Source organism: Taurulus bubalis (assembly GCF_910589615.1).
Source record: "Taurulus bubalis genome assembly, chromosome: 3".
In the NCBI taxonomy this organism is placed as follows: Eukaryota; Metazoa; Chordata; class Actinopteri; order Perciformes; family Cottidae; genus Taurulus; species Taurulus bubalis.
The window spans coordinates 14932933-14996975 of NC_136591.1; the positions used below are offsets into that span (position 1 = coordinate 14932933).

At 42.5% G+C, this 64043-nt stretch overlaps 4 protein-coding genes across 5 annotated transcripts; all 4 read right to left on the reverse strand.

Moving 5' to 3' along the window:
• Positions 1 to 226: 226 nt before the first annotated feature.
• Positions 227 to 37854, reverse strand: ehbp1l1a (EH domain binding protein 1-like 1a). The gene is made up of 26 exons (XM_079215659.1): positions 37703 to 37854; positions 28558 to 28615; positions 28089 to 28184; positions 27949 to 28002; positions 27650 to 27828; positions 27390 to 27529; positions 26815 to 26883; positions 26231 to 26458; positions 24137 to 24319; positions 23475 to 23609; positions 23254 to 23364; positions 21742 to 21818; positions 21612 to 21660; positions 21381 to 21440; positions 21188 to 21293; positions 5209 to 5302; positions 4893 to 5059; positions 4737 to 4785; positions 4143 to 4646; positions 3993 to 4044; positions 3787 to 3830; positions 3574 to 3685; positions 3185 to 3284; positions 2349 to 2422; positions 1910 to 2024; positions 227 to 1744 (listed from the first exon to the last, which is right to left on the reverse strand). Exons 1-26 carry the CDS (start codon positions 37804 to 37806, stop codon positions 1651 to 1653), a joined length of 3054 nt encoding a protein of 1017 aa, XP_079071785.1. The 5' UTR covers positions 37807 to 37854; the 3' UTR covers positions 227 to 1650.
• An 8459-nt stretch (positions 37855 to 46313) lies between these two features.
• Positions 46314 to 48498, reverse strand: kcnk7 (potassium channel, subfamily K, member 7; the record flags this gene model as incomplete). Its single annotated transcript, XM_079215660.1, has 3 exons — positions 46314 to 46585; positions 47607 to 48002; positions 48162 to 48498. 3 exons carry the CDS (start codon positions 48496 to 48498, stop codon positions 46314 to 46316), a joined length of 1005 nt encoding a protein of 334 aa, XP_079071786.1.
• Positions 48499 to 50352: 1854 nt separating this feature from the next.
• taf6l (TAF6-like RNA polymerase II, p300/CBP-associated factor (PCAF)-associated factor) lies at positions 50353 to 55127 on the reverse strand (the record flags this gene model as incomplete). 2 transcript variants are annotated; one of them, XM_079215571.1, is made up of 12 exons in its annotated part: positions 50353 to 50507; positions 50988 to 51370; positions 51454 to 51932; positions 52506 to 52634; positions 52767 to 52899; positions 53313 to 53533; positions 53695 to 53769; positions 53858 to 53952; positions 54314 to 54364; positions 54480 to 54630; positions 54730 to 54816; positions 54981 to 55127. In XM_079215571.1, 11 exons carry the CDS (start codon positions 55125 to 55127, stop codon positions 51022 to 51024), a joined length of 1917 nt encoding a protein of 638 aa, XP_079071697.1. In that variant the 3' UTR covers positions 50353 to 50507; positions 50988 to 51021. The 2 variants fall into 2 exon arrangements, with proteins under 2 accessions (XP_079071697.1, XP_079071696.1); XM_079215570.1 differs by lacking the exon at positions 50353 to 50507 and having other exon boundaries at positions 50817 to 51370.
• A 2122-nt stretch (positions 55128 to 57249) lies between these two features.
• Positions 57250 to 58902, reverse strand: cth1 (cysteine three histidine 1; the record flags this gene model as incomplete). The annotated part of the gene is made up of 2 exons (XM_079215661.1): positions 57250 to 58230; positions 58894 to 58902. The coding sequence occupies 2 exons, from the start codon at positions 58900 to 58902 to the stop codon at positions 57250 to 57252; spliced, it is 990 nt and encodes a 329-aa protein (XP_079071787.1).
• Between the last annotated feature and the right edge of the window lie 5141 nt (positions 58903 to 64043).

A 64043-nucleotide genomic window follows, 5' to 3' on the forward strand; every position in this document is an offset into this window, starting at 1 on the left:
TTCTGTCGACGATACTTTGAGACAAAGTGAGCGACTCGCTGGTGAGAAAAAAGAAACATTTAGCAGCTCAGGAGACTTTCCTCAACGGTTCATAGAGCTCAGAGGACGGTCAATGACTCCAAATACATGCTGATGTTGCTCCGTGTCTGCTGGGTGATAAACAAATATTGTAGGAAAACATGTAATCCATAGTACAATATGAAATAAAACTGCATGAGAAATTAAAGGCGGTCAAATCTTTTGTATTTTCCAAACTTTCCAAATAGTGCAAATGTAACATGAAAACCTGAAAGTAAAAACAGCAATACTTCTGACAGGAAAAGTTTCAGCATAAAATAAACAGCGCTTTTACAGAACGTTTGCACTGAAGAGAAATCACTTCAGTGCAAAAACGTGGAGGAAGTTTCCCTTAATAATGTTAATATCGCGCTGACAAAGATTTGGCTTTGAGAATGAAGAAATGTTCACATCTTCACCTTTCATTTCAGGATCAAACCATCTGTGTAATGAAACAGTATTTTCAAAATAAAAGACAGGAGTCACTTAATGTATTTAGACACCTTGAGCCTCATCAGAACATTTTCTCAATACAAAATCCTGTATGTATACATATTCCTATGTCACTGTCATCAGTTTACAGAGAGGATCAATGCTACTGAGCTGCACAGACGGTAGACCAATGCTATGATAACGAGTGCTCTTAACTTTGGATCACATATCTGCTCGGCTGCTTCTCCAGTTGACGACTTGAATAAATAGTAAAACTTAAAATCTACCCAATAAGTTATTTAAAATTGACTGCTCTCCTCGTCCTGTATCTCATCAAACCGTATAATGTAAATATTTCAACATCTCAAACACCAAACTCCAGCTGCTTCTCGTCTCCAAACAGCTTCTGTAACAGCAAACGTATGTCTGGATCGTCTAGGTCTGAGTTCTGGCGTCGAAGCTAGGCCGAGGAGGAGAGAAGGAGTCTTTCCTTAACCCTAACCCAAGTCTGTTTTAAACTTAAACTGAGACTCCTTCCCCTGTAACTATGAATGAACTGCCACTGGACCGTGGTTATCGGCAGGTCCAATCCCAACATGGTTGGAACTACTTCCCCTGTTTTTGGCAGCTCATATCTGTACCAAACATCTCCAGGTCTAACATTTTTAATCAATTCCGTCTGTAACAACAGTCATAAAAAAAAACACACACACACAGAAACTGCAAAGCAAACAGTCAAACAGTCCAAACGTGCAAGAAGCTCTCTCTCTCTCTCTCTCTCTCTCTCTCAGGCCCTGCTGCCTCTTCTGCTCAGTGGGTGCTGAACCTCCTGTAGGGTTTAGTTTATGAACAACGCGTTGATTTGTGGAAAATTACACTTACAGCCCACTTTGATCTCCGGTCATAAAATGGAGCCAAAACACCCAAAAACGCGACATTGAAAAGGGGAAAGCGAACCAAAAAGAAAAAGTTGATTTTTCAGAGCCTTGTTCTGTTTGTGGCCCACCTCCATTGGAAATACATCCGCCTCATATTGGTTCAGAAGGACCGCTACGTCTGAGTGTCCCCTTCAGTCTGGCTTCAGGTGAAAAGAGGAACAAAGTCGTCTTCCCACCCACTTCCTGTCAGATAGGTGAGCCGGTGTTTTTGTGATTCACAGAATCACTGCATCACGCACTTCTCCTTCTGCTGCTTGGCGTACTTCCTCCTCCGCTGCTCTAGGCCTCGCTCCAGACGCTCGTCCTCCTCCAGAGCTCTGAGGACAAGGGAGACGAGGAGAGTCACGGGAGCTGCTGCATTAACATGTAAGTGTGTGCATATGTGCCCATGTAGACCACCAGGATCATGTAGACCCACCCACAGCTGTGGAGCCAATCAAAGACTTAATTCACCCTAAAACAGCAGAGGAAGTGGACCTCACCCTCTCTCTTTGGCGTCCATGTTGTGGACCAGTTCGTCCCTCTGGTTGACCAGTGAAACCAGCTCCTGAAGCAGCAGATGCTCTCTGCGTTTATGGGCCTGAGTCTTCTGCCCCTCTGCACCACAAAGACAAGAGAGGGAACAGGTAAAATGGCTGAGTCTTGTAGCTTTGAAGAGAGCATGGATGACGGCTTCAGCTCCCCGTCAGAGAGGCAGTCTGACAGCAACGTAAAGGGGGAAATATTCTAAATATAGTGTACACTAAAACACATCCACAGCAGTGTATTACTCTGGTACTCCTGTCTGTTTCTCTAAACTCCATCTACTGTAGTAGCACACTGACGGTACACTATGGAGAAGTACTACAGGCTACAATCTGAGCATTTGCCCTCAGTGTTTGGTGATGTTGAAGGTAGAGTGTGTTGATGGTAAAGTCGTACCTTCGATTGCCATCATGTCCCTCAGCTCTTTGTTTAACAGCTCGAATTTTCTTTCCAAGTCTTGTTCCTCCAGCCTGTTAATCACAAGAGATGCATAACAACATGTCCGACATCTGTGCTCACCTCAAGGTCTACTGAGTAGCTTTTATCCAGAGCTAAACCAGCTGATGAGGTTTTTTCAGTTGTCGTGGAGATTGTGCTGAGGCATCACCGCGACAACTGAGCAAACTCCATCTGCCAATGAAGATGAAATGTAGAAGCGAACGTTGAGCTCATTTCTTTTGTCAAACTATTGTATCAGAGGTCAAGAGTGAGCCGGTACCTACAATTTCTCATTTTGCTTGCTTGCTTAATATTCAGAAATCCTGCACAGTGACAACCGCAAACCTTTTCTCACATCGAGATCTTTCATTGGCTCCCTTGAGTGGACCGGACTTCAAGCGAGAGACATTGAGCACAAGAAGCAACAGCGGAACTTCATTCATTATTTCGGCAGCTATACGTTTAGTTCTCTTTCTTCTGTCAAAGTCTTTTAACTACAGTTGCTGCTTAAATGTCCCACGATATTTGATGCAGCGACGTGACCTGTATGGAAACCTTTAATCTTTCTTATTGTTAAAGAAAACCCTAATACAATACTTTATTAAAAAGCAACATAGCCTACACGCCCTGGTGAAAGATCTAAGAAAATAATGACTTTATGTTGGTGGCGGATGGAGGATTTATGCGTACATGTGGATTCAGCTGACGTCAGGATGAACGTGTGCTAAAGATGGAAATGAACAGTTTCTACTGTGTTCTAATGTTTCCAGCAGCGTCAGTCGTGGATGTCTTACAGTAGCTGCAGATGGTCCTGCCTCCTGATTAAAGCATTCTTCTTGTTGACCAGCGTGAACCATTCCTGAATCAACCGCTCCTCCTCCACCTTGTCACTGCCTGCAGGAGAGAATCCCGTTACTATAACCCCTGTTAGTCATAGTCCTTCTCTTTCTTTCCTACAATGGAATAATGCAGTTTCACAGTGAATACTGAATAATATCTATATCACAGCTAAATAGCAGCTTCAAATTTCAAATCATTCCTTGAAATGACAGATGTTCTTCCCTCAGGTTAATAATTTGTACAAATTCTACCCTTGTTTTCTCTAAATATTACCCAGAATGTCACCCAGAATTTAATGTGCTTTTCCTTTATTGTGCGCCCATTTGTACTAAGATGATCTTACCTGTTTCCAGTAGTTGTCTGAGTTTCCTCTCCACCACACCTGCTCTGTTATCAATATGACTTTGTTCCGCTTCCAGGGCTTCTATCTGACTCAGCACATACTGGTTGGGGTCCTAGATGTATTCATACACGCACAAACAAACACAATTACCCAACAGACAGTTATGGTCAGCTGTCGAGATTTAACCCTGCAATGAAACAAAAGGTGACTGACTTGGCCTTCTGGTCTTCCCTCCTCGACTTCAGCGTCTGTTCTTTCTGTAGACAAACACAAATACCACTTTAGTTTTTTAACAGTGAAAAAACATTCCAAATCACCATGTTCAAACAAAGGCATCAAAAAAAGGTGTTTAACAGTTGTTGTTTTTTAATAAGGGGATATGTTCAAATGTATGTTAATAAAGATATATGAAATCTAACCCGTGTCTGACTTCCTCCGAGTAATCACACTGTCTTCTTGGCCTGCAACAACCTGCAGACAAAAAAAGTTCCTCATACATCACAGATAAGAGAAAAATGCAATGATGAGAATAACAAGGGGATACATGAATAAGCAATTAGGAATCATACCACCGATATGTCTCCTTCTTCTAGTGACCCACTCCTTCGCTGTGACCTACGCTTCTTGACCAGATCTGCGTCTTTGACATGAGAGAAACCAGTTTTGGACAGGAAGTGAGTCCTTGGCGGTGCCACTGGTAGCTGAGCCCCAGCAGCCTGCATCCGTTTGGTTCTGGGAGGTGGTACGACGTCCCTGGTTTTACTGTCCGCTGACTCTGAGGTGCCTGCTGCCCCGTTGGTGTCTAGACTTATGCCCTCCTCCTGCAGCCTCTGAGCACAGTAGCGAACAGTCGCCTCGGGGTCCTCTTGGCTCTCCCGGTCCCCTGCTACTGCATAGCTAGACTCACTGCTATTCCTCGCTATGTGGAGCACACTGAGCTCCTGGCCCGTGAAATGGGTGCGGATCTGGTTGAGGTAGGTCATGACAATGAGGCGGTCAGGCACTGCTAGCATGACCATGTCTGAAGGCTCCATCAGCCTGGAAATGCCAAGTTCGGCAAAGCCGTCAAAGGCCTGTAGAAAAATTAATCGGATTAGGAATCATCAACCAACACATGAAATATTATTCAATGTTGGTCTTTTATTCAACTGATAGCCAATCACCTTCTTGTTGTTGTGCTTGATGTCATACGGGTCCAGCATTTCATAATTACTATACAAAAAAAGAGAAGACAAAATAAACTCATAAAACTGTCTGCATAAAGAAAAGTACGATACTCTTTCTATCCAGAGACCAACTATTGTCAACAGGTTTCTCACATCTTTTCTGGTTGGAAGTGATGTAAAATAGCACAAAAGGCAAGGCCGTTCCTCCAGGAGGTGCTGAAGTTGGTGATCTTCACTCCCTTGTGATCCTGCGTGGCTTCCTGACACCAGTCCAGTAGAGACTGACTAGATGTCACTAAACTGGGATTGGGCGAAAAGACCTAGAACACACGCAATAACAATATTGAGGTAGGATTGTGAAAAAATAAGTCAATGCAGAGTCAATGATAATTCTTCACTCTGAGCACATTATTCTCAATTTTGATCAATTGTTAAGATATAAATATTGACAGGTGCAGCTTTAACATACTTCTGGAGAGACCGCCCCATCTGCAGGTCTTTTCTGAGGTGTTGTTGGGTCATTGGCTTTGTGGAGGCCAGCAACTTGTGACTTCTCCTTTTGCCTGGAGAAACACACAAAAACAAAGCAAAGTGAGAAATAACTTCCACAATGTCTTTGATAACAAGTTGGTCTGGTTATTGATGATTTTTTAAACCATGTTGGTAATGATACCACACCATGTTAGATGATTAGGAAATACAAGGACATGATCATTTATATTGTGTAGAGCTAGTTAATTATAAGTACACCCCCACACCTTCAAGTTTACTGACTAATCTTACCTTCTTAACTTATCTTCTTCTAAACAACCAGTATCTACATCTACAGCTACAAAGCCAAAGTCCAACTCTTCATCCCTCATTTCCTTCCTTGAGTTTATTTCCATTGGTTCACTGTCTTCATCATCCTGTACATGTAGCCAGTCATCCTGAGAAGATGCAACAGTGGAAGCAAGGGACCTATCAATCTCTTCTCCCAGGACTTTTTCAATGTCAGTTTGCTCAGACACACACTCTGCAGCCTTCTCTAAATCCTCTGTTACAACAGGGTTTTCTGTGAAGGTCCAGCCATCAATGATTTCATCCAGTCCCTTCTCAGTATCTTCTACAGCGTCTTCCTGAGGAAATCCTTCTTCTCCCATTGCTTCTAGCACTTCACGTTCCAACTCTGATTCACCATTATCTTCTCCTTGGATTGTGACGAAACCTTCAGAGATCACACTTGAATCCAGCGATGTTGAGCCTTCCTTAGTTTCCTTGCCAGTAGCAGATGTATCCTCTGGGGTTCTCTGAGATAATTCCATTTCGAGAGGGAATAAATTGTCTGCAAGTGAAGTGCTGTCTGAATAAGTGGCACTGAGACGTTTCTTGGCCCGTGGCAATGGAACTGGCCAGCTTGACTGCTCATTCTGTTGGACTGATTCATCACCAGTGGTGTCAGTTACTGTGTCTGCCAGGTGGAGAGCTGGTGAGTCAGAAATTGTCGTGCCATCTGGGAATGAACCACTGAGACGTTTCTTTACCCTTGGCTTTGGTACAGGTAAGCTTGAAGCGCCTGGTGTCTTCTCTGAAATATGACCATGCTCTACTTGAACCTTGGCCTCAATGGTCAATCTACTTCTCCTCAACTTTACGGGAGTCACTAATTCTGTCAATGAAGAAGGAGGATCACCCAAAGGAAGAGGGGAAAATCTTTTGCTGTGTTGCACTTTTGATAATTCTTTATCTTGATCATCTTGCTTTGCTGCCTGTGCCTCTTCTCTATTGGAAGGCTTAGATGTGCTCGCCATGGCTGTAACGTCATCTGGGAAGGAGCCACTTAGACGTTTCCTCACACGCGGCACTGGCATACAAAGAGTTGTTTGTTTGTCTTTCTCTGCTACTACTATCTCTGATGAATCTTTGGTTTTCTGGGAAGACGTGATGTCAATTGTACCAACAGATGTGTCACCAGCAGCATTTGACTGCTTTATTTCATCCATAACAGTGTTTGCTATCTGGAATGGTTTTACAAACTCTTTGTTATCGTCGATTTTGCCGGATTTGCTTGAGGGCAATTTCTTGCCACGTTGTGGAAGACGTATCTTCTTGATGATTGAGAGAGAAGCAGTTTGCTCAACATGAAACATCTCTGGTTCAGGGTTTGGGGTTAGGCTCCCGATTCCCTTCGTTTCTGAGGGAGGAAATACGTGAGAAGAAGCCTGGACATATGTATTAATGTCTTTCTTAAACCATTCCGAAGTACGAGAGGTTTGCTCTGTGTGCTTTGAGCAGACCAGTTCTGTCTTTGCCTGTAGAGCAGCACTCCCGACAAAATCTGTTTCTTGAGAGTGTTGTTCGATTGTTTGATCTTTTCTCCCTACTGGTTGTGAAGGGATCATTTCAGTGGCTGTTTGACCGGGTTTATCAATGCTCTGTAAAGGTTCAAGAGCACCTGAGACAACAGAGCTTCTCTTACATGGTTGAGGAGGAACAGGGTTCATAGTTTTCAAAGCAGAGCTGACTTGGGCTTTCATATCCTGTTGGTCATTAGTTTTTGGAACAAATTTCTCTCTCGTCACACTGTCTTTTCTCCTCAGAGGCTTGCAAGGGGTAGTTTTCTGTGAAGTTTCAGGTGGCAAACTACCATCTCTTCTTTTCACACGAGGAGGCGCAACAACATCCATGGATATTTGCACAGATTCAACTTCTCGTTTCTGTCTATAGTCACTTGGGAATGACGTTACTTGAGCACAAACACTTTCTTGGGCATGACCATTCTGAGGTACACAAGGAATACTACTGGCTCTTTTCTTTATCCGGCAAGATGGGGCAGAGGCAGGTTGTACCTCACCAGTAGGATATTTCCCTAAAGATTGGATTGGAACAACCTCAGGGAGTAGAGTGACCGATGCAACATCAGATTTTTTTTTGCGGTCTGGAGTTAAACTATCCTTCCTTCTGAGTGGCCGTGATGGAATAGTGTCTTCTTCCTGATCAAACGTTTTCTGTTCTGGAACTTTTCTCTTGGGCTTTCTGCCTCGGACAGCAATGCCAGCTTGTGGTCCAACTGGACTAATGACCTGAATACATGAGGGTTTGTCCATGGGTTTCTCTCTGTGAACATTGGAACATGTCAGTGACTCATTTGATGTAGGCTGCAGGGATGTGGCAGAAATTCCTTCCGTGTTTGTTTGTTGGGGGCTTAAGGAAGAGAAAGGACAAGCTTCAGAATTTTGCTGTTCTTCGTCATATAGGTGTACCATGCACCTTAACTCCAACCAATGAATATGCTCAACTGAATAAGACAAGTAAACAATAAGCAAATCGTATGACACATTGTAAAACAAAACTGACCGTCATTTTCAATATTTTGCTTGTGTACATGCACACTTGAAACAACACAGCAGCATATAAAGCACATACTGTAAAGACAAAGTTCCCTTAAGTGTACAAGACTTAAAACGCAACGAAAAAGGCAACATTACCATTCCATATCACAATGCCAATCTTAACTGCCATTACAGATAGTTGACCATCACAATTTCCTGAGTAGTAAGCGCTTATAAGCAGAACAAGAGACAATGTTATCACCAAAAACGCAGAACATATACACGATCACACCGTGCACCAAACACTTTACTGGGTCACTGTACCCAAGCACTCACCCTTTATCCAGCTGTGGTGAAGTTGACACGGTTCTAACCTCATCCTGTTCTGTCTCCGTCTGTTGCCTTGCTAACAAGCTTTCAATATACACTGTACAATATGAGTCCTGCCCTGTAAGTGATCTTTCGTTTGTATGCCATTGATCAAGAAAGGCCTCTTGTTGCTCTGCTTGTTCACTATCCTCCTCCTTCGATATTTCAGTGATATCTGCCTCTGTCAGCGGTGGCCATTTTTTAATGCTTGCACAAACCAAAAACCTGTCATCATTGTCGGTAGTTGGTAATGGAGATGCTGATCGATCACCTTCCAAGTCCAACATGTAAGGCTCAGCACTTGCTTGATATTCAATGTTATGTTTGGTGTAAATGTCTTCAAACTGTCCCTCTATCTTCTTTATGGAAGTAGTGTTGCCAGAGAAATGTGTTGAAAACTCATTTGAAGGGGTCAGTGTTTTGTCTTTCAGATCCATAGAAGAGACAGCCATGGGTTGGTGCTCCACTTCAGCTAAAGTAGAGCTAGACGGCCCCACAATGGATGCTACTGTTTCATAACTGTGAGACATGGATACTGGAGTGAGTGAGTGAAACCTGGAACCATGCAAAAACAATGGTTTCAATAAACATGTAACTAATTATAGAAACCAGTGAGTACTGGAGAAAGTAAAATAAATTCCCATGCAAATGCTATCCAGTTATTTTCTTTACCCCAAACTTTTAAATGTCAACATCTGAATAGAAAAATAGAATGAGCATATTGTGGTGGAATGTGGAATATCTCTATTTAGGGTTAGCAATAATTGATGCACACTATGACGCATGCTTCACACTATTAGTTTCAGGCCAGTCTTACACTTACCCTTTGTGGAAAACACCCACAATAGCCTTTACTAATCCTGACGCCTCTTCCTCTTTTGCTGACAAAGAGGACTTCGCTTGTTTTTCTGTAATTGTTTCCTCTGCCTCCAATACTTCCCAACCCAAAACTCCTGCTGGTTCTGATGTTTCCAATGGTTTCTTCACTTTTGTCTGGGCTACCTCTGCTACTGTCCTCTCTACTTGTGATTTGCTGAGGACCCAGAAACAACAGTTGCGTGATCCACAGAACTCGGGCGGCAACACACAATAAAATATAGCATTCACAGAGATACTGAAATTTACCATGCACTGTATTTTCAAGTTATAAAATCTACCGTCCATATGTCCAAACAGTCCATGTTAGGCAGGCACTAAACTGACCCCTTTCACAGCAAACAATGCAAGAGCACTGGGCTCTTCTACTTACCCCTTATCTACACAAAGGTCTATGTTTTGCTTCGCATCATCTTTGAATTTCTCCTCTGTCATAAAAGCAAACATAGTAAAATACACACAAAAAACAAGACATAGAAAGGTGAATCGTCACACTGTGAATGTCTCACCATATGCACGTGCTGTGCTGGAAAGGCTAAGAGATGTGGAGGGAACACCAGACATTCTTGGATCTTTGTGATATGACTGAGTTGACTGTGCGTGAGGCAATTGTTGTGGCGTATGCTTCCCAGTAGAACAATGGACTTGAATGATCATAGTTTCTTCCTCTTCTGAATTCAATTGTGAAATGCTGGGGAGCCCAGGAATTTGAGTTACATGTGGACATGATGGAGCCATTGCTACCATGTACTTCATTTCATCTTGGTCATGTTTGGCTGGGAATTTTGCGATGACACAAATCTTCTCATTCTGCAACTTCTCAAACAAGGACTCGCTGTGCGTTGTCCTAGTTTGTATATTTATACATTCAGAGCTAAGTGTCCTTGCTGATGGGAAACCTGGGATGCATGAAACACATGAAGCAGACGTATATAAGCTGACCATGTTTGGTGGTCTGTTTACAACTTGAGCAGAAGGAAAACCACGTACTCTGGCTTCTTTTGGGCAGGATGTCACTAATGTCACCATGCTTTTCGTGCTGTAGCAAGATAGCTGGTCATATTCAGTAAGTGGGAACATTATTTCAGCCCTTTTCTCCTGAGGCTTTAGCAAAATTGGGTTTGTTTCATTCAGCCACACTATGTTTGGGATTGTAGTCATGGAGGCAAATCCTTTGAGACTTGAAGCACTGGAACAGCAAGGTACAAAACGTATCATGTTGGGTTCAATCTTGGATTTCCTTCGAGGTGCCGAAGGGAACCCAGGGATTGTGGATGCTTCTGGACAAGATGGCACTAAGGCCAACATTGTCTTTATAGTTTCTTTGTCTTGATTTGAACTGTGCATTATGAATAATGACTCCTTTGATGGCTTATCACACAAAGTGGGTGGATCAAAAATCCATTTGAATTTTGAGGCCCCTTCAAAGGATGCAAATCCTGGGAGATTGGATTCTTTGGAGCAAACGGGTACAAGACTTAGCATATTGTATTTGGGAACAGATGGGAAGCCTGGAATCGTTGATGCTCTTGGGCAAGAAGGAACCAAAGCATGCATGTTGTTTGGTTTTTCTATGTTAATTGATGAGCTGTTTATCCTAACCGGAATGTTCTTCTGTGGTCTGTCCATCAATGAACCCAGTTCAGCACACCATCCTTCTTCCTTGTGCACTTCAACTGATGGAAATCCAGGTATGATAGAAACTAGGGGGCACATAGGAAGGAGGTTGACGACATTTAGGCCATAATACACAATTTTGGGATTTGGAATAGATGGGAAACCAGGGATTCTTGTCACTTTAGGACAGGATGGTACACAGGAAACCATAGTCTTCATTATCTTTTTGTTGTAATTTGATGTGTCAAATATGACCCTCTTCTTTGGTAGGCTCTTAAGCAATGACCCCTTTTCTGTTACCCATCCTAAACTTATATCCCCATCAACTGATGGGAATCCAGGAATTTGTGAAAATGTCAAGCACGATGATAAAAGGCTGATCATATTTGGTGCACTATAAGTGTTTTTGGCATTTGGATGAGAAGAAAATCCTGGCGTCCGTGCCTCTTTTGGACAGGATGGTACAAGAGAAACCATTGCTTTCATTGCTCTCTTATCTCCTTCACATCTGTCAATCAATGACACCAGCTTTTCTTTCAATCTTGGTTCAATTAGTGGTTTCCTGCTCACTGCCCATTCTTTTGAAGTATGAGATGACGGAAATCCTGGTATTTGTGACACTTTTGAGCATGAGCTGGAAAGACTGACCATATTTGTCATGTCAACGTTATTTATCCTGGGTTTTGAGACAGAGGGAAGGCCAGAGATGAGTGATTTTCTTGGGCAACTTTGTGCAAGAGACACAGCTCCTTTCATGTCTTCTTCTATTTTCTTGTTTTCCAGTAGTAATGTAGACTTCTTTTTCATTTGCTTCTCCAATAATGGCTGATGAAAACTGTTCCAGTCTTTCCTGTCATCTTTCTGCATTGAAGGAAAACCAGGAATACTTGATGCAGGTGGGCAAGATGGAAGGAGATTGACCCCACTAAAACCATTATAGATTACTGTAGGTTTCAGGGAAGATGGAAATCCAGGAATGCAAGCTTGTTTTGGACATGCTGGGGCTAAAGCTGACATGGCTCTCATGTCATCATTGTGAGGTCTCTCTTCAATCATAACTATGTTTTTGTTTGTCTGTGTTACCACTATGGGTTTGTAATCTGTAGCCCAGCTTTTGCTCAATGGTTCAATTAATGATGGAACACCTTCAATACAAGAGGATTTGGGGCAAGATCTTAGAAGGCTCATCATATCTGATCCATGATATGCTAAAGTAGGTTGTGTAATTGAGGGGAGGCCTGGTATGCAAGAATATCTTGGGCAAGTTGGTACCAAAGCTACCATTAGTTTAATTTCATCCTTGTCTTTTGGTGATGCTCTCATTACAACAAATTCTGCTTTCACTTTGTTTTCCAAAAGTGGAGCCTGCTGAGATATCCATGATCTGTTGTTGGCTTCATCGATAGATAGGACACCAGGTATACTGGATACACTTGGACAACTGGGATAAATATCCACCATATTTGGTCCATTAAAAACTGAACTGTATTGTGGTGCAGAAGGAAAACCTGGATGTATAGCATTTTTGGGGCAAGAGGGTAACAGTAAAACCATTTGGTTATTGTTCTTTTCTTCATTCTTCAATGTATATGGCTGTAATATTTCCTTAATCTTTGATTGTTTCTCCCATATTGGCTTTTGATCTATAAGCCAGTGTTTTTCATTCATGGGCAACCTGGATGGCATGCCACCAATGTTTGTCACACTGGGACAGACATCCAAGAAAGTGGACTGTTTGTATTCCATTTCAGGCTTCACATAGTATGGCACATGTCGTGCACCTGGGTGGGAAGATGTTTTATCCACAATGTCATTATCCTCTGATGACGTCACAATGTCATAATCCTCTGATGGCGTATCCCAAGTAGACTTGCTGTCCAGTAGGCATTCATCAGTTTGTTTAGCAGTAGAAGTGAATTCAAATATATCACTAACTGTTGGATATATTGGCATTATGTCTGCTATCCCAGCTTCTGTATGTGTCTTCATTTCATCACCAGTGTTTAACATCGTGGAAGCGAGAATAACCATTTCTTTTGTCTTTTCCATTTCTTCTTCTAATGCATTTCTAGTTGCCTCTGTGGTCACCTTTGGTAGCTCCTCCCATATTATGGTCTGGTCTGTAGAACATTTTACTGTAGGTGCCTTTGGTAGCTCCTCCCATTCTATGGTCCTGTTTGTTGGATGTTTTTGTAACTGCTGCTCTGCATTATTTATTTGGGTTTGGGATGGGAGTTGTGCTGCACCAGCAACTGGGCATGATGGTTGTAGTGAAACCATGTTTTCATGTCTAAAGAGAAGATAAATTAAAGTTATAGTTATAGTCAAAGTTTACTGTTGGAAGATGACAAGTAAAAAGTATAATAATGTAAAAATGTGTAAAAGCCTTACAACAAAGTATTTTGTAATAATAGAATGGAAGCCTAGAACAGTGTACCTCAATCAATTAGTGAGAAAGTAATCAGTGCTTGACAATATAATTACAACAAATTTACATATAGCAACATTGTAAATACAACTCTAAATGACTACTTATTATCATTCTTATGATAGGTATTTTACCCTAATGCATGCAAGTTCAACAAATGCAATTCACTCCAAACAGCCTGTATTACAACAACCATCCACAAGAGCTAAAAAGCTGCACTGCAAACAAAACAACACAGCAGGTTGATTCCACAACTACAGCTATAACAGCCAGTGCAGAAAAGCCAGCATTGTTTCTGAATAAAAAAATACTTCAAATTATTTAACAGTAATATTCTTCACAATATATCCCTTTAATAGTCAGAGTTGTAAAACATAAAAAGCAAAGTGCTTTAAAGTAAACATTGAACTAAATCTTTCCATGGAAATCATTTTGAATTTCTTTAAATTAAGAATTTCACACACACGGAACTCTTCTCCAACAACTACATATTTCTTTAGTAATTTTAAGTTTCTGTGATCATCTGACTACACTTAGCCTCATGGTGTCTTTGTTTGTTTTGATCTTTTATGAATAGATTTTCAAACTGACTTGCACTTGTATTCTGCTGCCGTTTTGTTATAAATTTGATCTCTTTAGCAAATCATTTATCTCACATGAGCTAACGCTATGAACGGCAAGAAATTAAGCCTACCTAAAGAAGACATTATAAATGAGAATATCAATGAGTTTGATCTGACTCTTCTATGGGCATGAAACCATGACACCCCACAGTCACTACAACAGTCTCTGCTTCTTTGCCCTTAACATATATTGATGTCTTAGTTTCTTGAATATCCTTTTGACCCCAGGGGCTGACATAATGAAAAGTGACAAGAGGGAAAAACTGAACCACAGAATAACTCAAAGCACAACACACAAGGAATGCAGATTATGCAGATGGTGCTGATATAAAGGAATTGCATGATTATGAAAATGCATCACCGCATTGCATCAACAAGCAAACCAAGGCAACCCACCTCTTCCTAACACTCAAGAATATTGGCATGTCAGGAATGGAGTGCCACATTCTGCAATGCAAGTTTCTGAAAACAGAATCAAAAACCAGATGGTTCAAAGCCTACACCGCTGTCATCACAGAAAGAACTCCAACTCCAACTCTCCAACTCACCCTTTTTCTAGAACCGCTATTTCTTCCACCTTAATGGGTATCCAAAAGCTCTGTTCATCTTTATACCTCTCCAAAGCTGAACACCCATCGGGTTTAGTTTTCTCTGTGTCAAGATCTAATCTGATTGGACTGGCCTCATCCCATACCATCTTAATATCATCCACTCTGGAGGATGGCTGGTCCAAAAAATGTGATGATGGTAAATCTTTGACAAGTGCCTCAGCCTCTATTGTCATTCTTTGTTGTACATCCTCTGGTACATCTTGGCTCGGGAATATAAACAGTTTGGATTTCTCTCTGACAGAAACCTTACAAATAGAACGTTCTTCCAGTGACAGCTGTTGATTCATAAGGTTTTTTCTTTCATTTCCAATTCCAGTTGTTGTTCCTGGCCACCCTTGTTCTGAATGGTGCACATGTGTGGATGGTGACCCAAGAACAGAGGCTTTCTTTGGGCAAGATGGCACACTATTTACTATATTTGGAAGCTGATGTATTTCAGGCATTGGAACTGTTGGAAAGAACGAACTGAGAATGTTTGGACAAGAAGGAGAACGATACTTTGTATCAAATGTACTGCAGTCTTGCATCTTTATCATCACCACTGACCAGCTCCCTAATTTACATTCAGAAACCATTGACACTCTTGAGGGGAAACCAATGATACTTGACTGTTGTGGGCAACATGGCAACAACTGTACCATGTCTGGATGTGTGTCCACAATGGCATCAACAGGTTGGTGTCGTGGAGCGGATGGAAATCCAGGATTCAGGGCTCGTCGAGGACATGTTGGAAGCATTCTCAGCATCATTTCTTTTTCCCTATATGATGTATCCTTAACTGTTAAATCTTGGTGGACAACTCCGTACCTTCTATTGAATGAGCTTTTCAAAACTACATCCTTGTTCACATACCAGCCATCCAAATCTTTTGCTCTATTCTTTGCAGGTAGACCTGGAATTTCACTGTGTTTAGGGAAAGTGTCTACCGTTTTTAACATGCTCATCACAGTTTCCACTGGTATCTCTCCTTCCTTAGAGGGGATTCCAGGAATAGATGAATGTTTTGGACAGGGTGGCAACATTGATACCATAATCCTAACCACTGCCTTTTCTGTTAAATACATTTTATGGTCATGTATTACTGACAGTCTCCGTGGGTTTCTTAATGGCCTTTCATATCTTGGTCTTTTATACACGTTCCAATCCACCTCATCAGAACAACTGTGGTGTCTAGAAGGTATTCCACATACGCTAGAATGTCTTGGACATGTAGGCAATAAATTGATCATACTTGGTATATCTGCTAACACCTGATATGGCACAGATGGAAAGCCTGATAAACAGGCTGTCTGTGAGCACGATGGCAATATTGATACCATATTTATGATCATATCACAATCCGAATAAAACACATTAACATCCAGTAAATGTAATTTAACTGCCGACTTCTCCCTAGGAAGTAGCAGCGACTTACTTTCCATTAGCCACTTTGACTGTTTGCTGGTGTCTCTTAGTGGCATTCCAGGAACTCTAGATTCCTTTGTACAACTAGGCAATACATTTACCATTGTTGGGCCATCTACTAATGTCAGTGTTAGAGCAGACGGAAACCCAGGGACACTTGCATTCTCAGGGCAGGAGGGTAATATTGCACTCATACTGTCAGCAGTGTTCTCATCAAAACACAACACTGCATTTACAATCTGCACTTCCTTTTTGATAAATGGACGGCCCCACTGTTTAATTTTAGAAGCAAACCATTCATTGCAGCTAGACAAACAGAGTTTCTGTCCAGTCTTTGAAGGCCAACCAGGGACTCGACTATGTATTGGACATGAAGGTATTACATTAACCATGCTGGGTTCTTGTGGAGCAGAGGGTAAGCCAAAGACGTTGGCTTTGTGCGGGCAACTTCTCAGCATATCTACCATTTCTTTAGGGATATATGTGTCTTTCAGTATCCACTGAACAAGGTACGCTTGGGTTTTCTTCTCTGGTCTCTTGATGATCAATTGCCTCAAGGCATGCCAATCTTTGTTGTCTGAAATGTTTTGATTTTGAGACAACATTCCAGGAATTTGGGTCTGTTTAGGGCATATAGGTTCAAGACTGACAATACTCGGTAACAGCTTCTGGGGTCCTGTGGGCATACCTACAAGGCAGGTACTCACAAGGTATGAAGGCAACACTGCCGCTGTACTGAAGATTTCTCTTTTGCCAAGATCCTGACCTGCACCTGGGGAATAATCAGGAGTAAATACTTCCCCTTTACTTTTTATCAAAATGTGCCTATTTATATCCAAACCCTCACCTTGAGCACCAACTGGCTCTTTAGAGATTAAACCAATTACTTTTATTGGGAAATTCAGATCTTGACTTGGTGCAAATGGAGCACTGGGCACATTATGTTCTTTTCTGGGCACAGAAGGAAAACCAGGGATGGTTTCCTTCCAGGGACAAGATGGTAACATATCTACCATATGTTCTTTATCCTCATGTGACTTTTCCTGAACCAGAGCAGGATTACTTCTCAATGGCCTATATAAAACAAATTCCCTTAAAATATGCCAGCTGTCATTATATGCCATACATCCTTGTCTACCTGGAATACCTGCAACTATTGTCTGTTTGGGGCATGTATGGAGAAGACTAGCCATACCTGGAGTAGGTGAAGCCTTCTGTAATGGTGCAGAAGGAAACCCTGGAACACTAGCCTTTCTAGAACATGTTGGCAACATGGCCACCATCATTTTAACCATATTAGTATCAGTAACCGCTTGCTCCTGAACACAAGACATATAGAAAACAAATGCTTCTTTTATCTGCAATTGTTTCTTCCACAGAGAACAACTGTCCCAAACATTATTTTCAAACCCAGTCACTGCACCAACAGAAGCTAACCCTGGAATCCTGCAAATTTTGGGACATATAGGTAAAAGACAAGTCATATTTGACTCACGTTTCAAAGCAGATGGGAATCCAGGAATACTGGCAGACCTGGCGCAGGACGGTGTTAAGTCCACCATTTTTGAAATTCCTGTAGACCCCTCATAAATAGAAATGTAATCTAAATGCAGGAGTAAAGGAACTCTGTTGCTGGGTAACGTCTGAGGCAATAACCTCCTATCAGGCCGAGCTGTAATTTCTGACTGATGTAAAGATGGCATGCCAGGAATCTTGGAACATAGTGGGCAGCTTGATTGTAACTTAATCATACTTGGAATGCCTACTGTTTCTCCAATCTGAACTTCAGGCTGTAAAGGGGACGGTGAATGAGAACAAGAACTCCATGTTGTACATAATGGACCAAGTTCCACCTTAGATATGTACAAGCCCATTTCTTTTCCACTGGCTTCAGCGCTTGGTAACATAAGTTCCTGTGTGATGCTTCTATCTCTTTCACACAAGGGTCTCTTATCCATGGACCAAGCTACTTTTTCAGTTCTCTCTTTCTCCATACAATGTTGTGGGTCAGAACCATGCACATCGATGCTTTTGGTGGAAGATGATGCAAAATCTACTTTAAATTCTTCTCTTTGTTTAGATAAATTGTCTGTTGCGTCTTGCTGTGCTGAGAGAAACCCAATAGAGTCCCGTCTTGAAGTGACTTGATCTTGGGCATTCATGTTGTATATGGCGTTCTTATCCATAATGGGTATTGGAACAGCAGGGCTTATTCTTTGAGTGTTTTTTTGTAGCTTCTCCTGCTGTGAGTTTTTTGCAATGGACCATTCTCCAGACTGAGCAGCCATGCTCTCATTTCTGAAGGAATAAAGTATACCAAAGTTTGATGTCAGGAAAAGGACTGGAGTGCTTAACAAAGCTTTTAAAAAAAGCCTACACAACATCGACTAATCTTTCATCATCATGATTTACTTTTGCATTTAAAGTGTTAAATGTTGGAAAGGGGATTTAACTGATAGAGTAACAAGCTACACTTACCCCAAATCCATAGTTACAGCTTCTTTTTTATGGGCCACTCCTATCCTTGCTATCGGTTTTGTGTCAGAGGTTGTAGCAATTTGAGGCGAGTGCAGCAAAGGTCCCTGGAGTGATCTGGAAGTTGGTTGGGGATTGGTAGGAGAAAGGGGTATGTGCTGAATGGGCTCTGGTTGGGGTATTACATTCCCTAACTGAATGGACATCATGGACAAGTGACTTGCTGGTTTAGCCACTGAAGCAGCGGTATAATCTTGACAAGGGTTTAGCTTAGGTGCAAAAGTGAAGGGAGGAACTGTTCGCTGAATGCTCGGGAATGTCCTTGTTGGCCTTGATTCTGTTTGATTCATCTGTGATTTTGGCATCTCAAAATATTTTAGCCCTTGGGCTATGGGCTGTCTTGGGTTTAGGGACAGAAGTGAGGCCATATTCTCAGGTCTGAGGGACAAACAAATAGAAAAATAAAACAAAAAGATCAGAGTTATGACGTCATGATGTAAGGAAAGTGTCCACCGCAGTAATGCAGTCCATATCCAGATCATATTCGCACACAAGCAAATGAGCAATGTGACATAGCACTACAAAAGATAACAAGAGATTCAAACCAGAGTCACGAACCAAACAAGCATTTTGTGATAAATCACGGAACGAAGGACCAGGTCTTGCCAAGTAGCCGCAGCTTTTTAAAATAATACACTGAATCAACACTTCCCGATCACTTGGTACTTGCTACATCAAGATGACTTTGACTAAGTTGTTTTTGTTAAATTTCAACGTACAAAGAATATTTTTGATAATCCCATATTCTAGGCAATTTCACAAGCAGCGTAGTGAGACATGTTTGCAGTGCTGAAACATTGCTACATATTATAAGCAGGAAAAGATGCTAAACAGAGGATACCAGAGTCTTGCTTTACCAAATTTTACAGTCAAATATATTTAAGGATTTTTTTATATCAAAATGAGATATTTCCCTTAAGTCATGAGACATGCAAATCATTACAAATACATTTGAATGGTAGGGCTGGACCCGAATATTCAACTATTCAGTTAAATGTTTGTTGGGTAAATTCGTTTGCTTTTCAATTTTGGTATTCAGACATTTGCTTATTTATCATATTTGTTTTACCCCTCAGGTTACAAACATGCATAAAACACACCAAACCTTTTGCAAAATGCTTCTTATTCAATAACAAAAACAAAACGGCCAATACTGTTGAATAACAAAATCCCTAAAAAAGAAATGCCATTAAATAACCCGAAAGACACAAGTTGCAGTGCTATGCCGTCCATCTCAGCTGAGAATGGAGAAATGCAAATGAAGAGCCCTCGTTGCTACAGATCGAGTCGCTTCTGATTACTACCAAAACAGAATTCTTTCAAACATTCCCAGAAGCACTTTGAAGCCAAACAAATAGTGAGTTTGTTTGAAAGATAAAGCATATAAAAGCCAAAGATAAAGCAAAATAAAAGCCAAAGCTGCTAATCAAAGCCTTACCACGAATGGCAAATCCATGCCAAACACACTACGTGAGTTATGTACCTTAATGTTGTGTGGCTCTTGTATGGACAGGGTCTCTGCTAAAGCTGCATTAAGAGTTTTTTGATGGCTAGAGGGAATAGAGTAAATCCCCAAAACAAGCGTAAGCCTTGTGATCTTCGTACAGTAACACATCCAGCAGGATGGGCATTCCTTTGGAGTCCTCTTTTTTGCTAAATATCAAATGCAAGTCTACGATTTCCAATCCACTTACTTTTGAAAATAATATTTAGCTCTTTACCAGTCACTCATTTACTTTGGCTTCCCAATTTTGCCCTGGCCAGTTAACAAATAACCAACATTTGAGCTTGTGAACTACAAACGTTATATATCGGTTATACAAATCGGCAAACCAAAACAATTATCTGGAAATCGGAAAATGTTCTGTGTTGATCTTCAATATTCACCAAAGCCATGGGTCATATTTCGCAAACAATTGCTGGGGTGAATCAGGATGTCTAGCCTCACCTAAGCCCGCCGTTAGGCCCGACATAGAACCAACGAGCCACCGATTAAATACATTGAATAACTTTTGTCATCGTAGGGTCGAGCAACATAAGGGTTTTTAGGGCTGAAACTAAATATATAAAAACATAATACTTTATATAATTAAATGCTGAAGTAAATAAATAAATACTACATACATTATGTAATGTAATGCTAAATTCTCACCATAAATAAATAAATATTTAAATATATATAAAAAAAATTAAAAATATAAATGTAAAATGTATTTGTGTATTTATGTACAATTATGTATATATGTATAATTTTTACATTTATTTAATAATGTTGCCATGTATGATAATTTTTTCCCTTAGTTGATCTTGTTTCTGCCTGTATTTGTTTTGCTCAATGATTTTATGAAGCACTTTTGTTAGTTTTAATTTGAAATGTGCTTTGTAAATGAATCAAAAGTTTGACAAATCAAGGTCCACTCACAAGCTTTTTAAAAACCTTTCAACCCTATCACATGTTCTTCATCGGTCTCTCAGCTCCGACCCCTGGTTAGAGTGTCCTCAGCTGTTATGAGCTAACTACTCATTTAATACATCCGACACCGCAAATTGATGCCACTAACAGCGTTGGAGTATCAGACGCGGGATTAGTCCTTTAGAGCCATGCCAACCACAACATATATTATTAAAAAAAACACCAAACTCGATAAAAAGGAAACCTTCGATATGAACTCACCCTGCTGATGCCTTCACAACCTTGAATCCAAAATGTGCATCTCTCTCCCGCTCTGAAGCCCTGGACGACTCTGGCCCCCGGCCGGCCTGCGCTCTGGGATCAGGGGCTGAACAGCAGGAAGTGACACACAGTTAGCCATGCAGTTACTGCCTGAAGGGGTCACTTATTCTACTCGTTGTGTGTTCACGCTCACTTGTGGGAGTCGTACCCTGGTTGTCCTCTTCACTCAGCGTGCTTAACTGTCTTTTGAATTCTGAAACGAAAGAAAAGCATAGAAAGGATTATACATGGTACGCTTGATGTTTATATGGCACTCGTGTATGTGTTTTTATCAAGCGTTTCGCTGCTGAAATGAAAACAACCAGCAGGGGGAGACATGTGCTTGGTTTAGTCACTCAGTGTGGTTCCTTTTTTTATCCTGTACCTGCGTCCTGGTCACTGTGGAAGGTTGTGGCAGTTTGGGATATATGAGGCTGAGAAGGAGGAGGAAGAGGAGGCCCAAAGAGCACAAGAGCAGAAGAAGGACTTAAAGGAGAAGGTGAAAGGGTCTCTACTGTAGAGGGGCCCTGGGCTCTCCAGGAAGGAAGGAATCCCTGCCCTCCTTGGGGTTTCTGCTCCAAAGAGGAAGAAGCTGACAGAGGGGTGATGGGAAGGAGGACAAGAGGAGAGGGAATGGAAGGTGGAATATCAATGACACATCGTGTGCTTTCCAAAATCAGTCCATTAGGCATTTCTCCAGTGTTCTGGATGTGTATGGTACATGTAATGACAAGACCATGAGAAACAAAAGCTACGAAGCTCGGCCTACTTTTCACAGTGAATCGTCTCATACATCCTCACCAGTATGCTATGTAGAACATACAGGACAACTTCTATGAAACCTACAGTATGTATTCCAATATAAACATACTTACAATGCATCATAGTCTTCTTCAAGCTCTGTCTAATCATATAGATATCCATAATGCTTTATGACAATATTCAAACCTCATCATAAAGCATTTTACAAGGTCAAGTATCATTATACTTCATAATTGCTGGTCACTCACTGACATTTGTTTTTGTTAAGTATCATAGGGTGTTATAATTCCCATAGTTGTAATACATTCTAATCATTGTATAGTAAATACATTCTAATGTGATTATTCTGGGTAAATGAAGGTCTACAGTCAGATATACATACGTGTATATATATACACACAAGTGAAAAAAACAAGCATTAAATCCATGCACCACAATGGGAAGACACACAAAATGGTGACCAGCTATTGTGAAGTATTATCGAATGAAATTTTGTATGATTCTTGTTATATTGTTATATCTATGATTATTATATTATACATTATACATTAGAACTTATTATGGATGGATTATATCTCCCAGCTGGCCTGGGAACGCCTCGGTCTCGCCTACAATAAGCTGGAAAATGTTGCGGGTGAGAGGGAAGTCTGGGTCGGCCTGCTGCCACCGCGACCCGATCCCAGATAAGTGGCTGATAATGGATGGATGGATAACTAATGCATTGTAGAAATGACCGTCATAGAAAGAATTCTGCTGCCTGTAACACAATACCTGACAAGATGTAGTTGTGACTCTCGTTTGCTCGCACAATTTGTAGCAAAACAACTGGATGGAGATTTGGTTCCTAATGAAGATATGAACCTTTAAAAATAGCTTTGGAATTCATTTCTCACCTTCTCAACTGTTTTATTTCCTAAGATAGCTGGTCAATGTGTAGTTTTTACCAAACAAACAGGAAGACATTGTGCGTCTGTTGGGGACTATTTTCTGTGGTGGATTGATCCACATTAGGTGCTCTGGTGAGTATTTGTGGCAGCAGGAATTCAATGACAGTCATATCCGAACGTCTCGACATCTCTACTACTGTTTGCTTGAGCAATGTCGGTCTAAATAAAATAAACAGCGAATTCTTTGTTCTATGTGAACTCCTCTAAAGGCTGAAGGATGAAAGAAAGCTACATACAAGTACATGGAATGTGAGACACACAGCAGAGAGGCTACAGGTACAGCAGAATTACATGGTTCTCTCTGCTTTTTCTGCAGACCTGCAGGCTGTCCAGGATCGTTGGCAGAGAGATGCAGAAACTTAGGGGAGCAGGCAGGCTGTGCTAGAGGTGCCTGAGATTTAGGAGGCCTCCATTCACTCTGCCACGAAGCTGGGAAGAAATGAGAAGGGAAATACGAACATGGAGGGAGGAGGGAGGAACAGGAGTAAATGCGTAGTAACAGCAGTATGGACGGCCTCTGACAGGACCTGTCCCTGTACCTGTCTCGGGGGCAGACGGCAGACTGGTGGGTCTGGTGAGGGCGGAGCCTAGCTCCCCCGTGGAGGAGAGGCGAGTTTTGGGCTGTCTGGAAGCAGCAGGCGGTGGAGGTATAGGAGGGATGGAGCTGAGAGGAGCTGAAGAGGAGGAGGAGGAGGAGGAGGAGGAGGAGGGTGCAGAAGAAGGAAAGCTCTGTGCTCTCCAGGCACTGGGACAGGCTGAGAGAGGAAGATGGAGAGCTTTAAAGAAAAGTAGTGATGAAGAAATGGACTAATGCTGCATCATTGTGATTTAAAAGAGCGGAATTCTATAGAGCCACGATTTTTACAGGCTGTAAACAAGAAAAAGACGAGTAGGTGGGTGTTGATTTATTTATTATGTATAATAATATATGTCATATTTATTATAAAGAAAAGTGTTGGAAGAACAGCTGGAACTAATCAACATTCATTTTAAGAGAATGGACAAAAAACAAAGGCCAAAGATGCTTTCTGAAGATATGTATTCGATCAAAGCTGAAGTAGGAGCTCATGTCTGTCTTGTGAGTGAATGCAGCATTATCCCAGAAGCAAATGAAGGCCAACAAACAGCACCATGCACTGTATTTTGGATCGTCTTGTCAATTAGAAACCAATCACAACTTTTGAATGGAATCACTCAATACCTGTTTGTGAGGTATCAGAGAAAGTGGGAGAGCGGAGAGATGGATCGGAGGGGGAGGAGGAGAGGGAAGAGGTGGAGGTGGAGGTGGCTTTAAAAGGGGTGAACGTGGCGAAAGCCTCCAGGCCCTCAGCTGGAGAGAAGTCACTGTGGAAGCTATGGGGCCTTCGAGGAGCTGAAATGGGCACTAAAAAAAGACAGCAGAGGACGGACAGGAAATGGCGGGAAAGTAAGAGGAAAGGGGAGAGCGGAAAGACAAACCAAAAGACAGAACAATGGTGAGTGAAACTAGAAATACACTAAATGTTTCCAGCCAACCTAACACCTTTAAACAGATATCTGCATATGAGGGCATAATCAGATGGCAATGGGACAAGATTTCGGTTTCGGACGCGTTCTGTTTTCTATTTATAGTCCGAAGAGTATTGATCAATCAGGTTTGAGCCTACGGTTGGATGCAGGTAAACAGTCCGTGTGGAGAGCAAAAGAGGCGGAACACACTGGAACTCATCGCCCGTCTTCTGACGACAATTTCACTTTTTATTAGCTAAGAAATGAACTGTTGTAAGCTGTTGTATTTCAACATCTCAAGTTGCTAATTGGACTGTAGACAATGGCCAATGAAGAGGAAGGCCTGGATATCCATTATGTCTTATCCAAATATCACCTGAACCCCAGAAATGTTCAAGTAGGTCTGTCTACCAATTTGTTCTTCTACAGTACTGCAGGTACCGGGGATCGGGACTAACAGTGTCCCATTGTACCATTGAAGAAAGAAAATGTCTCCCATAATGCTACATTGTAAACAACAAATCTGTGTTGAGATCGGCAGGAGGAGAGCTAGTTAACGCAAGCTGTTTTTTACCGTGTTATCAAATTGGGTATCGAAGACCGTAGAATTTCATCTTTATTGGTATCGACTACTACATTTCTGATATCGGGACAACTTATACGGTAATTTCAAACTGATTTGCAGTGAAGGTTTTTGCTTCGTGGGAAGGAAACAGAAAGAAGAAACAAATGACCTCAGACACACTTTCCTTTTCACAACAGATAAGAGCACAGGGCTCTACAATGATCAACAGTTTCACAGCCTTGCAACAGTCCTGTCTGAATGTGGCTAAACAGAAGCCACAAGACAAAAAACTATGTCAGTAAGAATAGACCGTGAACAGGACGTTTCTAATGGATGCTGATGGAGGAATTGATTATAAGCCAGTGTAAGGCACAGAGATTCAAAATAAGGGCAGTTGGACATATCAATAAAAAATGTATAGCGTATTACATAACTCCAGACCCCATGTTTGAGAGCCACTGCTGTTGTCGTTGATTGTTGTTTGTTGATTGTTGTTTGTCTCGTCTAACGTCTCGTGTCTAATGTTTGCACCTTCCGCCTAGAAACATTCCTTGTTTGAGTAACCATTCCTGGCAAATAAACGGTTTCTGATTCTGATTCTTGATTCCAGGGTGTACATATTTAACGGTTACACTGATTTCTTTATGAAAGATGGTTTTAACTGGGTTAGACTGTTGTCCAAACCTCGACTCGACCATAACAGTGGGATCTATCACTTCACTCACTAAACGACAGTACCAGCCTGTTACAGAAGACATGTTTGTATCTTTATGTTTATAAAGGGAGGTCCTCACCCTGTGTGCCAATTTGCATGTAAAACAACATGAATTCCTTGTGTCTCAATTTATATAAATTGACCAAATTTACTGCCCTTTTCAATAAATGCCAGAGTCTCAAATAATTGCAACAAAGATACCGTTTTTATTTTGGTCTTGGTATCAAGTATTGAGCTTTCAGTTCTGGTCAAATCAATGTAATGTTAACATTTGAGTTGCTACGATTTAGCTAGTTATGCTCAAACTACACTCAAACTACACTACACAAAACAACACGCGTTACAGTCTTGAGTTATGGACATGGAAGTGGTGCAACATAATGATTGGAAAGTGCATCTAGTATTCCTGGCAACATACATAGTGGTATGAATTAAACAATAAAAAATTTAAAAAAGATCCACCAAAATAATCTGCCCCTAAAAGTGAAAAGAGACATACATGAGCAGGAATATCTGGTAAGCGATACCTGATCCGGCCGCGAGCTGGAAGATTTTGGGAAGCGCAGGAGGATGAGCACGTGTAAAGGCTGGCAAAGAGTAGGCGTAGGGGGAGGGCCGAGCCGGCTGGGTAATAATGCTTGGTGGCCGTGTGCATAAATAGGATGGAACAGAGGGGTCTGGGTGTTCAGGCAGAGGAGGATGAGACGGCGCCGAGATGGCGGAGGAAATGCCAGAGGACGTTTTCCAATCCATCTCTGAGGTTACCGGGTGAAGACGATTAGGATGGAAGGACAGGGTGAAGAGAGAAAGATGGGGAGAGAGGGAATAAATGAAGGTTTGAATGAAAAGAAGAATGATACGAGGAGCAGTAAAACAGAATAAAAGATGAAGAGATGAAAGTGGGGATGTGGGAATGAGGTTTTGCTCTAAATGTGAGTAAACACAGAGGAAGTAAAAAGGGGAATTAAGAAAGAGTGGCTTTTTTTAAAAGAACTATGATGTGTTATTTTTATGTCATGAATAATGTTATTTCAAGTAATGTCCGTTAAAGATAGAATACTGTGCAATGTGTGCTATCAGGAAGGTGGAAGATACATCTCTGGGCAGTTACCTGTGGAGCCTGATGCAACTACAGGCCTCCAAGCCAGGTCCTGTACTCTCATGCTAGAGGAGGCCGAGGCTGTCAGGGGGAGAAAAGGGAACAGCAGATGGAGAGATTAAAGGAAAAGGGAACTGAGTGTAAAATAGGAATCAAAAGAGGAAGTAGCAGCTTGAGAAAAAAAGCTCAAAAAGCAACAGAAGGGAGGAAGTCTTCGCCACAATTAATTAGACCTTGAAGAGTGGAAGGTGTAAATTGCAGCATCTAGCGCAGCAACACAACTATATTTTTTGGAAGCATGTGCAGAGTACAGCTAGTGTTGGAATGGAGCAATGGGACGGGGGTTAAATTCAGAGAAAACACTCAAAATGTACAGTATTAGAGTTTTAAATTTACCAGAGAGGAGCTTGGATATTCTCTCAGATTACAGTGGTAGATTTATCTTTAACAGGTGGGGAAAATATGTTAGGATAATCTTTCTAAATTCAGTCAGGATAATTTCCTTTTTCTTGAACACCTCAAACTGTCGTTGCACATTAATTTGGTGTCTTAACCAGAGTGATCCTCAAGTGTTTTCCAAGTCTTACCAGTAACATGAGTAGCTTGTCCAAAGCTGGCCCTCCTCTCCTCACCGCCTTCTTCATCACTGTCAATGAAGTCATCCAAGTTTCCAATGTCACTCTGTTTCATACTCAACAGACTGGCCAGACTCTGCATGTCCTCATCTCTGTGGAGTAGAAAAAGAGTCCTCTTCAAGCATTGGATGGCCATGAAATATCAGTATTAGTCTTCAAACAACACTGCTTTCAGTGAATGCCGTCGACATGATGCTGGGTCGATGACTTACGTGGCCTTGCCCTCTTTGAGAAAGACACAGGACAGGTTCAGTTTCAGAGTCGCTTCCACCACTTTGACGGACAGCGGTTTGAGCTTCAGCGTGACATCGTACTGGGCCGGTGTGGCACTGGCAAACTTCTTCATGTTGACATCTGCTGATGCCAGGACCTTCCTGCGCCCTTTTGTCTCCTAATAAATGAAATCAATGGATGAGGAGGATGAGATTGAATACAGAAAAACGTCCTTCTTCCTGAGAATAGATTGTTGTCCGATTAAAACTCAATTAAATGGAAGATCCTGCTGACTCACATTTTCAATGACAAAAGTCCAGTCTTTGTCCTCAAACTCCTCTGCAGTAGGTTCCTGTTGACAGGCAAATAAATTAAGTTGTGCATTTCCCATCTGTAATCAACTAATTTGATCAGCCACTACCACTACGAGGCTCAAACCTTGAAGAGTGTGACGGTGATGTCTAAACTCTCTGGAACCTGCCAAAGCACCAGGCCTCTGTAGGGGTTTTTGATCCCTGGCTGCCAGCTGTGGAGCTGTTGGAAGACAGAACACAAACGGGGAATTCAATCTCACAATTGTTGCGTCCATGTGTTTCCTCCGGACTGAATTTCAACCTGTGCAGAGCACACTTTAAATACCGAGACTACACAACTAAAGTGGTTAGCATGCCTGTCTTTCAATCAGATGGTTGGTGGTTCACGCCCCGCCTCTGCTAGTTTTGTTCAATGGAAACATATTTTTTTGGAGACTCAGCTGTATACAGGCAGACTAAAATACTATTTATTCTCTTGGAATCATCTAAATCCAGATTTTAAGTTTCACCATTACTACTCTAGGAGCTCTGAAGAGACAACTGCCCAACTTGAATGTATTTGAACCTCATCTCGTTGGTCTCTGCTTTGTTACCTTTGTGCTGTGACGTCGGCTTCTCCTGATCCACGACACTCTCAGTTTGTCTGGTTGCCTGCACAGCAGAGCACAAATAACATCTTAGTTAGTTTCCAGTGTTTCTTCCATCACTACCTTCTCCGTACCAGCAGGAATGAAACATACAGAAAGAATATTCCCACACACATGCAGGTAGAAATGAAAACAAGTTTGTGAAAGGATGTTTCAGGTCCATTCTCAGTTTGATTGTTGACCTTTTGAATGCGTAAATAAAGTTCTATAGTGAAGAATCAATGATCCAATCAATGTTACGATTAGGGCTGGGTATCATTTATAAGATGACCATACCAGTATCAATGCCAGTACCCTTAAAGTGATACTAGTACTACTAACAGAGTACTTCATTCAACACTCAGTAGATTCAATACTACATTTATTCTCATCAGAAGTTACAAGCGTGTATGATAGCCATACTTCCCAACGATTTGTTGGCATCTCGGCACACCGAACTGCCAACTCCATCTAATACACCACGTTAACATCACCCATAGACTGTATAAGAAGTGCAATTAGTCATGTCACCCAATTGGATTACGGCCGTCGCCATGGTTGCTTTTTGCAACCAGTGAGTGAAAGTTACTATATTTGAAATGTGGAGGAGTGACGTACACGGCTCTGTTAGCGGTCGTGACCTGTCAATCACAAGCTAACCCCGCCCTAAAGCATACTCTGTTTTATGGTCTATTTTACTCTAAATGGACCATAATTTACTGAAAGACTTAAACTAGAGATTGAGACTATACATGCATGTTTATAATGTTTACTGAGGAAATAAATCAAGAGAAAAGTAGTCTTTTTTTTTATAGACTTCTATACAATTAGACTTATTTTTGCAACCAGAGGAGTCGCCCCCTGCTGGTCAGTGGAAATAATGACACTCTTTTATAACCACAGGTTGCTGCCTGACACTGTATGGCTTGTGGCTGCTGTGGTAGTGGCCCAATCACATGCAAGCAAAACCAAACAAATAATAATTCTAGATCTGGGCACAAAAAGGATCGATTGCAGGTATCGTTTGGCTGGAGACGTTTCAATACTACTTGGTGCTGAATCATAGTTATTTTTGCATTATCACTGACGGGGTGGTATTTTCTTTCATCACATTTTGGTAATTTTTGATTGTACTAAAAGTGTATGAATCTCACACAAAGAATTTGGACACTTAAAATGGTGAAAAGTAAATATAATGTACTACGTAGCCAATAGTGAGTCATTTTAGACCCATCCTAGGGGCCACACTGGAAGCTCTGGCTGTACACAGGGACAGCATTGCTTTGGGCTAATGCCAGCATGCTAACACGCTCACAATGACAAAGAAAACAGACAAAAATTCAGGGGGATCACTGAAGTGATAGCAGTTCATCTTGTGGGATACCTGACGTTCTATAGCGATCCATCTGACGGCGGTTGGGATAAACCATCATCTAATTTCATGTGATCTAATAATGCTATGGTCTGAGGAAGGGCACGGGCCCAGGAGACGGTGACTGATTGCAGCATGCACACTATTCCATCTGTGTGCTTTCAGAACACTGAAGGAAGGGCTCTGCCAGGAGAAAATGAAATCTTGTGACTGTGAGCAAGAAGTCAGTGATGGAGAGGACGTCTCCCGGGGACAAACAGCTCTGATTGGGCGAATGCCTGCGTGTGAGAGGGAGAGAGAGGCTGTAAACACTGAAAACATTTCATCTGAGTAGTGGGAGACCTCTCGTATGACTTCCCTTCAGGGGCTGGGACACTCTTACATAATCCTGAGGACACTGTATGCACTGAGGAGAAACACAACCAAGATGGAGTTGAGGCTTGAGGCCACATTACGTTTCCGTTCGAATTATTCCCCCTCTCCCCCCCCCCGCACTCGGCCATGAAACAGGATGCAACGTCATACTTCTGATGCAGGGAATAAATAAACATGGATTGTTATCACGGACTGTAAACAGTGTGCAAGTGTATCCCAAACTGGCTCAAGGGATGTCAGGAGAGAGTCTACACGAAGGATTGGATTATAAAACTAACATCTGTGTGGGCCATTGTGGATCAGTGGTAGAGCAGGTCGTCCTTCAATCAGAGGATCGGCGGTGTGATCCCCGGCTCCACTAGCCCAAGTCAATGTGACCTTGGGCTAGTGGAGACTGTAACCGTATTCAAATGAACACATGACTCAAACATAAATGTCCCATTTCCATCATGTTTTCCACATGGTTTCCCACTCTTTCCACTACCTCATCTTGTTGTGTCCTCTTCTTTGGATTAATGGCCCTGACTGCAGAATAAACACCACCAGCTGTTTATCTAATGTTTACCTAATGTTCTCACCCTTATGATTCATTGACCTTTTTCTTTGATGATTTTCTGTAAATTCGGTGAAAATGTTTGCTACGTTTGGATATAGCTTGATTTATGGCAACAGGCTTTTCTCCCGGTCGTCAAGTGTGGCTGGGAGGAGCAGCCAATGCAGAAGTGTCTTAAAACTTGCATTCTCTCTACTGACCACCAGGGGGTGACTCCTTGCAAAAATAAGTCAGATTGTATAGAGGTCTATGAGAAAATGACTCTACTTCTCTCTTGATTTATTCCATCAGTAAACATTGTAAACATGAGTTTATGTCTCAATCTCTAGTTTCAAGTCTTCTCCAATACAGCATGATGTTCATTTAGTAAATTATGAAAAAAAACAAGCCTAAATTGAATTAAACCAGAATTAGAAATAACACAAATGAATGGCAGCTACAGTCCTGGCAGCTTCAATCCACAGCGTATCGAATCCATATTGTCAGTATTGGCCTTTAAAGACTGGGGCAGCATGCCTCCTGCTCATGTTGCATGACTCTCATAACTAACATGTGGAACGGTGAGAAAGGTTGCGAAAGAGTGAGAGCGAATAAGAGAGAGAACAGAAATAGACATCTGCAGCGCTGATCTTCACAGAAGCTTAATATCAATCCTACACCTGCTGCAAACAAATCAAGTGCTTGTTTCCATCGGTTTAAAGTATGGGGCGTTGGAGCTTAACCATATGAGGGAATCCTGGACGGTGGGAGGGAGGTTGTTGATCATACTTCTTCTAAATAGGTTTCACAGTCTGAACTCTTATTCCAATGTAGGTGGCTTTCGCTAATCAGTTAAGGGAGGTGGCCCAGCTAGCCGATCCACATTTCACACATTCTTGTCATGGACAAGAAAACACAGACTGGGACTTTTATTTACAAACTTAAAGCCACTACAAACCCACACAGGTCTTTTCAAGAGTATAGTGCATGATGAGCCTTCTTTTTAGGTGTGTGTGTGTGTGTGTGTGTGTGTGTGTGTGTGTGTGTGTGTGTGTGTGTGTGTGTGTGTGTGTGTGTGTACAGACTGGGATCTCCCTCACTCTCCTGTTGGCTTTGTTGCATCTGATCTGGTGATTTAGATCAGTGGTTCTCAACTGGTCTGGCTCCGGGACCCACCATCACCCCAAATGACAAGCCCAAATCGAGGAACATTCTCAACTTCTCAAATTTATTTTATGAAAAGATGGTGTAGTTTGAACCTGAGATAGTACAGAATATGTATGCCCACACAAAAACAAGTTTAATGATAAACCAAAACGAGCAGCTGGTGGCGATGCTAGAGAGGGAACTATTCCCTTTTACACTCAATTAGCTGCATTTGAATTAAAAACCAAAAAGTGCATCTTCAGGACACAAGGTATTACAACATACATAACAATTCAGAATCTTCAGCCATTTTTAAACAGACTCAACAGCTTTCATGCACAAACAAAAAAGTCCAACAACTAAGAAGTAGTTTCAAAAAGACAATACTCACTCACTGAATCTATGACAAACACTTTACAATGGAAAAAGTCACAGTCTGGAGGAGCAGCTTATCCACAAATTCAAAATAAATTAAACAAAAAGTGCAATTCAAAAGGATTCATATATATATATATATATATATATATATATATATATATATATATATATATATATATATATATATATATACAAAATTAACTTTTCTTGTGATTACCTCATCAGTAGGTAAATACTGAAAAACATTGTGCTTTACAGAAAATTAAGCATCACTCAATTCTCCTCACAGGTTTGTTCCTGTCATGCAGGCAGTCTCCGCCATATCAGGATGGTTTGACCCAACCTGGCACATGCTGCTGAAATCATGGAGGGACAAGTGCAAAACAAGTTGAAACCAGAGCCGGCAAAATAATGACACTCCGCTGCATAAAAAAAGTCAATTCAAAATAAAACCCACTGTGTGCGACCCACTGATAACGGGTCCCACCAGTTGAGAATCACTGATTTAGATCATTTTTTAGACTGACAGAAGACATCGCCTCCTCGTTCACTTCAACGAGAATACATAGTGACAGCAAACAGCGTGCACCCCAAAATAAAAAACATCTTTAATTTTCGTTGCATTAGGGTTATTTAAAAAAACGTAAACTAGGCGGCGTTGCACGTGCATTGGTGTAATTACTCGCGTGCACACAAGCATCTGTTTCAGAGACGATGAGGAAGCAAATTAAGTCGTCAAAAAGCGATGTCATCACAAAAGATGTAGTCATGGTGACGTCACCTATTGATTTATGGACTGACATTTTGAAGTCTCGAATTTAAACAATTTGGCGGTCGCTATCTTGGATTACGGCCGTCGCCATGTTGTTGTTTTTACAACCAATGAATAGAAGTTACCATATTTGGAATGGGGAGGAGTGAAGTAGAGACGACGTATACGTCTCTAGTAGTGGCAGCGACCTGTCAATCACTGTAAGCCCGCCCTAAAGCATACTCTGCTTTATGCTCTAAATCAGTGATTTTCAACCACTGTGCTGCAGCACACCAGTGTGCCGTGAGAGATCATCAGGGATGCCGTGGGAAAATGTCCAATTTCACTTAATTTCACTTAATATTAAAAAATATTATTTAGTTGCCGCAAATGATTTTCCATTGTTGAGCGTCTGAGCTACAATATAGTGTCTGACAGAGTAATATAGAACAGGTCTACACCTTGTTCTGCTATTAAACAAACTAAACGGCTGTATGTTATTGATCGTAACTACACACAGCATGTCATTTCTGTCTCTACATGGTCGCGTCTACAGCTCTTCTCTGTGTCGCGCACGGCGGAGTTCCGCCCCGATGCGCTGCACACAGTGAGCACACAGCGGACAGAGAGCGGCGAAAAATATGTCGCGTGCTTTTCACAATGGGATTTGCTGCTGAAGCTATCACTATTTTAAGTTGTGAGCTCTCACTTTTAAAGCCCAACAGTTCATGTATTTGCAGGTCAAGACAAACATCCAACAGCCTGCAGCCTGGAGCTCCATCAATGACGTTTCTGACTTCAAATATCGAGAGGCTCTGGAAATATTCTTCCAAAAGCCCGAAAAATACACTGCAGTGACAAAGCCTGCACACTTTGTGGTTGTCATTAAAATAAATGAACAACATGTTTCCTTTAAGTCAGTATTTAACTGGGGCGGTATTTATTACAGGTGGGGCGCATGAGGAGATGCTGATTTTAAATGTTCACCGTCCGCTGTTAATAGGTTACACTTGCACATGCGCGACTCGCCGATTCTTGTCATTTCGCCAAAAGCAGATCTTTATGAGATCTCCGTGAGGTCGTCTCTTCTGCTGTTGTGTCTCTCAACATTGAGCATGAATTGAGAGCGGCCGTATCAAATCTGCAACCCCGTTTTAAAAAGATTTGTAGAGGAAAGCAGCTCACTGCAGCCACTAATACTGATACAAACACTGCTCTAAATGACCATCATTTACTAAATGAACATCATGCTGTATTGAAGAAGACTTGAAACTAGAGATTGAGACATAAACTCATGTTTACAATGTTTACTGAGGGAATAAATCAAGAGAGAAGTAGAGTCATTTTCTCATAGATTTCTACACAACCAGACTTATTTGTGTGTCGGGTAACTGGAAACATAGCCAGAGATGCGGCGCAGAAGTACTTGGTGCATGAATAAATGTTAAATGGACTGTATATCTCTTTTCTAGTCTTCCGACCACTCAAAGCTTGAATCATGACTTGTCATCATTCAAACATTCATACACTGATGGGAGGGGCTACCATGCAATGTGCCACCTGCCCATCAGGACTCTCACTAACATTCAAACCCATTCATACAGGAACAGCCTGCGGGAGACATTTTGGGGTTAAGCGTCTCGCCGAGGACACATCGCCACTTTCTAAATCAAACATATGACTCTAGATGATACTAAGTGATTATTTTTGATAGTGTTAGCTTAAATTATGTTTTATTTATTTTTGTGACCAAGAAATATACAGGGCAGGATATTTTACAGATTGTGCAGTTGGAAAAACAAACGTGTTATTGCTGATTTATCTGCAATGAGCTAATATAAGCCGACATATCAGTCTGGACAATGTATTGGTCAGGCTCTAGAAATAAACCCAAATGAAGTTATTATCATGACTCTAATTAAAAAAAAAACATTTTGTCACACACTCTGTATTTCAATGTAATTCAAGGCAAAACAGTAAAAGACATAATGAGATTCTGAGTCCAATCTTGTACTTTTTAAGTCAAAATGAGTCATTATTTTCAGACACTGAATCTAAATGTTGTCCTCTGTAGTCAAAATCATGAGATACTGTCCACTCCAATCTTTAACTTACGAGATAGAAATGATGATAAGAATAAGTCAAAATTGTTACTTAGTATTCATAGTAAAGTTAATAACATTTGTGTCTTAGCTAAATGTCATCTTGAACAGTTATTTCTAAATTTGACTTAAAATGTCATCATTTTGACTTACAATCACATATTTTGTAATCACTGTTTCACAATCGTAGGTCAAAGTTTTGAGTAGGTACTTTTTTGTCAGAGCTACAACCACCTTCAGACAACACGCCACCTCAAGAACTCTTAGCTCAACGATCCCACTAAACCCTGTTTAATAAACACACACAATTTCCCGTCATAAACGAATTAAGTACATTGTTCTATATATGTCCTGTATGTCATGTGCAGTCTGCTCTTGCTTCCCTATGTATTGTATAGGTAGTATAACGTCTTTGTGTGCCTAAGGGCCTTGAATGCAGCATAGAGCACAGCGTATCAATCTGTGAGGATAAACGCCGAGCAGACAGAAGCATGTTGATACTGGTTCAGTATGAGCGATGCTTCTGGGATCGCACAGAACAGAGACAGGTAGGTGGGCCGCTGTACAAGCCGGGGCTGGAGGAGTGCACACGCTGACTGTACCGTGAGTAATGGGGATGGTATGGAAGGAACTCTAGAAGGGCAAGACTGAAGGAGTCGGAACCAGCGGAGCAAAGACTTTGACTCTATGACTCCACTGATGCTTTGGGTGGGAACGTTTGTCTCCAAACCCCAAAGTTTACCCTCAGTACACCCCATTGTATCTTTCTGAAATGTCACTAACAGGGGCCCAACAGACCCATCACAGCTTGATCTGGCCACAGGTGGCATCTTCAGATATGTAGATAGAGAACAGCCGCAAATGCATTTGAGAAAAATGGAACCAGATTTAAAATAAAAGTATACTGCAAAAACTATTTCCCAGCACACACAGCATCGTTAAGGCACACCAACCAGGCACAGCGGTTCCAGGGCCACAAAACCCCATTTGGCCCTTTGCAGAACCGCCCTGTGTAAAGGTTTGATGAACTTAATTCCTTTCGTTGATATTCGGCTCAGATAGTGCATATGCGTATTGGCAGAGGAAAGTTGAGAAAGGGCCCCCAACAGATTAAATACAACCCCGGGTGACGGTCTACAAATGTGTTAGTTTTGTCCAACAAACAGTCTGAACCTCGAAGATATAAAATGCTGCAGCAATGAGTCCTAAAACCCAGAAATGAGTCAGCATTTATTAACGGGTGTGTTTCTGGTTAGATGCCTGAAATAAGAGCTGTGTTTACACAATTACACAACCTGTGTGATTCACAGGTCGCTACCACGCCGTTGTCCGGTCTGTCTGTTATGTCTTGTCTTAGAACGTTGTGTTTTCAGCTCATGAAAGTTAACCCTACACATATTGACCAACTCAAAATATGTTGCTTAGCCTTTGATTGTTCTTAGCTCCAGCCTCTCATGTCACTTCTGATTGCAGAAAAACAAGATGGCGGTGAGTATGAACGGCACTTACATACAGTGTATGCTGTTACAGTTAGTTGTACCTGATTTGGTAAATTGCTATTTAGATTTTTTTTTAAGTTCATCAATGAAAATAATAATAAACTGGGTCAAGATAGTACTGCTGTCTAGCAGTGCTGAGGGGAGGAGTGCATCTGGTGACTGGTCAGAAACATATAATTGGTGGGTGGGGTGGCATGAAGCAGCTGGGATTTAAATGTGTGATCTCACTGTTCTACAGCTGTGGTGGTTCTGGTGGTGAAGAGGGTGAGGATTACACATACTCACTCCACCTGCACACCTGCACATCTGACACCGACTGGTCTTCTACAAATGATCAATGTTTCCTACAACCAGGTCTAGAGTTGAGCCCGGCTCTGCTGCCTGGTTAACGTGATGCCATCCCACATGGTAACAACTACATGGGCTCAATATGAAGCAGACGCGGAAGTAATGGCGTGTGCTCTCTGAAGGAGCATCGCCATGTTATTATTTATTGTTAATAACTCTTCAGTACTAACATAAGTATGGCTTCCAATGACAGGGCTGAGCAGTTTCTACCAGCACATTCCACAGATGGGTTGTCATCATTATTCAGATCCAGGCAACAGTCTATATCAACTTTTAGAAACCGTTTAGGTTAGGTGTTCGTTTACGCCCGGAGGTAATAATGCTGTAATAACAAACGAGCCTATAATAGCTTTACTTTTTTTTATCGACAACAATGCTGCTTTAAGTTTATGAACAGAGTCGGTCAGATATCAATGCCATTTTTCTTTCTGTGGCGTACATGACTTTTGCCGAAATGAAAGATGTTCATATTCTGCCCTGAGTTTGGCATCACTCCTCCCGGCCACAGTGAGGCTGCCCGCCCCGTCACGTACCGCTGGCTTGGACCAAAGAACCGCGATACGTATCCACCATGCTAGCCCGTTACAAGCGGTTATAACCAGTACTTACCATTTATTGGTGCATTCTATCGTCAGTTCTTGAAAGGAGGCGGCAAACTGGAACTTGGACGCTTTCTTTCCAGCCCGCTGAAGCCGCTTCCACACCGAAGTCATGGTCGGGCTCGTCAAATAATTCTCTCCCAGACCCGAGGAACCGACGCTAAACCGAAGGGGAGCGGACCCGCTGCCGGGACTTCACCTGAGAAACTCCACCTGCCGCGCTGACAGCTCACTGAGGGTGTGAGTCCCTCTGCTCACCGGCGGACACAGCCTACAAAACAAACACACGCCTAGCGAGCACGCGTCAAGCTGCACAGAAGGAAGCGGGGAAACGAAGAGCATCACTTTCAAAATAAAGCTCTTTTTAAATGAAAGTTGTCAAGGTGTGTACAAAAGTCTGGATTATTATTTGTATTTACTAGTCCAAAAGGTGTAAATGGTGTTCCAAGGCCTCATTACACTGCCACAAATAACATTCTGGGAAACAAAAGCCTTTATTCAGTTATTTTGTTGGCCAGTCTTATTTTTTAAATCAGGTGTAGCATTACTAGAAGCAGCATAAATAATACTTTAAATATTTTAAGAGAGATAGAGAATGCTTTAATGTACAGGGTCCAGAATGTTGTGCTAAGCAGCTACTTTCGAGGCAAATCTTCATCATCATCCTCATCATCGAGATGGCACATTAAACAAATGTGTTTTTCTTCTTCCAATATGACAACTGTTCGGTTTCAGCGTTGAGTTGTGAAATAACAGACCTCACGGATCAGTAACACATTAGGAAATAAACTAATGGTCCAACTGTGTGCAAGTATTTTATTATGGTCAATGATTGAACTGATGAACCAGGAAAATGTTGAATGTCAGCTCATTTATTTAATGTTTATATACTTGATTTAATAACTATAATAATAATAATTTAATTTGATTATTTTCTTTTACTTTAAGGGCAGTACTTCCGGTTTCTTCCTGTTTTGTGGCTGACTTGACTTCGTTGAGATGGTAGGCAATACATTACACTTCGCAAGTCACACCTACAATGACTTCATGTTCTTTTGGATAATCTAATAACAATAATAATGAGATGTTGTTGATATGTGACGTTTAAGCAGAAGTTCTTGAAGCATAGAAATAATGACAGTTATTCAGCAATAGACATGCAAAATGATACAACAGAAATTACAAACATTGGAGATCAAATACCATAATGTTCAGTGAGTTTTTTTAGAGGTTTGACCCAAGAGAGTTGGTGCAGTGATGTTTCACCAGGGCGAGGTTACTATGTATACAGATGTAATTTGCTTTTATTTATTGATGAATGATCACATTCTCCTTGCCTGAATCCTTCTTACAAAGAGTTTTATAACATACGGCTACGCAAACAGTCCTGAGACAAGCCAAACAGTGATTAGTGAGTTCCCATGAAGCTGTGTTTAAGGATATTATCAAGGACTGACTGCAAAATAGAAATTACCTGTGTGTGTGTGTCAGGGAAAGTTTCCCCTTGTCATGAGTCCCCCCTCAGCTGGAGGGACTTTTCCAGTTTAGCCCAAAGTCTATTTATAATCTGTCGCTGACACATAGAGCAGCTGGGAATATAATATAGCCTCCGACACACACACACACCGATAAACACCCTGTTCACACCCTGAATGATACAAGTTAAAGATGTCATATCAAGCATTGATATTTATCATACAGTGTCCTCATTGTGTTCCAAAATATAAAGTCTATTTTAAAAATCACAAAACGAGGCCTTCCTCGAATGCAAATCTTGTATATTTCTTTATAGAGGAGCTCAGCTTTAAAATAATAGATTGCACATCTACATGCATGGAGGAAACATTCTGTGGTTTCTAGTGTAATCAGTTACTGTATATTTATGCAATTTCCTCAATTTTGACACAAAGTAAGGTTAACTCATAAGGTTGAACCATATGTATGTGATGGGTCCAGTTTACACAGGTCACATGGTCAAATACACGTAGCATTTTGTAAGTAAAGCTTACAAATCATTCTCTAGTTTGAAATATGAAGTAGCACTGATGCAAAACCGTTGGGGTCTGGGAACTTGAGAACTGGGTCATTCTCTGAATGTAGTCTTATCTGGTTCCAAACATTCAGTACATTACAGGGAGGAATGTTTACATTGCGTTTAGTAATCATGCATCACATAAATATGACTTTTGTTTTGGAGTTGCAAAAGGAAGCTGTCTGGGGCCTCTACGTTTCTCACTACACATCCTGATAGTATCACTCAGTACAATGATCATTCATTCCACAGCTACAGTGGTATTCAATTACTCTGAATGTCAAGCCATTTGACACACCTTGTCTGGAGTCTGCAAACAATACATGGATGAAGTACAAATCTTTATTTATTTTTATATATATATATATACACACACACACACACGGGGACAAAGACCTGACTTTTCAGGCCTGTTGGAGAGTAAGTGAACTGTATTTCCATCCACTGACTTTGAAAGAACAATGGAGAAATATGTTCTCTGAATTTAGTGAGTCAGAGGCAACCACACTATCATGTTTTTTGTTGTTGTTGTAAACAACTTCTGGACTTCTGGCTGAGCGTTGTAGGTTCGCTTTCAAGACATACACCTGGGTGTCATCTGTGTAACAACGAAATAAATGATGTTGTAAAAAAAAAATCGGGGAACTTTCAAGATTACATTCATCTACGTGTTCTTACGTCAACGTTTTAAAATATTTTTTACTTTCTTCAGCATCTGTACATGGGAAATTATAGGTCGGAAAAATATCGTTAGGGGAAAAAAACTACGGTTAAGGTAAGGCCATACAGTTAGGCAACTAAAAAACTCTAAAGGTCAGGGAACCATCACCATAAAGGTTCATCAAAAGATGAACATTATTTGCAGGTTTTTGGTCTCCTGTATAAACGTTAGAACCTTTTAACATGAAGTTTGACATTTTCAAATGTGTTACTATAATCCGTTAAAAACTGTTACTGTTACCGAAAACTTGAATGGTGGACGAATGTTTTGGAGTCGGTGTGTAAACGTGATTGACACAACAAAAGAGTTTATTTATTCTCAAACAGGCAGAAAAAACACGTGTGTGCAAAGACCTGTAGACGTACTACTCGCCGATCCACCACCCTGACCTCCACATCTTACACTTACAACATAAAGCAGTAGTGCAGAACTGCACACTAGACACAATCGGGCCAAAAATCAAGCCTTGCACATGACCAGACAGACCAGAGGAAGAACTAAACTAATATGTTGTAATATAGTATTGTAATAGGTGGACAGGATCTGACCAGATGTGCTGCTTAAAAAAAAACATCAGCTCCACATCCTTGCAGTGTCACATGGTCTGATCCCAGCACATCCTGTCCCAGTCTCCATCTGTTGCTAAGGGATTTATCTGGCTGCCAGGCTCGTCCCTGGTGTTTCCGTTAAGATAGCGATCCTCCCCGTCTTCCAGCAGATTACTCTGCAGGGACGCTGGGAAACAGCTGCATTCAGGCGGGTACAAATAAAACAAGAAAGAAGGAAGAGCAGAGGGGAGTCTCCACATGTGGGAATAGCAGTTTTTAAAAGTTGGTGTTTTGCCAAAGCTCCGTCATGGGGAGGTCATGTTTATCTGAAACTATTCTGGGAATTGCATTTCCTGGTTCTTGTGCTTCAGTGACAGCTCTTAAATTGGACAGGAATGCATCGTGTCACATTAAAATGGGGATTTCCCTTCATATAGAAATCTAATGGTTAAGAGACATAATCCACAAAGCAGATTTGTTTTTAACTTTATCTTTTTTTTTTTTATCAGTTCAGAGTTTGGGGGAGGGGTCATGGTGGCAACTATGAGGTCAAGTCATTCTTAAACAACCCACTTCCTGTCTGCAGGTCAGCCACCAGTTGCTGTACATCTGTTTTGGAGTCCAGTGCATTGCAATGTATTTGAGTGTACATTTTTACCTAAATATCAGGCCAATAGGGGCTGTTAAAAACCTTTCTTTCTCGGTATGGATGAACATGTTCTTGAGATGTATCTACAAATGGTGGCGTAATTAGATCCCTGCCGGTGTCATGCCTCACAGCTCCATCTATGACCTTTGTAAATATAGCCTGGCTAAGCCAAACACCTGTGAGCCGTCCGTCAGAAGCACAGAGACGGTGACAGGCAGCGAGAGCATGCGCCACAATATGAATAAGGTCACAGAACATTGTGCCGTCCCTGCAGCCATGTGGCAACAGTCTACAGCGCAGTCACATGTATGGCCTTTGAGCAGACGCTACACACCATGATATACTAGGGTATCACATGTTATCAAAGGACATAATGGATATTTTCCTGATTTAAAAATTAGATAAAAATAACATCCTCCGTTATGTTCGCAAATACTATGTGGTTATAAAAGATGCAGTGAAGCGTTGGATGGTTGCCAGTGTTCTGATAGGTATTTACTAGGGTATTTGGGCGAATTGGACGGTTCTTGGCAGCTTCTACAGCATTTCTTGCTCGCCGTGTCTTTGGGGCACCAGGTGGATGCTCCGTGTTTGCAATGGGGCTTCAGATGGTTGCGTGTCTATCTGTTTACATGTGAATTGAACGTGAATTACTTAACTTTATCTATTACGTTTAGGCAACAAAAATACTTGGTTAGGTTTCGGAAAAGATGATTTGGGTTCAAATAAGTATTTAATTAGTCACATAACTTAAATTACGTATCCAAATTAACCTAAAATAAGTCAACATGTTGACCTTTGGTTCCTCTAATAATAATAATAATAATAATGGGCAAAGGTTCTGTGTTTTTTTTAACTATCCACCCCGACTTCTTCCCCAAGTGGACTTTATCACACTTTATATGTCACCTGACTTCCTCCTTTGCTCCTGTCATAAATACTACGGCCCAACAATTTAGAAACTACCTGGGTTGATCCAGCTCACTAGATGAAAACTACCTACTAATCCAATTAGTAGGTAGGGTGGGGCCGTACCTCAAATCTATGCTCCCAATGACAACTGATAACGGCTCTTTAATCAGTTGGTAACATTTGAGCTGCTCAGTCATACATGAAACAATATTTGTATCTTGATTATTTATATCTAGTTTAAACACGTTTAAATATAGACTCACTGCTGTCCAATTAATCTATTCAAATTGTTTTTATTGCCTGCTTTTGAAGTACATCATTTGTGTGTCGAAGACTCAGTTCATAATTTGATTCCATTGCCTGTGAACACATACAGTAGATAAGAAACACCATTAGCTTTCTTTTCTCCATAGTTTGCATGTCAAAGTGTCCTTGAGCAAGACACTGAAGCCTCAGTACTTCACAGCAGCACACTGCTCCTTAATTACTAAGGATGGGTAAAATGCAGAAAATAATTTCCCCACTGTGAGATTAATAAAGGATTATTTAAGAATCTGCATCTACCCCCCGCGGCCCACCTGTAATACCTCCCACAATTTGAGAACCACTGCTTTAGCGGCTTAATGCTCCACTAGGTTCACCTGCCACTGGATAGGTAGCGTCAGAGCTTCTGCTCTGAAAGCGGCTACTGGAAACCAAGTTACCCTTGTGTTGTCTTGGGGTCAAAATGACCCGTGTACAAGTGTATATGTATGCGTGTTGATGGGTCATTTTGACCCCAAGACAACACGAGGTTAAACAGAAACAGGTTGAGGGCTATTAAAACCAAAACAACAAGCTAGAAGAAGCTAAACCATTATTTACCATACTGTCGTCTCACACAGCTGTTAATGATATAATTGTTCATAAATATGTTTCCTTAAAATAAACTATTAGTGATACTTTTCACATTATATATAGTAATTTAACCTATTCTGCCCCTAAAAATATTTAGTGGAGCTTTAAAGTTAGCAGCAGTGGTAGTGTTAGCATTAGCTGCAGGCTAACAGCTGTCCGGTTAGCTTCCCTTGAGGCAGCATGGTGGTGTTCATGGTTGTGTCTCAGAGGCAACAGTTGTCCGCGGTATTTGACACGGTGTTTGACCCAGCTCTGAGGAGGCTCATGAGTCTGGTGACTGGCCATCACAAGACTGTCATGACCATCAGTCATCTGTGTCTCTGCCTCAGCACAGCGCTACCGCCTGTTGACTGGAGGAAGAGACAAAGAAGGCAGAGTGTATCTCTTGAGTGCCTTCTTTGATAGCCCCCATTTCCTGCTTCATGACTGGAACAACTTGCACAGAGCCCTGACCTCAACCCCATGCAACACCTTTGAGTTGACCCCAACAGCCAATTACAAGCCAGGGTAGTCCCAGGGTAACTGCATGTGGGTGTTGCTAATTTAACAGCAGGCATGTCAGGTCATTTGAACCCCATATAGGTTACAAGAAGAACATTTCACTTTGACTGAATAATTACAATAATGACGTTGATTATAACAATGTTTTTCCACAAGATGCAGAATTACACACGACTAGCAAATGTCATGTGTTTCAAACCTAAATGTTTACACTTGACTTGACAAAGAGGTGAATTTACCAGAATGATGACTGCATACATAAGCGAGAGAGAGAGAGTGTGAGTGTGTGTGTGTGTGTGTGGGCAGTGCTGGGCACAAGCTAAGCTCAGATTCACGGTGGCTCTGTCCCACAGTCCTCTGTGCCTTGTACAAACAAACCATAGTAGGAGACGGGAACACACAACAGGCCTGTTACGGCTCAGAGTAAAGCACTCTGCACCTTCAGTGAGACGGTTCATTTAAAGGAGCATTCTCTCCCAGATTCCAGTTCCAAACACGCCACAGGAGCCGTGGAGAAGCGTGAGGGAGGTCAATCAACAGCGATTTTAGGGAAATTTCTGGCTTTCCGATGCTGTATTTCTCTCCATATTTAAGCTAAATGTGGAGCAAATTGTGATCTTAAAGGGGAAATTCACAGATTGTACACACCCAAGTGTGTTTCCATGGGTTGAAAAGTAGTATAAAGCCTTTAGTGTCTCGCAAGGGAGTGATGTCACATGGTCAGCGTTGGCTGCTCTAAAGACGACAAAAGGTAAATAAATCTGGAGGTGTGGAGACCAGACTCACAGACTACCAGCGGTGGAGGCGGGGTCCTGTTCTTTCAAGTATAAAATGATACAGATCTTTAGCAGCACTGGACGCATAGAGCATGCTGCCCAGCGTTTCTCCCAGCCACGCTGTCTCAGGCTTCATCACATGAGGAGGAAAAATAACTGGATTTGTCTATTAGTGTATTTTACTATATTTTTAGGCCCAATAGCATCTTGTGACTGACCCGGAAATTGTAATTCCACCTCCCATCCATAATGCCACTGTGTCAAATTAGCTTGATGTGCATGGGTGTAGTGCCTCTGGTTCTGCTACATCGACTCTTTAATCAGTGTGCTACTCTTTAAAGAATAATTCTGCTGTATAACAACATGAAGTATGAGAACACTGGACTCACCAAATTAATTGCCGAGGTCTCGATCTGTTGCTACTGAAGTCTGAAGGGGCATTTAACGGAGCAGTCAGAAAACCACACTGCTTGGAAACAATCCAACGGTTTATCCAGATTAGATAAAACACTTTATTTGGAGGTCAAACTGAAGTCAACACACCCTGACTTTTTGATGTAAAGTTATCGAGTTGCATCATGGGAAGTAGAAGATCCAGCATCTGAAACTAGAAGGACACAAGGTGAGCGCAGACCTCCGCCAAGGCCGATTCCATGAATTGAAAAAAGAATGCGTGTATCCAATCTGTGATTTGGATCCATTCCAAAACTGAATGGGTTCGTCCTGGGTCCGTGCTACACCCTTCCAAGTTTCATGAAAATCTGGCCTGTTTTTCTGTAATCCTGCAGAACACAAAAAAGAAAAAACTAAAAACATAAAACACAACCTCCTTGGTGGAGTAAAACTTGAGTAAATTCAAAAGGCCGAGTTAGAGTCGTTTGAGAAGAAACAGCATGAGGTTCAGTATGTGCTACAATATTCCACACCCTCCTTATCTATGCAAAGCACGTGTTCAATCAGCAGCTTTTATCTGACTTCTAAACATATTAATAACAACATAGCTAAGCGGCATAAACCTAATCAAATAAAGAATTCATTTTGGATTCAGTTTGTAAATCAGCCCACCCTGTCTGTCAGTCTCCACAACGACCTGCAGCTGTTCATTAGTTAGTAGTGACACCTTGTGGTCACTTGTTGTACCTACTGACTGCTCATGTGAGAGGGATGGACATGAAGAATTCCCTCCCAGTGCTTGTGCACACACACACACACACACACACACACACACACACACACACACACACACACACACACACACACACACACACACACACACACACACAACTGGGTATCTGGAACACCGACCAGTCCTCAAGATGGGAAATAAAAACAACCCCGTGTCTTTTCGCCCGAGATCAGAAAACATGCGATTCAACAAGCCATTCAAGATCAACTTTGAAAGACATTATATCAAGTTATGTCATCAGCTTGTTCTACTGCCCCTTGTGGCCAGAAACAGTCACTGCATGCAGCTGACATCCAGAAGGAAGTGTAAAGAAAACCACAAAAGGAAACACTTCTAACTTACACAATGGTCGCAAGTCAGAAGCTGATGAGCTGACGGGCTGGTGTCCAGCTGTGGAGGTCAGCTGGATTCGGGGGTCGAGGTTCTGCCTCTGTGTGCGACAGCAGGGCCCGTCAGCTCGAGTGGAGTGGAGGAGACAGTGCAGATGGACTGGGAGTACTGAGGCTCCTCCTCACAGTGTTCTTCACTCAGAGCCAGTTTACTGAGGTGGACGCCTTCCAGCTCTGCATAGTGCGGACCAGAGAAGAGCCTCAGCACCGCACTGACCCGGGGAACCTGCAGGACAGTATCCTTGAAGGTAATGATCCCCACCAGGCCCACCAGCAGGTAACCTGTGGAGAGAGGGAATTTCAAAATGTATGTCCAGCATGTCAACATGCATATTTAGGGTTATAATAAAACAATATTTTATTAGTCGTTATTATGATATTGTTGGACCATCGAACACAAAAGTCATGGGGGAATTTAGGCTCCAGGATTAAGTCTAAATTTGGACTTGAAAGTGCCTCTCACAGGGTTCATACACATTTTGAACAATGGATTTCCATGACTTTTCCATGGCTTTAAACCAAATTTCCATGACCAAACATTTTGTGAAATCTCGGTGTAAACATGAAAAAGTGAGAAAATGTAGTATTTAAACTAACAATGAGAATTACAAAGCATACAGTATACCTTTAATGACACAAATGAATGAGACAATAGTTTGATTAAAAGATTAAACATTTATATAAATGCCTGTATGTATGCCTGCTTATATTTTGAGCGTCTTTCTTTAAAATGCATATTAATCATTTCAAACTCAGCATAAATGAACAACATGAATATAACAAATTTCCATGACTTTTCCAAAACTTTTGGGATTTTATTTTTTTCAAGGACTTTTCCAGGCCTGGAAATAACCATTTTAAAATTCCATGACTTTTCCAGGTTTTCCATGACTGTAAGAACCCTGCTGTCATGTAATTATTCCATGAATGGTGACACCGTTTCCTTTGTTACAATCTTTCCTACAATGATGTCATCCCCAATGACTAGCATCAAAGGATTTTAGTTCTGATCTTTTTTTAAAGCTGCATCAATGTTTTTTTGGCCACTTGGGGACAAAACTCAGACATAGAGGTGTTTGTGTCCACCTGATGCATGTACTGTATATTCACTCTCCCTGTAGCTCTGGTTTTGGTCTCCACCCCCTCTCTTTCTCTGAAACCAGCTGCTGCTGTGTGATTAGCTGTGGACAGACACAGGGCTGCACACTCACACAGACACATACTCGCACTTGACCTCACACTTGAGATAAAAAAACAAACAAATATAATGTGATTGCATTCATAAAAGGACATCTGCACTTACAGGTGGTGAGGAGCTGGAGCGTCTCCTTCGCCGCCGGGCCCCAGTTTCTCCCCAGAGAGTCTCCTCCCTGGCCGACGGTGCTCAGGACCACAAAACAGAAGAACAGAGCATCCAGGAAGCTCCAGTCGGGCTCCAGGGCACACACCAGGAGGGCGGGGAGGAGGAACAGGAAGAAGAGGACGAGCACGGAGAGGCAGGTGGCGTGGACAAAGGCAGCCTGAGTGTAGGGCAAACCCCAGTAAGTGTGCAGGTGGAGGACGGGAGCGTGGGTGACCGCGGGGAGGAGGTGGTTGGAGAGCAGGGTGAGGAGGAACAGGGTGAGGGGGATCCCCAGGGCGCTGTAGAAGATACAGAAGAGCTTGGCTTCATCGGACTTGGGGGTGTAAGAGTCTGAACCTGAGGAGGAAGAGAGTGGAAGAGGTCTACAGGAAAGGTCGGCACAAATACAGACCACAAGAGAACAGGGAGTGATGAAAAAGGATGAAATCAATAGAAAAACATTCATGAGTTGTAGCCCGGTTTGAAATCTCTACAGATGTCCTGAGAGCATCTTACCCATGGTGGTCAGGGTGACGATGACAAAGTAGAGCGACGACGTGAAGTCGTAGCGTCTCTCGTCACCGTCGGCCTTCAGGACCGCCACGTCGCTCTGGTGAGCAGCGAGCGCTTTGCCCAGCAGAGAGCTCAGCCCGCGCTCCCGGATGCAGGGGTTCTCCCGCAGGAAGGAGCGCCGCAGCTCCTCCACCTCGGCCCTCAGCACCGTCTCCACGGGCTTCTCCACGCCTGTGAACACCAGAGCTCCCAGCAGAATGAAGAGCAGGTAGGCCAGAACCAGGCCAGCAAACGCGTTGACCCGGCAGAAACGTCCCAGCGAAGACACAAGCCGGGCCATCATTGTGTTTCTCTCCAGACTGCAACCAGACACTGGAAGCTAGTTGGGCTTTAAATATTTAGAAGGTAGCGCGGGTCACCATGGATGGATGGATTACTGAACGGGTCTACTGGGCAAAAGGCCAAGGGGCCAAAAGAGTCAGGAGCCCCTCTGCCCGTCACAAAGTGTCCCTCAAAGAGAATAGACTCAAAGCGACCCCAAAAAAAACAAACAAATCCACTACAAAAGAGATGCAAAACAACTGCAAAGAGACAGAAAGACTATGAGACAGGGCAAGACGACCAGACACACAAAATCCCTAGTGACACCGAAGCGACTACAAAGAGACTCGAAACGACTACCTAGAGACTCAAAAACACTACAAAGACACTTCAAATGACTAGACACAAAATGATAACAAAGAGAGGCAAAACAAACCAACAAAAAAGCAACTAGAAAGAGACACAAAGCAGCAAAAAAAAAGAGTCCTGCTTCTATAGAATAGAATAGAATACTTTAATGTCATTGTCAAAAACAACGAAAAACAGTTTAGCAGCTCTTACAGTAAAGACAAACATTAAAAACAACCATAGAAACATTCACGACACAAGTAGACAGATAAATAAGTGGATCATCATAAAGTGCACGTGCCATTGAATATTGTTCAGTAGTCAGTGCTAGTGTCCTCAGGTTTTTGGGGGAGGAGGGGTTCTATACATTTGACAGCCTGTGGATAAAAGCTGTTTTTTAGTCTGTTTGTGCGTGTTTTAATTGTCCTGTATCTCCTTCCAGATGGAAAGCGAGCAAACAGTGCATGTCCAGGGTGGGTGGGGTCTTTGGAGATACAGCTGGCTTTTTTACAGAGCCGGCCAGCGTATAGGTCACTGAGGGGGGGTAATGTGGTCCCAATCACTCTTTCTGCCATCCTTACCACCCGCTGCAGATCCCTCCTGTCCTCCACTGTGCAGCTAGCAAACCACACAGTGCAGGTCAGGAGGCTCTCAATGGTCGCCCGGTAGAAGTTTATCAGCAGGTGTTGAGGAAGGTGAGCCTGCTTCAGCTTCCTGAGGAAGTAGAGCCTCTGCTGGGCCTTCCGCACCTGATGGGAGATGTTTTTGGACCAGGTGAGGTCTGATGAAATGTGGACTCCGAGGTATGTGAAGCAGTCCACCCTCTCCACCTCCTCTCCACGTACACAGAGGGCAGCGTGCTCCACCCGCCTAGCTCTCCTGAAGTCTATTATCATTTATTTTGTTTTTGTTGTGTTTAACTCCAGGTTGTTATATGAACACCATTGTGTCAGATGTTGGATCTCCTCTCTGTAGGCTGTCTCGTTGTTGTTGGTGATCAGTCCTACTACAGCAGTGTCGTCTGCAAATTTGACCATGGTGTTAGTGGGGTGAATAGCTGTGCAGTCATATGTGAAGAGGGAATCGAGAAAAGGACTGAGGACGCACCCCTGTGGTGTTCCAGTGCTCAGGGTCAGAGTGGTTGAGGTGTGGTCCCCCATCCGGACACACTGGGGTCTGTTCCTGAAGAAGTCCAGCACCCATTTGCTCAGTGAACTGCCCAAGCCCCGTTGCTGTATTTGTATCAGACTTTTCAAGTTTATAATCAATCAGTAGTTATTGTCAAACAATATCTTCCCAATCTCTATATGATGTTTTTGTCAACCTTAATTATTTTGTGATGGATTCTATGTAGGGGAGGTAGTGGGACTCATTGTCTCATTGCCTCGCCCATGCAGTCACAGGTCCAATCAAAAGGGAGCGATCAGTTCAAAACGTTTGTGAATACAGACCAGCAAAAGGAGAAGAGAGGTTTCAAAACTCAAAAAAAGGTTTTATTCAGTGAAAAACAACAGCTATGTCCAAGACGTGGCCTAAATACTGTCCACTGCTGCTCAGCAGGTATTCAGTCGCAGTGCTTCAGAAAAACTTCTCCCTCCTCCTGGTCTCTCTCCCGTGTGGGATCCAGTTCCTGACTCAGGTCCAAGCTCCGGCTTCAGCAGAAGGGCGAGACTGCATTCACTGAAAATAGTACAAGCCCTTAACCTCCTCGTACTCTGATGAGCATGTGCTCAATTGATTAGTTGACTAATTAGTTAACTGATAAACTAAAATAATCAACAAACGTTTTTCTGATAGACGTATTTTTTGAATCGTGTCCCAAAAATATTCAATGAGGATTTTCTGCTTTCCAGCAGACAAGACGAAATGCTTGAGTATTGTACTGCGTTTCAATTGTTGTGATCGACACCCTTTATATTAATAATTAATATTAATTGTTATGTCACTATAGCAGTGTGTGTACCCTCTCCCCCCCTCCCCTTTGGTTGACTTAGTGAATTATGGTCCAAATGCAGTTTTCCCATCTTAAAAACAGAATCTATGCAATTTCCAACTATGAAAATATCACAAAAGACTGATTACTGGCAGCTTAAGTAATAGGACTATGTAGTTAGTTATACAAATATGAGTATGGGCGTGTAGAAGTGTGCAGCAGCCAACCTGCTGTAGCAGTTCATTTCTGAGAGCGCCTTCTCTAGAGAGGCAGATGAAGGGAGTAATGGGAACACGCCCAGCGGCGCACAGGTTTGCCCACCCTGCCAATCACAGGCAGCTTGTGGGCGTAGGCGCGTGGCGGGATGGCAGGAATGGGCGGAGTCGGGGCGAACGTGGTCTGGAAGGGCCGACGCCCTTGGCAATTGCGACCCATTTGCCGCCCGCCGATAAGGAAGGTGAACACAGGAAGTCCGGTCTGAGGGGAGGTGAAGCGGGCTTTGGGGAATACGTCGCGAGACGGTGCGGCTGACCGCTGGCCCGGACGTGAAGATGAAGATCTGGAGCGCTGCAAGGAGGAGGAGGAGGAGGAAGAGGCGCGAGCCAGGGGCCTGAAGAGAAAAGAAAAGTCCGGAACATTCAGTACTGCAAACCCCCAACCCAACTTTAGTCTTTAAAAAGGGGTTTGTGTTACCTTCCCGGTCCGGTAGCTGCCAGGCTTGGAGGGGGCGGGTCCGTGCGAGGACTCCCATCTTGCCTGGGGCTGATGTTGAGGTTGGCGGTCAGCTGAGGCATCTTCCGGGCGGTGTCGGGGTTGGAGGCGGGGCCACAGGGTTCCTTCCTGGTACCACCTCCCTGCGACGCAGCGCAGGGAGGGTAGCTGCCGAACCCCGGCCCTGTGCTAAACCGGACCGCTAGGCTGTCCCCGAAGAAGGAGTAGAGCTCACAGTACATGGCGGGGAGAGGGACCGGGGTCCACTCCTCCCAGGGACAGCCGGCCCCGCCTGCCTGAAGGTGGCTGGCGATGCCCAGGGAGGCCTCCGATAGGGGCTCTGGGGGCGGACTGAGGCCGGGGGAGCTCACCCTGTAACCCACAGCACCCGCAGCAGAGCCTGCGTCTGCTGGCTCAGACTGAGACAGGGCCTTCATCTTCAGCAGACGCTCCACTGCCACCTGCAGAACAGACAGGAGAATTCACTCAACAGACCATCATGTACAGCAGCGTAATGCGCTAACAGTCTCTGTCAGCTCTCAGAATATTGTGCTCTTGACCGTGAAAATAGCGAGTATTGACTGTGGAGACATTGTTTTGTGATCTTTTTTCTAAAAGCTGCACTATTCAAACATGTTTATATTAACAGTGGATTAAATGACTTTGCCACAGGAGTTTTCCACTTGCTGAACAGTGGTGGGTACCAACAATAGTTATGTTCGTAGTTTGTGTTCTTCAGGTACATTTTTGGGAGAGTGGCTTTAGAGGGAGGGGCTGTCGCTTTGCTGACTAGACTGTTTTCACTGGAAAAGAGTCTGCGACACTTTTAGGTTGGATTTTTTTGTTTTTCTTTGAATGAAAATTAAGACCGGCAGGAGTTTAAACTAGTGCATATAGATGATAAAGAAGCGGGACAGGGGTCGACTCAAAGAGATGGGGAGTGACAGTTTTGTTTTAATGAAATGATGCAGGAGATAAATAGTTGATTGCTGCAAACCAATCAGTCAAGATAAAAAGGGGACTGCGGTACGGACCAGGATGGCTCCGTAGACCTTGTGTCCGTCTGCTTTGACCTGCGCGTTGGACACGGAGTAGTCGTCCAACACGGCCTGCAGGTTGGCCCAGTAGGCAGGGAGGTGAGGAAACAGCACCCGCTCTACAGCCTGCCAACACACACACACACACACACACACACACACACACACACACACACACACACACACACGATTGTCAGACAGCTTATTGAGGAGATAACAGTAGATGAGAGCTCAGATTCACAGAAGCAGTGAACCCACCTTCCAGCCCAGAGCGTGGAGCCCCACCACGGCTCCATAGTGGGAGCAGAGGGGTCTCACCGGGTCGGACAGGACCTTCTGGAGCGACAGCAGGATCTGGTGGTAGAGGCCACTCACCAAATCCCCGTGAGTCCTGGAGAGAAAAGGCACCCAACAATAACGAAACGTATGCTGAGACACGACTCACATGAAAGTGAATGTTGCCGCTGGACGTGTAAACGGACACACTTTGCGATAAGTTTGCCGCAATGCAAAGTTAGAGACATGTATTATTAGTAAACAAACAATATGCAACGACCTGCAGAGTTTTAGCTCCGCCTTCTGGCTTTAGCTCAGCTCGCTAGGAACCTCGACCGAGTTAGCAATAAAGTAGCAGGTCATTTCACATTTCACAGGTAACAACAGGGATTCTTTGTCATCATTTGGCCTGAAAATTGTCAGATTTAAAGATGTATTGTAAAATATGAGTGATCTGCTCTTTGAATTCAAAGAGTTTCATCGTGAGTATAATAAACCCTGCAGACACTCGTATGGCTCGTCGCTCACCAGAAGATGTGGCTGAGGAGCAGGGCCGCGTAGTCCCGGAGGGTCCAGTGGTCGTTGAGCGGGTTGATGGAGGCGGCCAGCGGCTCCAGGATGCAGTACATGACACTGGAGACCAGGCTGCGCACGTACGAGCCCAGGTACAAGTAGGGGTTCTGGACCAGGCTCTTCACCATGTGGAGGAGCCTGTTGAGCTGCTCCAGATCGTGGCTGACTGACTTCACCTGCACAGACACGGCCACACAATCAACATTTCTCAGAGAGCCGTTTGTTTACTTTGTATTCATCTAGGTCATAAAAATATGCTACATCTTACAGTTACTGTTAATTTTGGATTTGTGTGAAAGTTAAACATCCACAAGACGTGATCGTGGGACAAACCTACCCCGCTTATGACATAAACAAAGTACGGCAGGAGGGCAGCGATCTTGGAGTTGGACTGGAGGTCCAGCAGAGCCACCTAGAACAAGCAGAAGAAGGTGTCAGAACGGACCTACTCATCAGCCCGACCGGACCAACCGTCTTCCCGGGTTCCGCAGCAGCTTTACCTTCATGAGGTGGGGGTCCTCCCCCAGGATGGCCCGGGTGATCTGCTGGTAGTACTTCAGCAGGTCGTCCGATAGAGTCTGCACCGCTGTGGGAACTGGGACAGTGCAACAGTGAGGGATGAACACTGCACCCCTCCATAAACGCACACACTCGGTCGCATGCAGGAAATTTGACCTTTGCTTTAGACACAATGAGAATGAATAAGAAGCTCAACGCCGTTTCAGTCACTCAGCTGTGGCGCTTGTGGCTTATCAATACGCTACAAAGCACTCGTCATCAAAAAGTTGAATAAAAAAAAAAAAGTTCTGCTTCACTACAGTGTGCTGCAATTCGTGTGAGCGTGCACCATGCAATTCCATTCACAAGTAAAGGATTGCTTTCTCTTTCCATTCATTTCCTTGATCTTGAACAGAGGAGCAACCCTGCGTGTCGACCATCATGTGTCCGAGTCTCACCTGTCCCCTGGGGCTCCAGGTTGCCTTTCCCATCCAGGTAGGACACGTTTACTGACAGGAGAAGAAGTCAGTGAACAACGATTAGTAAAAGGTACCGATAAAAAAAAGAACTGTCAGCATCAAGGTTAGTTCTGTGAACGGTTGCTGGTGCTGCGGTGGCTCATACCTCGCACCATGGTCTCAGCACAGGCCTTGGGGATGTTGGTGGCCAGAGCCAACTCCACCAGGTTGATGTCCCGGTCCTCGATGAAGAAAAGCTCTCCTTCCTTCACCGGGCGGAACGGGAGAGCATCCTGGGCCCCGTATCCACATACGGCCTGAAGAACACACAGAGATGAAGCAGCTGGAGGTGCGCGCACACACACACACACACACACACACACACACACACACACACACACAGTTGATCACCTCACCTCCACATTGCTCCAGCGCAGAGCTCTGTTGAAGTCCTCCACTGTCAGCTTCCTCCTCTTTGCATGTCTCATGAACTGAGAGCTGCTCTGTGTGGGTCCACACAACACAGTTGTGTGAGATGTTAGAGTCACGTGATAGAGGTGTGTGTGTCCTATTGTAAATGCTGATAAAACTCATACAGACAGCCTGACCCGACCACATGGAATGACTGCTTCATACTCAAAAGACAGAGTTGGGGGTTCCCACTGACCTGCGTGGCCTCCCTGAGCCGGTAGCACACGTCCTCAGCCAGCAGAGCCGCCACATCGTCGCCCAGCTCCGCGCCTGCACTCTCGGCCATGAGTTTGACGGACTCCCGGGAAACCTCGGCGAAGCGGCGCTCCTCCCGGTCCGCCATGCTGCCAGAGCAACGAGCACCGTGCGTGAACACCTCGGCCTCACGCGTCTTCTTGCAGGTCTTGACTGTTGCTGTATCCGGTACACAACAGTGACAATTAGACAACATTTTAATTTATAATATAATAACTTTATTTGTATAGCACCTTTTTAAAAACAAAGTTTAAAGTGCTCTACAGAGAAGCAAAGCATAGTCATACATAAGTTAAATACCGGTAAAAAATTTAAAAAAAGGACCGTACCATGAAGGCAATGAATACAACAAAACCAAACAAATAACCAAAAAGAGCAAATGGAATAGAAAACAAACAAACAAATAAATAAAATATACAAACAAAACAGGGGAACAAAAGAACTGAAAAATATATCATAGAAGATTTAAAAGAAGTTATTGATTCTGCAAGCCTTGTCTCCTCCTAATTTACCACCTTTTCCAACAGGAAGTGTCCTCATGCTAACAACATGAAACCCGGGTTTCGTCTATCAGCTGGAACACACAACTAAAAAATTACTATTGTGAAGTTATTATTTACGTTATAGTGACGCAAAGACGACTAGCACTGTTCGGTGTATACAAGTATGTCACTGCATTATTTAATTTAACGCTAGATAGTAAAATAGTGTGAAGCAACCAAATAACGCGAGCAGCCCGAGTCATTACGTGACCGGTTGTAGCCGGCTGCCATCACATGAAGATGCTACTTCATGAGAGAAAATATCATGCAACCCGTCAAGTATTTGAAGTAGACTTTACCTTCTAGCTAGAACGACTTTACGAGTGTGTCGAGTATCAGAGCCAGAGGGAAAGTTTGCATCCGAGCCGCTCAACACTGGGCTCCCAATAACAAGTGTCAAGTTAGCAAGCATGGACAAATACTTCCGTTACTCCCTTCAAAATAAGGCGACATTGGAGAGCGCATTCCGTCCATTTCCAGAGTATGATTTTTTTCGGATTAAATTAAATATGAAATCGGGGAATATGAGAAGCATTAAAAGTGTATTAGTTTTCAAACCGTTAAACTTAATCCAAGTGAATTAATTCGACTATAAACGCACAACATCGGGTCTCATTTGAATGGGCTACATATTTATTTTCCATTTCCGCATACTAGTGACGCACCGAGCGGTAAAGGCCAGTGGTTGGTCGATTTGATTGACACTGCTAATATAGACTTAGTTCCGCCTTTTCTGGTGTCTACACAGACGGCTGACCCTCTTAAATTGGGGGATGTTTAGAGTCTGTGATCACCCAAAATGGTATCCTACTTTGATTACCCAAAGCATTGTACATTATGTCCTATGTCAAATAGTTTTGTATCATGACAACGTCTTTATGCCCTAGTTTGCGGTTCTGCAGCTGTATACAACTATGTGCATATGCAATATATAATTAAAGACCCTTTCTGCAATCTATATGCTTATAAAGTGGTGATTAAAATTAACCATATTTTCATATGCTTCTCACATTGTTACAGTCGACTGGTTATGTCTCTACGAGCTGGGCTTTGCACACTGGAGAAGTGTCAGGTTTAAACGGGAAACCTTTAGTCTAAAATATGTTATGCTGGAGCATCAAGACCTCCTGTCATTAAACCAAGGGGCCCCTTTATGTAGCATGAGATCAATGTCCTCGTACTCACTGAACACATTTTACGGGTTACACTTTCTAATGTGACCTGGATGCACAAGCAAACCGTGCAAGTTCCACCAATTAACACGAGGAAAACTGATGAAGGCTGCCATCACGGCAAGGTTAGAAATTAAAATTAGTTTATTCATGATTCTGAGGCCAGACATTTCATTGACTCAGTTCATTAAAGTATTTACAACAGTTAAAAAAAAAGTAATTACACTCATAGCAGTAACAGTGATTCCAGAGACCATGGACCTCCTACCCAAAACTATACCAGATGCATAATCTGCAATTTAACAGTTAAAGTCCTGCTGACAAGCTCTCAAGTCAAACTACCTAAATTAAAAAAATATATACAAGACATTCCTGAGGAATAGGGTAAAATAAAAATAAAAAGTCAAGTCAAAAATATATAAAACACACAGTAGATTTAATTGAGCGGTTGCGTGGTTCAGTGCTGATGCTGGTTTATAAATCAGACCACATCCGGTTAGAGCGCCCTGTTGTCCCAGATCTCCTGGCCCTTGCTACACTCCAGCTGCTGCAAGCGGATGGCCAGCGGCAGCAGCAGGTCGCTGAGGTGCTGACTGGAGAAGGTGAAGGCATTGTGGGCCACGGCCTCCTCAGGCGGCGTGGCGAGAGGAGAGGCTGATGGAGGAGAAAAGGAGGTGGATGAGAGTGGAGGGGAGGAGGTGAAGAGGGAGGTTGGGGAAGGCAAACCGGAGCTGCCGAGGTACGGAAAACCGGAGCACGGCTGAGCGTACAGGGACCCCCCTTGGATCTGGTCGGCGGGTCGGATCTTGCTGGGGAGGCCGTGCTGGAAGCGGCAGCGCGTGCCGTACAGACAGAAGCCGAAGGAGCTGAAGGTGCGGCAAAGAGCTCCACGGGGCTTCCACTCCTTGGTCTGCGGGAGGGGCAGCGGGCTGGAGACGGGCACGGGAGGCTCCTCGTCGGCGGCCGACTCCGCATCGCTGCCGACATCGCCGCCCTCCACGTGCAGGAAGTTGCAGCGGGTGCCAAAGGGACAGACCCCGAAGGTGCGGAAGGTGCGACAGGGGATGTTCCTGCGGCGGCGCAGGATGGGCCGCTGCTCGGCGCTGCTGTGGACGAAGAGGCAGCGGCTGCCATAGTAGCAGTAGCCAGTCGCATGGAAGCCGCGGCACAGCTCCGTCTTGTACTTTGGGTGGCGGAAGGGAACATGGAGCTCGTGGAGGCCGTGGGCGAACTGGCAGCGCTCGGCATACTTGCAGAATCCAGAGGCGGAGTAGCTGGTGCAGAGCTCTGTCTTGTACCGGGTGGAGCAGACCATGGGGATGAGGGTCGGGGAGGAGGACTCTACGAGGGGAAGCAAGGCCTCAGCCAGGGAAAGCCCTTCACCGCCAAAATCTCGGTCCGACTCCTCACACGACAGCAGGTTGTCCACCAGTGCCTCGTCTTGGTAGGAGGGCAGGAACATGTCGTCACTCCTGGTCTGAAAACAATAAGTTGGGTTTGAGTTCAGCGTAGTACAAAAAAGTCCTGCCTTTTCTCCTCACTGCTTTACTTTGGGCTAAGAAAAAGATGGCCACAATATTATGTCACAATTCTGAAGAAAAAAAATATAAATATATATATATATGACACAATGGAAGTAAAGTCAAGGCACTTCTTTCTGCCAACAATAAACATCCAACAATTCCAAAATAAGTTCTCACGAACTGTAGAGAACCAGACCGAGGGTCTGTTTGACAGCTCTGAGAGAACTCAGGTTCTCTTAATAGGCCTTTGACAACATGAAACAGATCAATAAGGTTTACTAGCTAAACTTTAACATTTATTTTTATTATAACACATTGAGCTTCAGCTTAACAGTATACAAAACAGCATTTCCAATATATCAACTTCCAGTCTTCTTTAATAGAGAATGAGGCTCCAGCTAATGATGAATAGTATTTATTAATCTATAAAATCCCTACAAATAACAAGTTCATAATACAAATTCCCAGAACCTCATTTGAAATGTTATCATTTCAAATATTCTAGCTGTTACCAATTACCTCAACACTATACAAACACATACAATACATCAGGTTTTGAGCAAAAATAAAGTAGCTTTTAAGGCCTCATATGTAAGACCAATGTAAAAAAGACTTACCTCAAACATGGCTGCAAACAGATGGATTTGCTTGTGAGCCGGTCTAAAGAACAGAAGAGTCGGTTGCTTGGTTGGTTGGTTGGTTGGTTGGTGGGTGGGTGGGTTGGTTGTTAGTTACTTAATTTGTAGAGTGGCATGGACCCTGACCCTCCTGCTCTGTTCTGGAGTCACAAGCAAAGGATAAACGCTCTCCGTTTGCCTTTTAAGCCAGTTTACACCTCCCGCCCTCTACTTGAAAATGAGCATCAGGTGTGCGCAGGAACGCTACGTCACGAGTGCGTCCCCAGCGACCAATCACGTCCACGCGCGGGGAACGCGCTTGAAGACGGACCTATCAAGTTCGCGGCTGTGACGATACCGCGCAGTACCTGCTAGCAAACACTGGTAGTGGCTAACGCTAATGTTAGCTTCGCTGTTTGTTTGCTGGGTGATATTTGTGTGTCAACTGAATGAGCTCGATTGGCCTGCAAAACATTTCATTGTATTCCAACAATCTATCATAACAAGATGGTGTAGAGACTGGTGGTTATGTTTTAGCCCATACTATATGGCCCTAAGCTATGAAATGATGAATCATAGAGTAACCCAGAACGCTTTTTTCTTTGACAAGTTAAGTCTCTCCATAGAATACCAAGATATTTGCACCTTTGTTGGACACAAAAGATAAGTTTTTTTTCTGGATAAATTGATCACTAGAATATAGTACTGAATAACATTTTATTTTGTGTGTGTATATATATATATATATATATATATATATATATATATATATATATATATATGTCATTAGATTACACCAAATAATTCTGAGGTATGGTTGTGTGTATGTATAGACACACACACACACACACACACACACACACACACACACACACATATGTATATATATATATATATATATATATATATATATATATATATATATATATATATATATATATATATATGTATAAATGACTAAATACATTAGCTACATTAGTGTGTGTGTTTGTATGTGTATTTATATATATGTATATGTGTGTATATATAAATGAGCTGAATCCAGTCCGTGTGTGTATACTGTATATAGCTGTTGGTGGGACACCAGGATGTTGTCTCATTGTTTCTTGTAGACCTTTCTGTCCTTTACAGACACACCTGATTAGTTCTGGGCTCTAGCTCAATCCACATCCTCGTGTGAACACTCTGTTAAGGCCGAGGGTTCACTTCAGGTTTGTTGAAATTAACACCTCATAGTTCCAACAAGCTGTCTAATTAAAAGCCGTCTGATAGGAACACAGCTGAGGACACATAGACATATTCCCTTCAGCCAGGCTAATTGTTTTTAATCAGAAACTCTTCAATATGTTCATACTTACATGTTGATTAAGTACAAACAAGAAACACTACATAATAAGTATAGTCACCACCTTAAGAAGCTCTGCCAAGTTTTAGTTTAGATCTGGATTCTGTTTTACAAATATGTGAGTCTTGATTTGTGAATATAATCAAATAAAACAAAAGAGAAGAATTATACAATAAAAAACAACCAGATCCGTGGGCACATTAAAGGATTCGACCTAACATGTAAATTAAAAACAGCTTCTTTTGCTCACCCACTATTTTAAAAATGACTTTAAAAAAAAAAGAAATACGGGAGATAAAAACTTAAATACTGATTACAATAACAAATATTTGCACTGCTTCCATATCGTACCTCATTTACATTTCTGTGGTCCTTCAAGAGAAGTGGTTTAAGATCTTATTTTTAAATCAGAGATGAGCAGTGGAGCACCAAAGCTGTGGATCTGAGAGCCGGCTTGAAAAACTGTGCAAGCAAATGGGAAGTGAATTTAAAATTAAATTAAATACAAAAGTACCGATCTTAAGTTTATTGACGTCAAATATGTTTAATGACTCCAAATTTTGAAATTATGGGTCAGTGTGAGGAGTCCAGCAAGAGTTTGTCACTGTTCTAACAATGTTTTTGTAATTTTATTTTATTAGTTTTATATGTGCTGGCCCATACTTTATTGCTGCAAGATATGAAATACAAAAATGTTCTTATTCACTGCAAAATACACATTCACAGCTAATTATCCTGTATTACCATGGATCCCCCCCTGCCTTCAGGGAGAGATAGAATGGATGACGGCAGTATATGGTTGCATTACCATCTTTATGGGTTGATACCATGTTACACAGATCTGTTTTATCTGCAAATGATCTGTATGTGTGATAACAATTAAATATGAAATTGGTCATTTCAATTGAAAAAGGTTTATGTATATTTGATAAAGTTTGTAGAATAAGCAACATTTGTGTTTATCTAGTCCAGGGAATGTACAGCAAATAGCACCATTATCAATTTGACCTGAATTCTTCTTTGATCTAATCTCTGAAGAGACAGTTGAATCATTAGTCAAGGGCCCTGATTTTGTAAAATACTGCGGCCCTTTGGTCCAGAATAGACACTAGAACACCCTAACTACGGAGGTCGTCATCATAACACAGTGCAGCAAAGCTTCTAGCTCGAAGGAACCAGCAAAGCCCTCCAACATCTCCTTTAGTTGGAGGTCGTTCTTCCCGACCTTACGAGTAGACACCATATCTGCACAGGGAGCGTCCTCTTCACTTGTCCCGCCACGTTTCTACAGGAGCCCAGAAAGGTCAAACCGAACACTGGCTCGATAGTCTTTCACTTTTTTAGGTCCGCTGGAGGCCACCGTAGTTCTCCGACACGCTTGGAAAAGCAGCGGTGAGTTGAGGGGTATTTAGTTACAATCTGCAGCCTCACCACTAGATGTCACTAACTTTAAACATTGTTAACTAATACAAACCTTTAGAGAAGTGTCGGCACCGTTTTTCATACCAGTGCAAATCTACTCCCTTATGTTGGCAAAACATAAAGCGATACCTCATACTAATTAGTATTCATTTGCATTTCTTACAAAACAACTAAATCTAATTAATTAATTTAATATTAAAAAATTGGCCTGAATAAAAATAGTATAAAATTGGCACAAATATTATATGTATTAGGAAATATTTAATCTAGGAATAAAAAAACAAGACAAACTGGAACCTTTCTGTAATAGTCAGTTTTTGATACACATTTAAATAAAAGACACACTGACAAAAAGAGGACACAATAGTTTCCCTATGGGAGCAACGAGGTGGACACCAAGAGACACACAGCGGAGAAAGAACCCATGACTGACCACAAAGAAAAAAAAATTCTTTATTTCTTTTCTTATCAAGATACATTAAAGGATACAGAGACGTCGGAATAAAAAACACTTGAGAAAAAGTTTCAGTTTGTAGCATGTTTTGTCTCTCCATCATACAAAAATCAGCACCCTGTCCCTTTTGAATGTGGCCCCTGGTTCAAATGACCCTCCCCACCCGATGAAGGAGAGCAATGTTTCACATGTACAGTCGCCTGGTTGAGCCATCTCCACAATAACGGAGCAGAATTACACACTTTAGATGTAAAAAAGTTTAAAATATGCCAGTTCTCCACTTCGTCTTTACACAGATTAGTATTTGCTACAAACTCGACACTTCAAATTTCTTTTTTGGAGAAATATTACAAAGCCCACATTGGGACCAAACTCGCTCATAAAACCTGCGCAGGCCCTTGGTGCTGTGGGGATTCACGGGAATTATTATCATCCAATTAAGAACTTGCTTTTTAGTACTCAACCTTTTCGTAACGGTACAAACAGGGGCAACCCAAACTAGATTGAGGAAATGAAAGCACACGAGACGAGCGGAGGAGCGTCACTCTGCTGCTTCGGCAGACATTTACAGAAGAGGGTCAAGGCCGCGGGAGAAGTTCTGCATGAATCCATATTTGGAGACAAAGTTATGTGATCTCAGACTCTTTTTGCAACATTATTCCTGAACTTCACTTTTTGGCCCCAATTGTCTTCCATACTTTTACATTTTTCTGCTTTTTTTTTAAGTTTATTTATTTAAAACAGACTCATCAACTGAACATAACTGTCAGTTTCCAAACATTGTCAGCAATGCTGAGGCTCTGATTCTAACATGACCCCAGGGTTAAAAGATTTACCTTTTCTTGTTGCACATTATGGCTTCATTTTGGACTTTTGCCGACTCGAACATAGTACCTCAAAGCCAAATGTGTTCTCTCATCCTGGCAAGTCACACAGTAACCACAATCATTAGATTCTCCTCAAACACTACACATGATTCGCCCTACACTGTATAAGTACTGACCCTCTGCCCTTTGGGTCCAGGCAGCCTGTTTGAATGTACCTGGCCGAGGTCAGGAGACGACAGACCAGACGCGGCGGCTCGACTACTAAAGCGACCCTCTTTGTTTCTTTTTTTAATGGCTACTGCGAGGCTTGGAGAAGGTGGATACGGTTGGAGGGTTAATTAATCCTAAAAAAAGATCAGGTGAGCACAAAACTAATGTGAGCCGCTAAGTAAGGATGCGGAAGTCATATGTCTCGGTTCAAGCTGTAGAAACTAAAAATATAACCGTTTGCTGATTATCATTAATTTAAGGTTATGATGACTGAATATTTGTTTACATATGGGTTTTGGGAGTATTAATCTGTTAAAACAAGCAATTTGAAGTTGGCCCATTTAGCTTGGAAGAATTGTGATTGTGAATATTTTATAAATTTATCAAGAAGATCGTCAGCAGATTCATCAATAATGGCGTTACTCAAGCAGTTTCGTGCTCACTTGATTTTTGTCACTGAGGTGTGAAGGACTCGACCTGTCGGGGTGGACTGACTGACGCTTGGAACTCTTTTGACTCCTGGCTGATGACGGGGAAAAGTTGACGCGTTACAGACAACAAACACTGTGTTTAGACGGACTGAGGACAGCTCAACATGTCCCGACATGTCTCCCCAACTCCACCAGCAAACACAAGCACAGTCAGTGAGCTACGATGACCAGCCTGTCAGGTTTGTCCCTGCTAGAAAGACGTTTTCTCATCAATCTACCCCTCCTGCTCCTCCTCCTCCCATACTGCGGGCTTCATCCCCTTTACAACGGTGCGTATATTTACACAAAGATAGAGACGTCGTGGAGGAAAACAAAAGTGTGCTTTAACACCCGTTGTTTTCAGGATGAGACGTAGCTCGATTTAAATTACACATTTAAAAACAGGCGGAATTGAAAAGGGG

Excerpts from the sequence above, each read along its gene's own strand:
- ehbp1l1a (XM_079215659.1), bottom strand. The coding sequence starts at position 37,806 with ATGACTTCGGTGTGGAAGCGGCTTCAGCGGGCTGGAAAGAAAGCGTCC. Across the intron at positions 21,819-23,253 it reads CGATCCTGGACAGCCTGCAG|CTTCTTCCTCTTTGGAGCAG; the intron begins GTCTGCAGAAAA and ends CCCCTCTGTCAG. Across the intron at positions 3,285-3,573 it reads CAGACAACTACTGGAAACAG|GCAGTGACAAGGTGGAGGAG; the intron begins GTAAGATCATCT and ends TCTCTCCTGCAG.